Raw genomic sequence first — 60948 nt, 5'->3', positions numbered from 1 at the left:
AATCTCTTCAGAGTAACTACGATGTCAGTTAATTAAGGGACCATGTAAACACGTAAGCTATCAGCTTTATAAATACATACAATAATAATAAACCTGAACTATTGAAGCCTATTTGCGCGAATTGTCCACACACCAAGTCAGTCAACATGTAGATTACAAAATGTAATCACCCTACAGTTGAAATGAAAATAAAAATCGGAAATTTACAGAACTTAGTAGGCTACAACTCAACTGAACCGCTAAATACAGCGTTAGTCACGTGGGAACCGTCCAAAACGCGTATCAGCAAATGCCACAACGAATGTTACAATGTTTTGTCAGTAAAGTTCCGTAAACTGCCCTTCCGCGACATGAAAGTTTAACCACTTTCAGAATTTGCTCTCGGGATGTTTACGTGAAACATGTGCACGGAGAGTGGAAAACCGAAGACCATTGGGAAGCAACGTCTCTCTAGCGGCAGCCAATAAGGGAAGACAACAGTTCCTCTCCAGCCAATCGCAGCGCGACTGGATCAGTCCGTCCAGCGAATCTGCTTGCAGCTTGAAGCGCTGATGCAACTAAGCTGCAACAACAGCCACGTATCTCCTGGGTAGCAGAAAGTGTTCTTCCTCGCTAGAAGAAATCAAGTAGTCCCCGTGAAACAATACATATTTGAACGGCAGTGTATGTTATGCGTGGTATGATATGAATTTTTCATGCATAACCAGATACTGCAACTGTATGATAATCATCCAAACTCCAGTGAACAGCCGCTTTCATCACACATTCTTCTCTCAGAGCTTTAAAACCGTAACGTTAGTGTGTTCAAGTTGAGGACAGGCCAACGGGATTTTGTGTTTTCTCGGAAGTTGTTGAGAAAGTGAGTCCTAGATCTTGTGGGCGTTTTCACCGGCCCGAAGTGTGAAATTTATCTCGACCAATACATCCATAGGGCGGAGGAATCTATAGCACTGGGGGCTGACCGACCGCGTGACGCAGCTGGTTGCTAGGTGTGGGTGACCTGATGCATTGACTCAATTAGCCGATTCTCAGTCATCAACTCCATCACAACAAAGCAAGACCAACAGCACTTCAGTCCTAGACACTCCGGAGGAGACATGGCTTTTTAATTTAGTAGAGTCTTCGATCCTAAAGAAACGCCGTGCTTTGCACTTGCAACGCACCCCAAACCCACAACATTTAAGCAAGAATGGAGTAAGTACAACTTATTACTTTACTGCTTTTTGTCTGACATTTGTTGTTTTGTCTCTTGGCTTGCACTTTTTGGGTGTATTGCTTTTGTTTAACTGTTGTTAAACGTGTTGTCACACTTGTAACAGCGCTTCAGGCGATTGTCTTATTAGAAAAGTTTCAGAAACTCGCTTTAGCTCTTTTAATCGTTGCTACACAGGTTTGCAACTTTAGGAATGATCACACAATAATCATTTTGACCTATTTAATTAGCATGTTCACATGCTGAATTTATTTTGAGACACAATCCATTATTTTATGCACTTTGAAGTGATACTTGTTTGTTGAGCATCTTGTCTGTGGGTTTTATAGAGTGATTATTACTATTACACAGATACATTACCTGATTTCTTAAACAATAGTTCTCAGGGCTACACAGGTTCCCTGTCATTATGTCTTAGCAAAAGTTGTTCTTTTGTCCATTTGCGTCATCCATATCTGCCACATTATTGTATAGTTTCATGTTGCATGCAGCGGATGTTGTTTTGCTTTTCTTAGAAATTGCCTTTGAGAAAAAGCATGAGTCGTTTTCAAAGCTTTCACGAAGATTTGCTGTATTTGGTTTCGCATTACGTCATAGATTGTAACCCACGTGCTGGCCAAGTTCAGACATCCAGTTCAGAGGAGTGTGCATCGTATGCATCTACCATACTGCTAGAAAGAATTAGGTTTTTTAAATACTTGATTGCAAAAGAAAAGGCTTTGTTTTTGCTGTTTGCCGTTGCATTCAGAGTTGTCTCTAATGATTCTGTCAGCATTAAATGTTGTCCTGTGTCTGACCTTAGACTGTAAACAAACTGGACTTCAGTGTAGGTGCAAAGGTTATTGGGGCGTCTGGAGGTACTAGTTGCATCACACAAACAAAAGATAGAAATAAGCACTACACATATATAAATAAAAAAAGATTTATACTTGATATTGTGATTTATTATTGGCATGATCCAAAATATGATCTGAAGAAGTTTTACATTTGTGTGTGTGTTGTATATTTAGGCTGCTAATAAATTTCCCACAAGTAGAGCATTCGCCTGCTTCTCTGGGATCTCAGTAGAGCTCCCCTAAGTGAGCACAAGGGACTTTGATGGATGGAAGAGTGGTAGTTTTCTAAATTGGTCCCTCGCTAATCACCAGTGTGTCTTAGCTGATGCTTTAGGAATATTGGGGGGTTATGGTTGTTTTACTCAGTGTGTACTGTATCTCTCATTGTTATCAACCTAAAAATATGAATGAATTCATGGTCAGTTGGAGATATTTTAAGATATTTTAGAAGAGGCAGGATAAGTTTAGAATGGAAAGTCCCACCAACTAGGACATAATGATTTTTTTTTTCTCCTCCATCCTACTTTAGCAAAGAATCATGTTGGTGTGATAGTGTCTTCTCAATACCAGATAGACCGAAACCTCCATAGACAATGCGTTTTAACACGCTGTCCCTCATCAAATTTTCCCTTTTTTTTAGGTTTCATAATGCTCACCCAGCCCTGTTTTCTGTGGCTCAACTCTCAAACTTCACTATCGTGCACTGTAAGCTCGGACATTTGAATCGTAGGATCAACGGACAGGATGATGACAATGTCAGCACCTATTTGGAAGACTCTACTCGTCTGCCCGGCAGACCCCCTCACTCTCTCTCACCCACAGGCTAACCACAGCCAATCGGAGGGGCGCAGAGGGGAGGGGCCAGAGGAGAAACAGCACTTAATTGGTGAGTTGCAGTGAATACAGTTTTTTATTTTTCCCAGTTTCAGGTGGGCACCGCACTGCAGCACATTTCGTTCTCCTTGAACAGTGAGTAAAACTACCAACGTGGATCTATTTTATATTATTTGTGGATGACGTGCTAGTTTAATGCTGCTTTTCACATTTTGGATTTAGTAAGCGCATTGAGATGTAATTAGATTTTTTTTTTTAACGGGTTGTTAAAATACTACCGGTATAGTTGTTCATTTGGTTTAAATAATTGTGCTACATTGGATCTCTAGGCCAATGATTAACATGTAATACTCTGTTTTCCCCATAGGTGATGGTCTTAGTGACTGGATGACGGAAGAAGTAGATTTCTCCTCTTACCTCCCAACCCCTCACTCCTCTCCCTCCCCCAATGCATCCCTTCCCCCCTCGCCCCTCCAGCATGACATCCAGGTGCCCTCAGATTTGGAGGTCATGACCTCTCTGCTGCAAGAGGAGCTTGCTCAGCTGGAGGATTACTTCCTGTCTGACCCACTCCCAGAAAAAGCCTCCAAACTGGGCAAATGCGACAAGGGTCCAACGGCAGTTGGTCCACCGTCGTATTACCAGTTGCCCTACGCATCATATTCTACTTCCAACCAATCCGAATCCAGCCCTCTACTTGTTACCCTGGCAACTGGGGAACTTGACTTGCTGAGCTTTTGTGGGGGTCCCATTGGCCGTACCAAGATTCCTAGACATGCCCCTTACAGTTGCAGCCGCCCCAACAGCAACGTCTGCAGCCGCAAGAGAGTTCCCGATGGGGTGAGGGTGGGTGACAGTTACGAGAGTAGCATCTGGAGTTCCAAAGGAAATTCCTCAGGTAACTCAGCTGTTGCGCCTGGTGGGAGCTACAGCTGTGCTGAAGATGAACGGGTGGTAGGCAAAGGCTACTGCCTAGGCAGTGCAGTGGAGATCAGGAGGTGCGCCATTTTACCCAAAGAAGAGAAGAACTGCCGCTACACGGAAGAGGCCGGCAGTGCGAGCAAGGCCGCCGGCGGCGGGTACAACTTTAGCGGACCCATTCAAATTCCCCACAAGAAAGACGAAATGATGATGTATGGTGTCAGAGAAGTCAATTTAAGCGGCATAGGAGGAAGCGCAGAAATGGAGATGATGGGCGAAGCGAAGAATGGTGCTAGCGACGAGAAGGCCGACATCCCCTGGAAGTCCGAACCCAATGAAAGCTCTTTCCTCCAAAGTACATCCCAAGAAGAGGCCTACCACAGCTTTCTTGGGGCCATCAATGACCCAGTAAAGGCGGAGAGCGTAGAGATTCACCGGCAACATAACTTCCACTGCAGCTTTCTCGAAGCCCAAGGCCCCGACTGCCTGAGCGGTGACCGCCACGGACCTGAAATGGTGTCCCCGTGTGCCAGAGGAGTCTGTGTGCTGAAAGACGACCCCTGCATTGTGAAACCAGACCTTGAGGAGCCACTAATTGAAGGGAACCACGGTCAACGCAAACAGAAGAAGAGAGACCAGAACAAGACTGCAGCTCACAGGTATAGTATTTTGAGTCGTAATGATGTTTCTACATGAGCGAATATAGAAAAGTTGGTGGCTTTTTGAAGTGACACTTAGTTGTGAAAGTACAAAATCCTTAACAGAGAATTGTATTATGCTTCAGACTACAATGCCTGTGAGCATTACAATGTAGCTGCTTGTGGGATTTAAAAACGTAAGTAAACAGGAAAGGTTTGACAATTTCTGACTTTCCTCTGTATTCATTGTTTTGAACAGGTATCGTCAAAGGAAGCGAGCGGAGTTGGACACGTTGGAGGAACAGCTTCACGGTCTGGAGGGGAGAAACCGTGAGCTACGGGACAAAGCAGAATCGGTGGAACGGGAGATCCAGTACGTGAAAGACCTCCTGATTGAGGTGTACAAGGCCCGCAGCCAACGCCTCAAACAGGAAACCAGCGCCTGACCAAAAGCTCGACCACCTGACGATGGTCCTGCAAGTAGAATTGTAAGCAGTCTGATAGGCAATGGAGATTTGAGTTGGAATGTTTTCTGACTGAATGTTTTTAGGATGTGGTGGAGGTTGTACTATTGCACGTTACTCAATCATTTAATTTTCGTTACAAACTGACAAAGTCCATCAACAGCTGCAGCACAGACATCCACTTTCTCAGAAATAACTCCAAATCAGTTAATATGCACTGTGATTATGTCTTTGACTGTAACGACAGCCGTTTTTTCTTTTCTCTTGCTTTTCTCAAGAGTGGCTAGACGACTCGTCCTCTCGGTTTCATGAATAAGCTTTAACAACAGAGCATTTACGATTGACAGAAATAAACACCGAATAAGGCAAGATAGACTTGAACGCATCTTCATTTATTTAGAAAAGGCTGTAAGGTAATATCACAAGTTCTGCATATGACCTGCATTGATCTTAGTTTTTTTGTTTGATTTTTTTTGTAAAATTTATTTATTAGCAGTTTCAACATTTATGGTACTAATACTAATGATGTAGCCTACAATTAGTACAACATTGGTACTTCCTTTTTTTTTCCTTCCGTATATTAAATAAGGAATAAGCACTGATATTAAAAGCAATCTGTTTCTTATATATTGAGTTTCAGGGGAAGCACTTCTCAAAACGAATTTCCCTCAGGAATAAAGAACCTGAAGATGTGTTTTTGAATTCCCAATTTTAGATTAGTCCTGCAGCTCAGGTATATACGATTTATGTCCAAAGTCATGGAGGTATGTCAGTTTGTAACTGCTGAAGATATGGCACTGCCTAATAATGTTATGTGTGTTGATTTCTTGTATTTCGAATCTTGCATGCAGAAGATTTCATGGCTCTTTACAAAAAATGTTTGTTTTTCTTTCATCTGAATGACATGTTACTGCAAAAGTCTTTCTTGCTTAAGAAGCCCAATTTTATATTCTCTTGGCTAACACATTTCATTAGAGATGAATGAGTTGCATTTGATTCACAAACTACTGTTTGGCCCAGTGTCTCTGCTGTTATTGCGACTACAATCAGGGTTTGTGATTTTATATAGCTTGTTTGCTCTAATGTACAAGTGTGTGTTGGGGGACAGAAAGTACAATCTTTGTAGTGATACAGCTTTTTTTTTTATAATCACTGAAATGATTGTGGTGGCTTTAGAATTGCAGACTTCCCAGCGTCTTAGCAATATTTCATCAACAATGTAAATGACTCAAGTTATGATTTTTTTGCAATTGCGATCATGCACAATCCTTGACAAATGTTATGATTTTCATGTTTACAATTTAGTCAATTTCAGGAGTTTATTCTGGTAAACCTGTCTAGTGACTGATTTTCTACTTGCTCAAATAGGAGACATGCATTTATCACAATTACAACAATAACAAAGAAATCAACTGCAAATCAGGCTTTGATTAGTTACTCTTTATTCTTCCTATTTATTCCTTTGAGGGCATTTTTACCGAAGTGTCGTGTGTGTACCTTAATACTACATAGCAATATTACAAATATCGTTTAATTCCTCTAAATAAGCAACCTAGATACTGAGAGAGCATAGCATATCGAAATATGCTTTCCTTGGCGGTATACAATCATGTTTATGAAATATAGCTAATAATGCGCTGTGTTATACGGTCATTTTGTGAAGTTGAGATTTTTTTTTTACAACCCAAAATTAAGGCACAAGATTTCCAAGAGTTTACACCAGCTATAATACTAAGACTAGTCATTTTGTACCAGGCATTTCGATGTATCGTCTCCGATTAATTCTTTGTGTTTCCTGTTATTCCATTGAATTCAAATAAAGTGATTTATGTCAGCAACTTTGCATGTTGGCGATGATGGCTTCATACGAGATTTCTAGGGCTTAATATGTAGACCTTGCGTTTAACGGATAAACTGAGTTTATCCCTTGTTTGGCCGGAAATTTGTTTACAGCTCTGCAAGCCAAATGGAGCAGAGCTATTCCCATATCCTCACTAATGCACGATGTGGAGGAAAAAGAAACTGAAATGACATAAAAAAAAAAAACCTCAGTGTCAGTTACGTGTGTGTGTGTGTGTGTGTGTGTGTGAGAGAGAGAGAGAGAGAGAGAGAGAGGAAGGATTAAAAAGAATAGCCTAGTACAATTCTAATAGCAACGTAGGATGTCTAAATATATACTTTTTTATTATTAACCACACTGCCTTTTGTATCCCGAAAGTCCTAAACATCCAGTTTTTTTTTCATTTAATAATTATTGTTATAAAACCCCGACAGAACCAAATGTACAAAGAGAAGAAAATAGGGGGAAAATCATATTTTTTCGTCCCGTCAAAAGTCTTATTTCTGTGTAGCGCATTTCATTCATATTTTTGTAGGCTAATATCCGTTTTAACGGTTACGGTTCACAGATAATTTATCGTTTCTGAACACCGATCAGTCTTGTTTATTGTTCAATATTTCTCCAAATAAAATACCGTTGAACCCAACAGTATTTGAATTTAGTTTTCATGTTTGTTGTTTTCACACTGAGGCGGTAACATATCACCATCCGATAGCTATAGCCTACAAAATTAAAGTAGCCTAAACATTAAATATGTGCACGAGTGTTGGAAAAAAATAGTGAGTGTCATTTATTAGAGCATTTAAATAATCACACAATATAAAAAATAGCCTAATTAAATTTATTCACACACTACAATCCCGGTTCCCTTTTTCTTTGAAAATGTAGGCTACTACGCATTGTAACAAGGCTATCTCACGTTTTTTAAGTGTTCTTATATCGTTTTTTAATAATCAAAACAAATCTGCCCGCTATTTATTATTTTACTCTCGTGCTCGTTTAGTCTGTCTCACGCGTCAAACAGCCTGATGTTTCACTGGTAAGTTACTTTTGTATGGTCAGGATACTGGAAATGACTGGAATTCAGATTTTTTTTTTATAATTCAGATAAAATCATTCTTCATAAAAAACAACGTTAATTAAAAGTTTTTTAAGAGTCAAAAGGCTTTTCTTGTGGCAAACACGTACGAAGAGTTTCAAGTCGTCTCAGATAATAAATCTCCGGTAAAATAGCCATCTTAAAAACAAAACAAATTTTGATATGATGAGACGATATAGCCTATCCAGTGAAGACAAACAAACAAAAAACTAGACTAAAAATCACACATAAAACAGACGAGACAGACACAATTTTAAGAAATTCTATCGATTTATTCATTAAGTTGACTAAAAGGATTTCACAGTATTTCCCACGTACAGATTACATTTACATCATAACAATAAATCCTTTTTGGATAGCCTTTCGATAGACCGAAATATATTTCGGATTTTTCGATATACAGACAATTAACTATTTGAGCTGAGGTAAATTTATATAAAACAGTTTGAAATAATAAATACAAGTAAGGCTGGCAAATTAGTTACATCATAAAAATGCAAGAGAAGTTTTGTTACTATAAACAGAAAAAAAGACCAAACACTCATCGCAACCTTTTTAAATATAACGTATGTGAATCAAAAAGACAAACATTTGCTGAATAAAACAACCTTATATTTGAAATACATCTAAATGCACTTTTAAATGTAAGACAACGTTATTTTGAGGGTGTTTCTGAGTCACTGCCATTTTCTCAAAATACATAACAGATTCAAATTCAGTCAAAATCTTTTGATCACAGATCAAATAAATACAGACAAAAAGAAAGCTTTCCCAGTCACAGAACCAGCCAGCAACCCATTTTTAGATAATGTGAGATTACATCCTCTCTCATACACACAAACTATGAGGCTGACATTTATGTTTTTCCTTCAACTGACCCGTCCAACTTGCTGACAAGCCATTGATAATCCCTCTGAAATAAAGAGCTTTGGGATGTGCGACAGAGTTTTCTTCCTGCATCTAGAGACCTCAGAGCCTTGAGGAAGGGAAGGAGAAAATGTGAAAATGACAGTAAGGATTTTTTCCCCCAACCAGCTTTGTCTGTCTTTCAATTTTTTTTTTTTGCACAATTGTCAAAATGATGCAATACAGCACACAAGCAGCTCTATATTAATTTTGCATCAGTGTTTAAAAACAATTCAACAAGAACTGCACTCTTTGTCTGACTATACAGGAGTGCAATGAATCCCATGACTCTCTTAATTATATTGGAGGGTATAGAAAACATCTAAATATGTAAGTGAAAGCTGCTCTTATCACACTGCTCTTACCTGTAGCAATGTGTTTTGTTGGCTAAACACACGCAGAGTGGCCACAGCTGCCCGTCGCACTGCATGATGGGAATCATTACAGGCAGTTTGGAGAATCAAGCCTGGAGCATCTACATTGAGAAGTGCTCCATCCCCTCCGCTGAAAGCAGCCAGGTTACCCAAGGCCCCACAGCAGTGCTGTCGAATGACATTATCAGCATCTGACAGCAGTGACACGAGGGGAGGGGCGGCTCCTATGGCGAGCTCCATCCATACGTCTTCCTCACTATGTCTGACGCCTTCACTTGCTGGTGTCCCCCTCGATTTGTCTTGTGCCGACAAGGCATTTATGTCAGTTGTATTCTTGAAACCTTTACTGGAAATATTTAGATGGGTTCTTCCCGTTACACTTAGCCAGTTTCCCACCGCCTTGCAGGCCGTCCTACGAACGGATGAAGCAGGATCGCACAGGCAACCTAACAGGTCCAGGAACAGGTCAAACTTTGATTCATTGATGACCTGCCGGACAGCTGAGCCCAGGTGGCCCAGCAAGCCACAGCATGCGGCTCGGATTCCATCATCTCGGTGGCGCAATGCAAGCCGCAGTTGGGTGATTTTGACGGGAACAAAGAAGGGAGATTGATGGGTGAGATGAAGTGTTAGCCGGGAGAGAAGGATAAGAAGTTCCACTGCACACCCACAGAGAACTTCGCTTTGTAGCAGCACAGCCAACAGAGAACTTGCTGTTCTGACCTCTTCTGGTGAGGATCGAATTTTAGCCGTGGAGACCTTGGGGTGATCGCCACTTCTCCTTAACTCCTCCAGACTGTCCATAAGCCAGCTGATGCTGCACCCTTGCTGAGCTGAGAGATCTTGGGGACGTCCTGCAGAACTGCCATGGATCTCCAAACTGTCCATGAGCTCCTGTATACAAGCGCTCTGCTGCTCGATTTTCTCTCGTAGATGTTCCATGGTCTTCTGCGGATATATTTTGGTTTTTGGCTGCACCTCCCTGAACTTTTCAGTCTTGCTTTTGGATGGCTGGTGTTGAGCCTTTAGGGAATCATTTTTTTCCTTAGATGCATCTACATAGCCTTTGAGCCGCTGTAACCTCTTCTTCGATTTGATGTCACCTTTGATTTGATCCATCTTGGTTTTCTTTGCAATTCTATTGCTCTTAAATTGCTCCACACCATTCCCGAAGTGGTTAAGTTGATACTGAGTGTGGTCTGCTCCATTGTTTGGGCTTTCTGTGCAGTGAGGGAGGAAAGCGGAGGCCTGGGCTGCAGTGATAAGGCATGGAGCGGTGTGCTGTGGGTCAGATAGCAGTAGACGATTTAGAAGACACAGCGGAAGCTCCACCAGGGCAACGGGAAGAGTTTGAATCATCTGAACAAGACGACAAGTCAGCAGAAAAATAAGAAATACAAAAATTACATTTCCGACATTGAACATACTGAAAATACTGGAGTATTTTTTAAACCATACCTGCACTAGACCGGCCACAATATTTGCGCTTTGATACGATCGGAGAACTGACAGAAATGTTTCTAAGGATAACTCCAAAGAGAAGGGGATGCAGAGAAGATGACAGCTCATCACTGATATGCTGTTTATTTCTGAGTCACCCCAGAATAGACCGTGCTCAAGCAATGCAGCGCTGCTGTGAGGTATAAAATGAGAAATATACTGTAAACTACTGAGAGATTCACTTCAAATGAGCACTAATATTAAAAAAAGAAACTGTTTGACACCATAGTAAGGCTTTAAGGTGATGTTTGATGCTCACCAACTGGTGGTGAGAAGGTGGCTGAGGGCAGAAGAGCAGTTTGTGGAGTTATCTGACAGGAGAGCCACACAGTTGTATGGATTGCTGGAGAAAACCAATAAAGCGAGAGAGAGGAACACATACAGACCTGTGAGAAAAACAGAGGCAAATGTATGTTATTAAATTACTGGTATATCGAAGCTACAATATATAAATAAGTGAATGTTCTCTTGGTGTTCAGTACCATTAGGAGAGAAATGGCATCTCTGGGATGTTGTGTTTTCCAGTGTGGTGTTCACTTTAGCCCACAAACAGGGCCAAAGCTCTGAGTCCTGAAAGTCGAGCAGTGAGCTGCTTTCACACTTTCATCAGTGAAGGAAAAATAAATCATTTTATTTCTTTATCCAGAAAATTCACCTTTTTCACCCTAAAATGTATCTATTTTGTAAATTCATATTATTGATCATGATTCTGAGCATGCGTTCCATTTTTCTTTTTTAATTTCAACCTTGTAACTTTTAATCAAAATCTCATAACTGGATTTTCTGGTGAAGCGACTTCTTTGTGGAAACATATGCCCCTCCGCAATCGACAGTAAACTCGCTTTCATTTTCAAGTACAATGCCCACATCTCAAAATAAACAATCGATGGAAAGAACCAAGTCCCCTCCCTACATTTTTCAGATGCATGTCACAATATGGAAGAAAAAATGTGTCCCTACTTGTATATCATTAAGACATTAACACATATGACCAATGGTAATTTTTTTTAGAGATACAGATGTTTAAGTGTCCCATGAACAATATGCCAAACTGGTTTAATTGTTGATTTATTTCTGGCTTAACTAAATAACTAATAATAATTCAATGATCATTACATTACAACAATAACAAATAGGACAATATGCGATATTAGCTAGTACTTATCAATGGAAATCACATTCCGTTATATTTATGTAATATTATATAATATGTGTATATAAAAAAAGTTAAGTAATCCATTAGCTTCTTTATCTGTAAATACCATTATTGGGTGCTGCTCCTAAGAGACTTCAAATGGTGTTATTAATTGTAGATCCAATATTAAACAATTGAAAACCAATTATTCAGTCAAACCGATTATTGGTCAATCTCTAATTAACACAGCACAGATTTTAGGGGAATTAATGTGAGAGGAATTACCTCGGACAGTCTGTGGAGAATCAGTGACAGAAGGCCGTCACACATGCCCCAACCTGCAGGTAAAGGGTTATGTGCCTATGCGAAAGAAAAAGAGAGAGCAGACAGATGGTGGGAGGGGGAGAGGAAAAGAAAGAGCGAAAGAAAGAGTGGGGAATGACTACACTGGATTTCATCACATCAATGACATTAATTACTCCAAACAGAGTTAACCCTTATTCACAGTTTAAATAATGGAACTATACCTCTGCCGTGTCAGTCAAAATATTCCCTAAAAAGCTTGTAAGCCTTTCTATACCAACATTCACAGCTATACCACGGTGAGTGAACAAGGTTAAGACTGCTGTTGCCAAAAGCTGTAGGAGAGACCACAAAATCACAAGCGTAATGCAAATGAAACCAGACATCCTACGATTTTTGCACTTCGTTTTTTCAGATTAAAATTGCATTTGACACAAACTAGGGAGAAAATCGTTCATATAGAGGCACTTACCGCTGAATGCTTCTGGACACGACAGAGAAATACAGAAATAAATAGCTGACAGAGATCCTCAGCTCTGATGAGAAAAAAAATATTTTTCATAAAATAACACTAAGATTAAAATTTCACTAAAAGCCCAGCAGCAGTAGAGATAACGACAGCCTAACAAAGAGTTCTGCAATTAACACTAAATATTCTTTCATTTTAAAAAAGGAACAATAGATTTACTGAAGTAATGAGAGTAAAAACAATTTCAGTGGAGAAAAAAAAACTGTACTGTAACTGTACATTAAAACCGATTCATAAATCCATACCTCTTGCCCTTTATCTCCCAGCCCGGGCTCTTTTCCAGGTACATTATGAGAACACTCATCAGATCTTCTAATATTATCTCACCCTGGGATTCCTTTAGCAAATAATAATCAGTCAGAAATCAAGTGTGATTAATGAAGAAATCCACATTTTCATTTACAAATTAAAATAAAATCATTTAAAACAACTTATAAAAAATTATTAAAATATATGTTTAAAACAATAATCAGATGAATAGAAGATACATATTCATTTTTGTGTCTGACCTGCATTAGATCTGGAATGTTCAGGATGTCCTCAATCAGGTTGAACAGTAGATGAGGCAGTTCCAACTCCTTGCCCACTGTTTCAGCATCCCCGGACTGACAGCTCTGAACAATGTTCCTGAGGATCTTTAGTGGCTGTAGAATTGAGGAGGCCTCTTCACCTTTCCTGACCAATAGCTAGACAGATCAGTGAGTCTTTAATACACTAAATCACTCACTTACCCATTTCAAATAGCTGCACTTGTGACATTTAACAGAACGTTACCTGTTTTTTGGCGAAGAGCAGCTTGGTTTTTAACCTCGGAAGGATGGAGGTGTTCACAGGGCCCTGATCACTTAATTCAATCAATTGTTGCCACTCAGAATCACTGTCGATATCTTGTTCCTGCAGGACAGATTTAGTGGAAAAACCTTGTGTGACAGATCTGACATCAGTAGTGTGCTCCAACTAAATGCACAATCTAATTTTAAATGATTAAAATAACAACCTCACTGTCCATCCTGACAGAAGCCAGACTGGTCCGCGCATGTCCAAGGCGCTTCATAACTTTCCGGGGTCCCACCTCTACAGAAGGGAACTCCCTCTCATAGTCTCTACTGATCTGGCCTTTATGTGGAGCTGAGCGAACCCTAAAAACAAAAGGGAACATGGGAACAATTTATATTTGAAAAATCTGATTCCTCACCACATCTTTTACCCTTGGTTTAAACGGGTTTTTCGACTATTTCACTTCTCTACATTTGGATTTATAATATATTCATTCCTTCACGCTGGTCAAAAACATCAATTTCACTGTCACAGCATCATTGTTAATCTGCCCTTTTTTTAAGTTGAGGCCCGCAGGTTTTCAAATTCTAGATGGGAATACTACCTGGTAACACTGTTGTCATTTGCTTGATGCTGATTGGTTCCTGGCTGAGATGAATTTTGATACACTGAAAAGGTGCTGCCCAATGAGTGGCCAGTGGTGGGGGCTCCTCCAGCAGAAACTGTCTTACAGCGTGTCTGACTCGCAATCTCCTAGTAAAACAACACCCAACACAATTTTATTATTTCACTTGCACAGAAATGAATACTTTGAAAGCCCTTCTCAGCTGATTCACATTTCCCCCATATTCCATAATAATGTAAATAGTCGAATTTTCACAAATCACACCAACAACAATAGCATTAGTTTAATTTAAATAAAGTTCATCTTACAGCAAAAATAAAATAAACCAGACAGGAAGACATCTAAAAGACAGATTCATAACCTCGTAACGCAGAAAACGAAGAAAGACAAACTTCTTTGTTGCTAGCATGAGTTTACCCGTTTGTTAGTCTTCTCTTTCTCTCGAAGCTCTCTGGCTTTGCGCAGTAGTTTGCCCTCTCCATTGCGTGCTGTTGTCTTCTCTGCAGCCTGCTGGTGTTTCAGGGCCTGTCGGTCTGGGCTGGGTGGGACTGTAAGGGGGTCGCTCGAACCCTCATCTGACACCACTGTTAAAGCAATGAGCAGCACAAGGCACCCTTTTAGTAACAATAACATATTTTCATTATAATACATTATTATTGTAATTAAATATATTTTATTTTGTCAAAAGATATATTTTCAAAAGATTTTTCAAAGAAAATACCATTTCATAGGATGATAAAAATGTAAGTAGTCCTCACTTAAAACTCCATCTGCAACAAAAGGGTGACGAAGCAGGTCAGGCCATGACAGCCTCTTCTCTGGATCTTTCATCAACAACCCCTTCAGAAAACTCTAAATTAAGAGAACCCACAGAAAGAGCAATTGAAAAGAAGGGTTTTAAACTCGGTAGTATTTAATGTTACCACAACCAGTGCATACTGACTTTTTGCACTTTTTGAAAGCAACACTTTTTTTTCGATCTGTGTGTCAAACACTAAATCAAAATCAGACTAATTCGATTTAAAAGTCAGAGTCAGAGGTTTTCATGTGGGAAGTAACTACTCCGTACCAAGCAGTCTTGGCTCATGTTCTCTGGCCATTTGACTGGATCTCTCACTATGAGCTGCACCAGCTGAAAGATGGAGTTGGTGTAGAACGGAGGCGCCCCCGTGTGGAGCTCATAGAGGATGCAGCCCAGAGACCAAAGGTCAGCTGAGTGGTCATAAGGTTTCTCTTCCACTAATTCTGGAGACATGTAGAGAGGCGTCCCCTTAATAGAGGTCAACACCAAGGTGGACACACTCATGGCACGAGCAAATCTGTGAAGAGTCACGAGAATATGACACCATTATGCTATTAAGTCAAGTCAAGTTTATTTATATAGCGCTTTTCACAACACAGGTTGTATCAAAGCAGCTTCACAGTATTAAATTCAAATAATACATCAATGTTTGTTTCTAGTGGAAAACGTCCACGTTTGGTAATGCTGATCAATAGTATTGTTGATTGATTGATTAAATAAAATAAAATATCCCTAAATATCTAATAATATAATATTAGAGATCACATTAAGATGAATATATATATATATATATATATATATATATATATATATATATATATATATATATATATATATATACACCAGATATAATTTTTGATATTTTTTTACTAGTGGGTGCAGGACACTATAGTTCATTTATGTGAGGATAGCAAAATAAAGTAAACTGTGACATTATACCCAGAAATTCTTCATACAGTGGACTACCAGTAAAATTTATAAAGATTTGGGACCAAAAATTATTCAGACACTTTGACCTGACCATGTTTTGCTAAAGTGTTTTTTCTTTAATTGCCAATGCGACCTTTTTATGCCACAGAATGAGCAAAATTAAGCATTGCTTGGTAATTGGTTGACCTAAATTGGTATTATCTAATTGTGTACTTAAATTTAACAGCTGACAACTGACAGCTATTCAACCTAATTCATTTGTGAGACAGTCTGACAGTCTCTCTCTCTCTCTATATATATATATATTTTTTTTTTTACCATTTTCTAAACTATGGCAAATAAACTGTGATAATGTGAGACATGTTGAAGGTGTCTGAATAAATTTTGGTTTGACTGTGTGTGTATATATATATATATATACAGTTTCTAAAGTAGTTTGAACTTTGTGCTTGTACCAATTGGCAACACTGACCCAAAGTCACAGAGCTTTACTACACCTCCTTTTCCCAGCAGGATGTTTTGTGGTTTCATATCACGATGCAAAATACGATGGGAGTGCAGATAATACAGGGCAGAAACAAGCTGGCAGGCTATTTCACACACCTACACAAGTAAGATAACAGGTGAGCAGGTGAGTGTGTCCCAGTTAAGAGGTCTAAGCAATAGAAAATCCAGCATAGCATCAAGTCAAAGAAATAAAAGTGATGAACTATATGATAAACTGTATACATTTTCCAAAAATACATTTACCTTAGGCTACATATAATGTTTATTCTAATTTGTATGACATACTTAAATTTCTTATATGCATTACTGATGATATTATTAGCTTTTAAAGTCTAGAAAGATTTAAATGTCTTAGATAGTTCTAGCTTCATACACCAGTACGATACATTAATTATCTAATACGTTGAGTTGGCGGTTACAATAAAACAGTGTGACCACTGACGTACCTGATTTTCAGGTAAACTGCCATCATCCTCCAGGATCTGAAACAGCTCACCCTCTGCATACTCTGTCACCACCACCACCTGTCAGAGGAATACATGCTCTAATTACTCCTCTGACACAAATTCAGCTCTGTTTTTTTTTTTTTTTTTTTTAACTCTTCTCACTGATACTTTTTTCATTTACACAAGTTATGGGATGATCAAAGTCACAAGTTCACTGCTTTTGTACCCACACCAGTATCTTAACGTTTAATCATTCACTTTGCCAACGAGAACTATTACCTAGAAATTTGAATGTTAAAATTGTGAACCCTGGGAGCAATATTTAATTCAACAAGCCGTTACACTGGAAGCACCAGGTTATACAGGGTGGGCCATTTATATGGATACACCGTAATAACATGGGAATGGTTGGTGATATTAAAGTCCTGTTTGTGGCACATTAGTATATGTCATGGTCACCACCCATCTTGAGGAGTTTGCCCCCTCACATATACTAATGTGCCACAAACAGGACTTTAATATCACCAACCATTCCCATGTTATTACGGTGTATCCATATAAATGGCCCACCCTGTACTGTAGGAACAGTGGAAAACATAGCATGACTTGGGAGTATAGGTCGTGACAGTCATACCTCCCTCTCTGTCTCAAAGCTGTCTAAAAGCAGCACTATGTTGGGATGCTTAAGCCCCCTCATGATGTCAATCTCTCTTTTCAAACTGCGCAGGTCCTTCTCTGAGCGGCCAACTTTGGGAATGAACTTCAGAGCCACGACCTAGGAAAAAAAGTGTTGATGTTACTCAGACAGAGAGGGATTATGTCTTCAATAAAGTCTGTTTATATTCTATTTGTTGTTTTCTTTGTATTTGATGTCTTGGAGGTGAGGGTTTTTGATTGTGTGGCTAATATGACGTTTTATGATAAAAAACAAAACAAAAACAAAAAAACAATTAACCCCGACAATTATTAAAACATTCAGATTATATCACAATTTGCTGTAATGTAGACACAGAACTGAATAATCCAACAAAGTGGCCAGCAAATTATTCACATTTATATCACGAGACTCTAGAATGCTTGATTCTGATTGGCCGACTGACGTTTTAAGGCGCTGAACACTATTCTGTTTTTCTTTCTCTCTCTCTACTGTTCAGACTGAGTTTTAACTTAAATATAGGAAATGCTGTGTTATTATATGGTACGAATATATATATATATATATATATATATATATATATATATATATATATATATATATATGGCCTCGTATAAATATCTCTAAAAATCAATTCCAGGGGGTAACGTTAAAGAAATAGGATTTTCTGACACCGCGGTGCACATGCAGTGCTCACCTGGCCGCTAAACTTCCTGCGGCCTTTGAACACTCGCCCGAATGACCCTTCCCCGATAACCTCCAAAATATGATATTGATCCATCATCAGCGATGAAGCCTTGACCCCGAGGAAGAGTCCGGAGACTTTTCAGGTAACGTTGGGCTAGTAAAAACTCAGTACAACGCACGTGAGCATATCATTTAGGCAGTTTTCTCCTCATGGCTTGTTTTGCAACTGAACAGTATAAGGAAAGCAAGACAGATTTCGGCGAAACGGACAAACTAACGTTAGGCTTAACGTTAGCTAGGGCACGGTTTTTATTAGATGGACTTTATCATTTAATCCTTACGGCAACTGCGAAACAACGCCTGTTATCATACTCCCGTGAATAATGTTGACTTTATAACTAGTACAAGTAATTGTAATCAAAAAATGGTCTCTGAAAAGAAATATGGTTACATAATACATCAAGAATAAACTTCCGAAAGTTTGACGTGCGCTGCTCTCCAGAAGAACAAAAACAAAAAGCGCCTAGCAACGTGGTGGCTCATAAATAGAAGCCCATATAAAAGTTGCTGCAAATTTAAATAACTTATTTTGACTAGTATATTTTTGACTGTACATTCATATTTTGTTTATTAGTTGGATAGTTGTATTGCTTGAAAAATGCATGACTTATAAGAGATAAATTAAACGAAGGGGGAGAAATTTGAACAGGCGATGTGTCCGTGTCCTCATTCACTCCTGTCACTAAGGGGGCCTTAACTTAACAACGCAGTGGCGTCCTAACAACAGTACTCATGTCGAGAGGTAAGTTCCTCAGAACAGCTGTTCTGTTCTATTCTGTAAAGACAACACACCTTCTTTAAGCCAAAACATGTTTATTTTTATATAATGGCATTCCTGACAAAAGTCTAACATCGTTGTCTTTAAGTGGTCATTGGTATTGTGAATTATAAATGTAGGAAAGAGGGAAAAAAGCGAGCATTGCTTCTAATTCATTCTAAAACTCATGGACATGTAAAATGCATAATTGAATCCTGAATTAACTAAACTATCAGCACATGTTTTTGTTGTATCCTTACGCATAATGAACAGTTTAAAAATTGATTCATCATCATTTCTTGAGGAGGTCATCTTTATGATGGATGTATATAATCTCCTTCTGTATAAGAATAGAGAGGCTGTGTTAGTGCAAATGATTTATTAGTCCACAGTTTCTGTATTGTCATTTAAGCCTCTCAAAAAGCCCTCCTAGTCTCATATGACAACCAGGAGCCAGTTCCATCATCTTTAGCCCATGATGTAGTGTCACTGAGAGACGCCACTCCACCACTAGTCTCCTCTGAGGTTACGGCTGTCATCTTCACCACAGCCAGATCTCCAGGTGTCACCATGTACGGTGGGCAGGAGTAGCTGGAGGCAGAGGTGTAGGATGCTGCTGTGTACGGGACATCTTCCAGGGGTTGTAGAGTATAAGGCTGAGAGCTGGATGGGATGGAGCTCCCGCTGCGCCCCGAGGATAGACGGTATGGAGAGGAACCGCCAGAGTCAGGCCCTCCCAGAGATGGTGAGTCTGCCACGGGGACTGGACCCTCAGGACATATGACTTCTGACTGACTGACTGGGTCCTCTGATGGCTGATCCCAAGGGTCTCTCTGCAGCATAGAGAAATAATTATAACAATTCATTTGATTTATAATGCACTTTTCACATTCCCAAAGTGCTACAAAAACAGGAAATGGAGATAAAATAGAGAAATACAGACATGATACAAAACAATAAATACAGTAAAACAAACAAATAATGCAACACCTTATTGAAAAAACAACATTGCTTATTAATCTTTTCATTATTATGGTTAGAATGGGGCAATGATTTGACACTCGTTTTTTTTTTTTTTTTTGTCCTATGTTAATCTTTCATTTTGATATATATATATTTGTGTGTGTATGTCAAAAATGTCAGGGTGATATCATAATGAAGAAGAAAAGCCTAATTAAAAGAATGCTTGAAAAGAAAAACTTAAGTAGTTTGGCATAATCTTTTTTTATTTGTATTTTTTTTACTATTTGATGAACTGTTTGTCCACAAAATCATGTTGGTTGTGCAACCTTTTTTTAATTCGGTCTTTTTATGACAAGGCAATTATTATGTCAGGTTGTACATTACTGTTTAAAAGTTTGAAGTTTGAGTTATTTCAATGTCTTATTCTCACCAAGGCTGCGTTTATTTGATAAAATCTGTAATATTGGGAAATATTATTCCAATTTAAAATATCTTTTCTATTGCAATATATTTTAAAATGCAATTTATTCCTGTAATATCAAAGCTTAATTCTCAGCATCATTACTCCAGTCTTCATTGTCACATGATCCTTCAGAAATCATTCTAATATGATGATTTAGCTGCTTTCCTGTTATTATCAAGGTTGAAAATGGTTGTATTGCTTTGCATTTTTGTGGAAATCCTGATACATTTTATTTCAGAATTATTTGATTAACAGAATGTTCAAAAGAACTGTAGTTATTGGAAATAGAAATCTTTTGTAACATTATAAATGTTTTTGGTCAATTGAATGTCCTTGCTGAATAAAAGTATTATTCTTTTTGAATCTCACTGATCCAAATCTTCACCCAAAATGTATGATATTCATAAATTATATTTACAGATTAATTATTAAATTCATGATATTTAAAAATAAATAAAAAATTCCATGAAAAATATATTTAAAATGTTTTTGCTTTTGATTTGATGGGCGTTTATAGAGTTACTGAATTGAAACTTTTCTTTAAAATGCTATAAACGTTTTTTAAAACCACATGAAACCAACTTGAACACAGAGTAAAATTAGTGTTTTTCTTTATCATGGACACACTTATACAATCAATGACCCAAATTATATCAGCTGTAGGAAGTGTGAATACCAAGAGCAAGTGTGACGAAGACTCTCCAGACAGAGTTGGTAGTAGTGTTGGTAGTGTAGATGGTGGAAACAGTGACCCTCCACTGGTGGTATAAGACGTTGGCCCTCTGTAATCTCCATATGAATCAGGAGTGTAGTAGCTGTCAATGAAGGAAGGGTAAGTGGAGGGGTGGTCGTACGAAAAGGCCTTGCTTCCCAGTGCTGAAGAGTAAGTGTCTGGTGATGAGTACTGCTTCATGGGATGGCAGAGGTCTGAGTCTGGGAGGAAGGATCTTCGCATACTATAGTAACCAGGAAGCACGTGTGACCCTGCAAGAGGAAGCAGGAAATTCAGTTAACTCCATGATTCAAGATGAATTAGCCTCTCACTGTGGACACCTGTTAGATCTGAACATATCTAATTAGATCTAGCTGTGGATTAGCTTTACCAGATGGACTCACCGGGCATTGGCACAAAAGCTGGCTGAGAAGAACTGCTGCTCGTCTGAAAACAAAAATGTTAGAGAGTCATTGTCATTGTCATTGACACTAACACAGTTGTGTCTATGTGTGTGTGTGTTTCTCATAAACTTCACTTAAGAAGACAGCGTGTAATGAAAACACATGAATCCCCCTACAATATAAAGGCAAAGAGAAACGCAGAACCCCCATTGGGCTGCTTTGTATTTTGCCTGACTTGCAGCCAGTGAGAATATGGAGAAAAAGTTTTAGTGCTTGTTCTGTTGAAAGCCAGGCAAATCATGCGGGAGGATATTTGAATATGATTTGCCAGTGTCACAACAGTGCTCCCCCCCCCCCCCCCCCCCCGCGCTCTCCGTGTGTACACTTGCCTCCGGTGTACTCTTCTCATGAGATTTTGCCACGAGGATCTAAAGAAATCATGGGATCATATCCCAGTTGACTCCGCGACGTGCCGCGGAAGTACACAGTGGCATTAAGTTCATTTGTTTAGTAGATATCGTTCTTTGTTAGAGACTTGCTGTCAATACATGCCATACATAGAGGCCCTTTTCAACAATATGCTATAAAGGGAATTCTTATAGTTTATATTCATATATTTTGTGAGTGCTTTTTATTTAACTTGTAGAATGTGTAATGGGTATGTCTTTGCTAGACCATTGTTCAGATATATGTTGAGGCCAACCACCCCATCTGAGGCATTTGCATGAACCGACTGGTCCATTGGTTTCAGTAAAGGACACAAAAGCAGACAACAACTTGCAGCAGGAGTTCACTTGAGCACAAGGACTGTCTGTTCTTTTGTATTTTGTTAGCAAATCCCTCAGTAATGGCCTCGGTTAAGGCTTGGGTTTAACCGTCTACTGTAACAATGCCTGTCTGTCCCCTTTCAGGAAGGTAGATCTGATTTTGGCAGGTGTGCCTGATATTTATCTCTTAAAAGTAACAAGGACATGACTAGCATGGACGCTCTGAATACTGTTGCTGTGTGAGGGATATCTTACACTTCATACTTCTGTTTGTTTGTATATTGTCAATGATTTCTTTGATACCGTATAGAGAAAATACAAAGTAAAACACTTATGGATATGGGATGATCAAGTTAATACTTAAGAACATCAGACAACAAGACAGTGAGAATGATGGCTAACTTACACTGTATCGGGGTGCATTTGTTTGCCGTAATCGCTTCTCTGCAAGAAGATCTTTGACTGTGTGCTTGACTCTGACACCTTGGTATACTCTCTTGGAATACTCTGTGGGGAGAAAGAAATATATTTACAGTGTTTTATGTCTTTTTTTGAATAAATATCTGGCATTAAGAAAAAGAAAATGAAGCATAAAAAAACACTAGCAAAGCAAAAAATTTGAATAAATCCCCTGGGTAATCTGATGTTTCAGGAGTAACCTGTCATGAATTAATCTAAAGGATTTTTTTTTTTTTTTTTTTACTAAATGAACCTTCATAATAGACATGCAAATAAAGTATGTTCCAAAAGCTTTCCACATGGATAGTGACTTTACACTTCAGAGCAGTGACTCAACAAAGCAGTATTAGCCTAACAGTGATCATTTTTTAGAAGAGACTGTAGAAAATAAATCGATATTATCATATGACTGTGAAATGTATTATTGTTCAGCCAGTGAACACTGGGAAATTATACCAAAAATACTGAAAGCAACCTTATTGTGAATGCAGAATTTATTTTTTATTTTATGGTTTATTTTATCAATAGATACAGTGCTTTGTTTTATCATTAAAAATACTTGTTAATGTCCACACTGTTAGGCTGTTGTTGCTTTGTTGTGGAAGTCTTTTTTTCACATGGGCATATATGTATATATATTGATAGAATAAACCATAAAGAGAAATAAAAAAATTAAATACATTCTGCATTCACAATAGGTTGCTTTAAGTATCTTTTGCATAATTTCCCAGTGTTCACAGGCTTTAAAAGTTTCACAGCCATTTGATAATGTAGGTTTTGTTTTTGTTTTTTTGTAGAAAAAAAATCGCTATTTACTTTATACCATTAACAGCCAGTCCTTGTTATTTGAATAGTTGATAAATGATTATTTATATGTTATATCGTTTAAATCATTGATGAATCCTGAATTGTTATACCTGACCATACGCAACCATTCTGTACCTCAGTAACTCTTACTCAAGGACAGCCTGCTACTTGGAACTGCTACATGTCTTCAGTAAGCAAACTTAATGAACTATTTATTCAACACTTTAAGTATTTTTTATTGTTTCTGTACCATTTTTATTTAATTATTATTATTTTTAAAAAATGACCCTGAATTGAACTGTGAATGAATGCTGACGGGTTTTATTGCTGAGCAGCTGTTGAAATAACATATTCATGCAAATAAGATCTATAAAATGTGTTAAATATGAACTTGTTTTAAACAGTATGCATTTCTACTTGTCCCTACTTGTGGTATTTCTAGTTAAGAAATTGATTCATCATGGCCTTATGTTTTCCTATGTTGATGAGAGATGACATGGTTTAGGGGTAGAAACAGAATTGTAAGTCAAATACATTTTATGCACTAATTTTACACAATAATTTAATCAGAATATTAATGTTATGATGGAGTTCATCTCCTGGTGACTGGAAATACAACTCTATTCAAATACTGTCCAGTCGTGGTCTTCAGTTTCAATAGAAAACAACAAAACTAAGCTTTGCAGGAATATTGAGATCTCCAGCTGTCCATCTGTTTAACCTACACTAACTGAGAACCATGTTGCACACCTATGCATGAGGAAAAATAATTGCAAAATGCGTATTGTTAAACAAACATTTTAACATAAAGTAGCCTATTATTATTAGGTATAATTATTAGTCTCTCTCTCTCTCTCTCTCTCTCTCTCTCTCTCTCTCTCTCTCTCTCTCTCTCTCTCTCTCTCTCTGACACACACCTGTCTCATCTGTGGTCTAGGGTGTGCACGCACAGTCATAGCCTGATGTCATAATCCACCCGTTAACAGTCATAATGCGGTAGGCTACTTGACATAGAAAGAGAAAAGAGGGGTCTTAAATATTGTCCTGGTTTTGATAGAAGATACGACTATATTTAGGTATAGGCTATAATTACTATTTTGAGGCATCTGATATAGTCACCTGTGTCTATAACAGACACTTTTAAACTATCGCACAAATTCCTTAATCATTCTTAGTGCTAAAACCCCCGCTGAGGTGCAGACATTAGGCTATTTTGTTCCCATTTCTGTTAGCTTTGTTTTAACAAGCAATGACGTCTAGAGCCCGTATTTCAAAGCACTTCATTTTCACGTTTCAGTTGCAGATTTTGCACACTTATTTTTTACGTTCTAAAACAGGGTCAAGCCAGGTTCTGTTAGCTTTAGGTAGCCTATGTATAGGCCTATATTTAGATTAAAAGAGCGAACACATTTTATGTAGGCTATACAATATAAAATTGTCGACATACATTTGTAACACAACAACGGTGTTTATAACTTACGAATAGTTACGTGAGCACATTTAATATAATTGTAAAGCCCCATCACTGATGCGTTACAAATTATCGAATGAAATAAATAAAAATACTAAAATACTTTTCACACACTCTCACCTGTCTCCATCATAGTTTTAGCCGAGTGCTTCCAGGTTTCTCAGGTCTTCAATTTTGATTCCTATTCCTGCAGAACTCATACCACGTTCATTATATCAAATGAAGAAAGAAGATTTAAAAACCCAAATAGACATAGCACAGTATGAAGCTTATGGTCAAGCTCACGCACATCTATTCATACCCTTCATGGTTTCGCTTGTGAAGCCTTCATCATTTGGTTAAAATGCAAATAACTGGCTTGGAGACGTTTCTTGATAATTTGCATCTACAGTAGATCAGAGTACACTATTAAGGATGCACTGTTGAAAAAAATGGAGAGTGTGACATTAAAAGCTGAATATGACAGCGAGGAAAATGATAAAGAAAAAAGAGAAAAATAAATTTACCTAACAGTAGGTCTACTTAAACACAAAAGATGAGGACAAAGGAAAACATATAAATTAAACGTAGCCTATATAGTAGCTAAAGCTGTTTTTCATTAAGAGGCCCTGCGTCAAAAACTTTATTTTTAAAGAGGAGATTATAGTATGGGGTAACTTGGTGGATAGTAGGCTAAGGACTTTAATTAATGGATAATTAATGGATAGTTAATGTAGTGATCACAGTAAAATGATAATAATAAAATAAAATCAACCCACTAAAATTTATATAAGGTTTTAAAACGAATTGCTGTCTTAAATGTTTTAAGCAAAACCAAAGTGTTACGAGGTCAACTAATTGACAAAACTTTGTGTCAAGGTATTGGATGGAAACAAATATTAGGGCTGATATGTTACGGATAGAAACAAAGATTAAGTGTTTTTTTGTTTGTTTTTTACAGTGCATCAAAGGCAAATGCTGCTGGGACAGTAGGCTACCTGTATAAATACAATTTAGCCTACTTTAGTCTATATGCCTATTTAATATAGAAAGCTGTCATGGGAATGACGACTAAAGGTTTTGGAATCTCGCGATGGTTTTTATTTTGGAAGTAACGAAATCGAAAGTGAAAAGGTAGCCTATCGGGTGCATATAGCCTACGATCTTGGAGAAGGTGAGCCCATTTTCCCCTTTAATGATGATTTCCGTGGATTTTAAACATAAAAAGCTGTTTTAGTGGTTCCAAATACTAATTCAATCTTCGTATTCAATCTTAGAATGGAGAGAGAAGTGTCTTTCAGTGGCTGGAAAGCTGTTAAAGACCGCAGTAAGTCTCTGTCCGAGAACCAGGAACCGAAGTCAGACCGTGTATACACAATGTTTCACGGCGCACATTTGAACCACGCCACGGCTATCATTAATAAAGGATTTATACCATCTAAAGATGGAATGCTGGGCGCCGGGGTTTATGTCAGTCGTAACATTGATAAAGCCAAGTGTTACCCGAAAAAGACTGACGTCAACGACAAAGTCGTTTTCAAACTGCGGGTGCGTGTTGGAAAAGTGAAGAAAATAGACTGTGATAATCATCCTCTCCAGAAATCGTGGCACAGCAACGGGTACGACTGCGCCTGGGTTCCGCCAAACAGCAACATCACAACCATCAAGTCCGGCCGCGAGGAGGACTGCGTGTGGGACCCCAGTCGCATCGAGGTGATTGGCGTGGCGTACTGTGTGGATAACGATAAACGCAAGCAGCTTCGACGGCTGGTTCGCAGTAAACTGAAAAACAAAAGCTCAGACTGCGATCTTTGTCATCGCGACAATTCTGATGAAGACCATGATATTCAGCCGTGCTGGGAGTGCAATAAACTAATCTGCCCTTTTCAGGAAAATCACGTGTGCAAAACCAGAAAGTTCAGAGAAAGAGACTGAATCTGAAATGTCATCAAGTCTGATTTAAGATTACGAATGGGTTCCCACTCACAGACCTCCTTAAGTTTTTTTTAACATCTGTATTTTAGGTTGTATATCCATATGAGTTTGTTATTTTTTTGTTGTCTTTTAACCCTCTGTACCCTAATCATATTTAGGCCTATAAAAATAAAAGTTTCATTTATCATTAAACGTTTCGGCGTTTCGGTTTCGTTATTTTGACGAATTGACCAGTTAAATAATGCAATATGTTAATTAATCCATTCTAAACATTAGCCTATTTATTGTTTATTTATCTAGGCTATTTGTTTAAGATTTTGATTTTATTTAGGCCAATTTTTCTCATAAGTATTTTTAGACTGTAGGCCTTTGTTGCTTTTTGAAAAAACAAACAAACAAAATATCATAGGCCTATAATCCAAAATATATCTTATTTAAATATAAAAATTAGACTATATACTGTAGGCTACGTAATATCACATTTCTTATAAAGGATTTGTAGCCTTCATTTTATACATAGTAGGCCAAAATAGGCCTACTGTTCAATGTAATGGAGATTAGAAAAAAAATGTTAAAATGAAGACAAAGGTTTTTTTTTTTTTTTTTTTTTTTTTTTTACTGTTCATTTGTCAGCTATAGTAGTTTTGTCCTTGGAAAATAATTCCGGTCTGAAAGTATTTTTTGTTGTTGAACTTCACAGCTGCTGCAGTAAGAGGGCGCCGTTCAGTCCGGTTTTAATGACTGAAGTCTAGTCTGAGGTGGACAGTTCGTTAGATGTTAATCCAATTACAGTGAAGTAGATTAACATTAGACAGACTGCAAACGTCGATAGCAACGACATGCAAGGCAAACACCATTTTAATGATAATATTGTTATACTGACCATCTCATAGACAGCTTTTGGGCACATCTACATGACGATAAACAATGTGGTCACGGATATTAGTTTAATGATCAGGAACTGTGACCTGCTCAGTCTGCACACAGCCTCTCTGAAACGGTAAGTTTTCTCCAAGTGTTATTATTAGTTTGGCGAGTTTATCTGCTTTAACCCCTTAAGTGTCGTTAACACATGACGTTAATAGACATGAAAATGCACATTCCGAAATTAAATGGTTTAAATGAAGAAAAAATTAAGTGAAACAGAAAAATATATATATAGAATTTTGAGTTTATGAAAATGTACAATGTAAAAATTTTATTATTTATATTTTATATAAAATATATATATTCAAAACATGTTGGACTCTAAAACTGCAAGAAAATCAAATCCAAAAATCTGTTGTGTTTCAAATTTTTGGTTGATATTCTCCAAAAATGAACTTTCAGTAAGATTGTGTTTGGGAGCAGTACCAAACTTTTTCACTAGGTGACAACCAGACTCCAACCACTCCTCGTGGTTTGAGTGATCTGAACCATATCCAAAATTTTCATATACTTTATGGAGTAGACATCCTATTCAAAAGTAGTATGGTAAGTTTGGCAGATTTAGTTATGAATTCAACCTCTAATAAACACAGACAAAGAACATGTATGTGCATTATAGTTTGCTGCCACATCACAAATGGTGAATCTATTATTTTTTCTTAATACTTACATTTTCAGACCTTTTTTTCTAAAAAATAAATAAATTGAATGGATGTTTGATTTCCTGAGGTTTCTACCATTCTTTTATGATTTTTAATGTTCAGCGCTATTTCAAAGTAAATGTCTGAACATGCCTTAGGATTATGAAAATATTCGGCTCCTCTGTAATTTATTTTGGAAATCACCAAATATGAAAACTAGAGATTGTAAGCTTTCAAGTGATATATAGTTTGTCAAGATTAGTTTAGCTTTAGTATAGGATATTACTGTTTTAACTATGTAATGGTTGTGGGCCCACCGGTGGCCCGGTGACGGGTAATAATGTAGTCAATGGCAAAACAAGGCACTTTTTTTATTTTTTTAATAAGAAAACAGGTCACGTTTATCTGGCCACATAAATGTTTGCCTGAAAAAGAACACTCTTGCCCTTCGTGTTGAGATGTTAAATTTTTTATTTCTATTTTTTTGTATCAGTTATATTTGCTATTTTTAATTTTTATTTAATTATTATTATAATTTATTTATTTGACAGTCTGTCTATCCCTTTCCAATTTAAGAGCTCTGACTTGTGACAAAATGCCTGGTGTTGTCAATCCAAATCAATGGAGTCTCTCTGAGTTACTGGGACAGAGGAGCATTCTTGGAGTTGTAGTTCTGATTACATGGTTAGTTCTGTTCCATCTTCTTGTGAATGTGTGGCTGCTGTGCATCTTCACCAGTCTGTTGGTAGTTCTGGCTGGATGGCTGGGATCTCGTGTCGCTTTGGATGCCAACAGCCTCCTTCATTTGGAGCACTTCCTGCCCCTGGGTGAGTCCCCTCAAGTTCACACTGCCTCAGAGAGTGAACAAAGACTGGACTGGGAGATTCAAAGTGCTGTTGACAAGGCTGTGCGGGACTTTGTGTCATCCTGGTACTGCAATTCTGTATCTAAAGGAGGGGATGAGTTTGAACAGGAGGTGAGGAACACTATGCTGGAGGCAGCCGCTGAACTGAAGAGGAGGGCGAGGCAGGTGGACCGGAGAGCTCTGGCCCAGAGGGTTCTTGAGCTTTGTGGACGCCATCTGCAGAGCTTCAGCCAAGCTAAGGAACTTCAACGAACACTGCAAGAAGAGTCCGACCAATCGCTTTCAAACTCACAAAAACTATGGAGGTTGTACAGTAGATCTGATTTGCCTCACCCTGCCCTGACTGGACCAGCTAACCAGCTCTGCTACTCCAGAGCGCTGGTAGATTTCCTCATGCACGTCCTTATTCCCAAATCTCACTTGGAAACACGAACAGGCTGCTACATGGTGGGAGAGCTCATCACATGCAATGTTCTTTTGCCCCTTGTGGCAAGATTATCCAGTCCAGATTGGTTAAACCAGACCATTGTAGATGTGTTCACTCAGTCCACCGACAAAGAAGAAACAAGTCCACAGCAAACACCTCCAGCAGACCTGGACAATTCCCAAAGAAGCTTCTGGGATTATGACTTCCCGGTTACTTTAGACTGTCCTGAAACCTCCAGCATGCAGACAGCTTGGTCTGTATCCACAGCCCCTCTCTGTGATTCCTCTGAAACAAGTTTCCAGAGTCAGTGGTCCTCTGATGAAAATGTACATAGGAGGAAAAGTTCTGGCATACTTTTTCCAGAAAGAATGGTCCAAAATACAGCTGAACTTCTTAGATCTCCGTACCGCACTAGCCGCCTCTATAGACACACAGACTGTGACCTGGAATCACCCTCTTTGGATGAGAGGAAGATATCTAGTGAGTCTTTGAAACGAACAGACTCTGATGCTGAGGACTTCTGTGACTGCATCTCTCCTTCAGACTTTTGTGGGCTGGTTTGTCTGGAGGAAGACACATTGGGTATTTTGGGGAAGTGTTTCAGGCAAAACATTGTTTCAGAGCCTCCTTCATCACTGGAGAGTATAGTGGAAGATTCTCTGGTCCGGCCAATGACTAACACATCAAACTCCATCCCCAGAAGCCTTGGCCTGGACTCATTAGTTTTTGAAAACTTGGGGAATCTAGAGGGACCGGTATCTATTCAGAACTTGCAAATCGTTGGGACCATCACAGCCAGAGAGCAAAGAAGCAACAGCACTCATCCTTATACTCTTTATACTGTAAAGGTGAGATTCTCATACATGCATGAAACATGTCATGTTAAATACAGACATACTTTTTTTGTTGTTGTTAAATTTGGTTTGGAATCCGTTGGAATAATGGATTTCATGAAAAGCAATGTTTTTAGGCTGCTTTCCCCTTTTTGCTAATTCAGTATTGATTCATTGTGTCTTGTGTTTGTAGTTTGAAACTGCTTCAGATTCAGATAGCTCTGATCAACCTGTCACGTATCATATGGTGAACCGGCGCTACACTGAGTTCCTCAATCTGCAGAGCCGTTTGGAGGAAAGGCCAGATCTCAAGAAAGTGATCAAAAGTAAGACATTCTAAATGTATTCGATTCACATTTTAAAAATGAACATACATACGTAAGACTTTATAGTCCCAGACCTAATTAGTACATATTGTCAGAGTTGCTATACACAATAAATAATATTCTGTTCAAAAGTTTGGGGTCAGTAAGATATAAACAGAAATTAATACTTTTATTTAGCAAGGATGCATTACATTGATCAAAAGTGACAGTGAAGACCTTTACAGTGTTAAAAAAAAATCTATTTCAAATGCTTTAAAACAAAAAAAAAACAAAAAAACAACAACTTTTTAATAATCCTGAAAAAATGTTCCACAAATATTAAGCAGCACAACTGCATGCAACATTGTTGCATTGTTTTTTGAGCAATAAAAAAATCAGCAAAATAGAATTAGATTTCTGAAGGATCATGTGACACTGAAGACTGGAGTAATTGCAGCTGTAAATTCAGCTTTGCTATCACAGGAATAAATTACATTTTAAATATATTCAAATAGAAAAGTTGTTTTAAATTGTGATAATATTTCACAATATTGCAATTTTTACTGTATTTCTGATCACATAAATGCAACCTTGGTAAGCATAAAAGACTTCCTTCAAAAACATAAAATAATCTTACCAATTTCTATACATTGGTAGAAATTGTTGCTAAAGGTACATTTTTTTTTTTACCTTTAGCTTGTCACCGGGGCAGTACCCTGAAGTCTCAAACCTTTTAAACTTATAAATCTTGTTAATGTAAACATTTTAATATCTATATATGCTGTACTAAGATGTAACTATAACTATAAATATTCCTAACTATAGATGTCATGTTGGCAGTTCGGTGCATCATTAAAATATGTGCTCACATTTAAGATGTCAAAGGTCCAAAGAAACTTTTCCCAGACCTTCCCTTCAGCAACCTGGACACAGAAAAAGTGGAAGCCAGGAGAAGCCAACTGGAATCATTCCTCAGGGTAAGAGATTTCCCTTCACTAATAAAATGTTTTGGGCAAATGAAATGTGACTTTTATGCAAAACCCTGGACTTAGTCTCTCACACCTTTTTCCACTCCTGCAGAAACTGTGCGTCGTCCCAGAGGCAGCTAACAGTGAGGAGGTGCGTGAGTTCCTTGCCCTCAACACAGATGCCACAGCAGCTTTCCAGAAGAAGCCGTCGAGTTCACGCATAGACAAGGTCACTCTGTCCTGAAACAAGACAAGACTTTTGATTCCTTTTAAAGTTTAGAAATTACTTCTTTCTTTTTTAACTTTTATTGTGACATTGCTGTTTGATTTTGCCTGTCTGTCTGTATGATATGTTTTCCTTATAAACAGATGGTTGAGAACATAGTGGACACCCTGAAGACGGCGTTTCCACGCCCAGAGCCTCAGAGCCCCACAGAGGAAGGAGACCCACAAAGAAAGTGAGAATATATGACTTAGATAACATATGTCAAGCATGCAAATTAATAATTCTCTTGTTTTTAATTCCACAAACTGTCCTTTCATATTTCAGGCCTCGTCTGAGATTCTCCAGTAAAATAGCTCCTACTCTTAATGTCCCAAGCCTGCAGCCTAAAGTGACATACTCTTTCAGTGAACGCTGCTCAGTGAGTTCTTCATATCATATACAATGCCACATAAAAAGTTATTCATAATCTTTCCATGCATTTTTCACATTTCCTTAAATATGAAATTAATGTTTAATGGCATTCACTTAAAAAGAAATCATGATATTAGTTGTAATTAATTATAACCACCCTTCATTATTTCATAGCAGTATATATATATATATATATATATATATACATACTGTTTTTTCTTTTTTTTTTCATATATATATATAGGTTTAGCAAAGCAAAAGCAAAATCATGAAGTGAAGTACTCCTGAAACCTGATTAGGTACTCCCAATAGTTGGCTCTTATTGGATTTTCTGTGGGTTAGTGGTAATGGCTTTTTTCAGTCAAAGTAGTTTTATTATCATTTCAGCTCAATACAGCCTGTACACAGTGAAATGAAACAGTGTTCCTCCTGGACCATGGTGCTACATAAGACAAAAACCAACAGTATAAATTTTACATGGAACATGGTATAGTTAGTGGGGAGGTTTTTTTGAGCGAGCAAATGCGCAAAGTTTGCGAGTTTATGTTCAGAGATTGATTAAGTAAATGTGGATGGATGTGTGGGAGTGTAGTTGTCAGGCCAGTCACATGGAGTTGAGGAGTCTGATGGCTTGGGGGAAGAAACTGTCATGCAATCTTACCGTGAGGGCCTTAATGCTTCTGTACCTTCTGCCAGAGAGTAGGAGGGCGAAGATTTGGTGTGAGTGGTGTTGGTGCTGTTTGCAATACAGATAGCTTTGCTCATACAGCGTGTGGTGTAAATGTTTGTAACGGAGGGAAGAGGGACCCCGATGATCTTCTCAGCTGTCCTCAATATCTGCTACAGGTTCTTGCGATCTGAGATGGTCAGATCCCTCTGTAAAATGTAGTGAGGATGGGGGGTAGGAGATGGGCTTTCTTCAGCCTTTGTAGAAAGTAGAGAGGCTGCTAGGCTTTCTTCGCTTTGGAACTGGTGTTGAGAGACCAGGTGAGGTTCTCCACCTCTTGACGATCTCCACGGAGGAGCTGTCGATGCAGAGAGTGGTTGTTACGTGCTTCATCCCTTTCTGTAGGTTTTTCGAGGTTTCTCGCTGTCAGATCTGGAGGGGTTTGTGGAGGAACAGGAAAAGCTGGTGGATGGTGGTGTCAGGAGTCATTTTGCAGGAGGAAGACCCATGAGAGAGCAGAGACCTGTAGAAAAGAGAGGAAGAGGAGCAGGTAAATCAACTTCAAAAGCAGAGCTTGAAAACTTTTTTCTATTTTATTCTCATGCACATTAGAATTGTGTAGGATAAGGAGAAAATGAACTTTAATTTAACTTTCATTTAAAAGATAACCATGAGGAATGTTGTACACACTATCAAACAGGAGATGGCAGTATATTGTTGATGATAAGAACTGATTGAGAGCGAGTTGTAGCTTTAATTATTTTATGTAAGATCAAAACATTTATCTGATACAATCTAAAATATAACCCTACCTTTACACTGACAAATGTTGATGTTTGTGATGACGCAGACACTGCCCTGGCAGATATTGCTCTGAATATCTTGTGTTTGCTGATGAAGGACCAGTGGAGCTGGCTGTGTACAGAAAACATCCAGAAAACCATTAGACTGCTCTTTGGCACTTTTATTGAAAGGTGAGTACAGGTTTGACAACTCTGAATTTGAAATATGTCGAATATTTTTCGGCTTCCCACCTGGACATCGGCGCAGACAGTTCAGAATTTTAATACTCATTTTCGTGATGTATCTTTTATAATCTACCCTGTATGTATGTAAACACAATGAACAAACCACTAATTATCCAGTAATCACTTTGCTGGCCATGATGTTCATTGTTACCCTTGAGTAATATGTGCATTTGTTCATTAAAGCACATTAGAGTTTGTTATTGACCCAAAGCAAAATCATTAGTTATGAACCTGAGATTATTGTAGTATTCCATCATGCTGGCTTTGGAGACAAGTCCATTTAAAGCAACAATGTGGTCACTTGGTATGATATTCTATATAATCCCTTTTCTAGCTGATTTTTTTTTCACAAGACCCTGACTTAACTGATCTATGAGAACAAAAAACACAGAAGAACAGCCGGGTCATGTTCAAAGTAGGTTTGAAATCACGCAAAGCATTTAATAATTTTTATTTTGGGCAGGGCTGATCATTAATGATTGTCCATTCATTCCTCTGCGTAAGTCCTTATCAGACTTTTAGTGCGAAAAAAATTCTTAGAAGCATGGAAAGCAGAGCTTCTCGTGCATGTGCTCCACCCAATTAGAAGTAATAGAGGGGCGAAGCGCAGGAAGGTGATTGGACGCAGCAGGGCTGGCTGATGACTGGCCAGCGAGCTATTCAACAGGATTGCATCTGGTTCAAGAGCCTTGCGTCATTTGTGTGGGCCAGACATATGTAAGCTGTCATAAGCAGTTAAAGAAGTGATGTCAAAAAAAACCCAGCACATTGTGAAAAGACCACACAGGCCACTGTGTCTGGTTTGCCGTATGGTCCCAAGATTAATGAGTCCTTTAGTTTAATGATCGTTATTTATTGTAGATAAGGCAACAATCTCAGCAGGGTAACAGATTATTATCTGGTCTACACATGCTTAACAAAGTACACAAATTGTTCTACGATATGTTTGATAAATGGGAGGTGACTTTAAAACCTTTTGCACTCAATGGCCCAGCGAGAATAGATGAGTAAATCGCCTGGGACTAACTGCCAGCTGGGAATCTGCATCATATGATCACCTGTTGAACTTGATAGCCTTTCTAACTCCAAAAGGAAGAATCATAACAATGCATGTGTGTGTGTGTTCACACTTCCTGTGAGCTTATGTCTTCCTCGCGAGGATTACAGCATTTTTACAGAATGTGCTGTCACTCACTTCCCCAGAGTACATGACTCCTCATGCCAGCACTAATATTTGTTGCACGCACAGTGAAATATTCTCCATCAGTGCTTTCTGAACTTTAGCTACATTGGATCAAAATGTTTTGTTTGTTTCTCTCCGAGTAGCCAGAGAAAGGATGTTTATTGGATTAACAAGTATAAAAGCATAATAAAGGTGTTATTGCTGAATATTTTTTATCTTGTGTGTAAAAATATATTGTAAAATCTTTTTTTTCTGTTTAATGATACTATGACTGCCTACACTTTAGATTCAGTTAGTACATTTACAACAAAACGTTGATGATAACTATCAAAAATGAGTAAATTATCAAAATCTGACAATTGCTGAAACCCACATTAAAATTAGATTGTGAAATTGTTAGGTGGGTGTGCTGGTCTGAAAGCGAGGTGTTTTCAGGCGCATTGTTGGTGCGTTGCTATTTTGAGGCAACTGAAATAGTCTGCTCCTTTGACCAACTGAAACCTGGTATAAAGTTAATGGCGCAATATTTTTTTGTTATTTAAAGAGCGCGTTAATAGTAGGCGCCTATAGGCGGGTCCACAACGCGCGTACACTTTGTCCTGTAGATGGTCTGCTCGCGCGCTTTAACCTTGCACCCCGACCATTTTTCCCAATGTAAAGTAGCAAAAATGGATTCAGAGACGCCCTAAGAACGCTTACGCCATGCGCTTTAGACCATGCACTTGGATCGTTGAAATAGGGCCCACTCTGTTACTTTGTCATATATTTATGAGTAAATACTATAGCCAGAAGCAAACATTATTCCTGTTTTGTTGAAACTTGCCCACTGACATGCATAACATGTACTAGATGGATGTCTTTGACCATTGCTTTGCATTTACTTTTCAGCGACTTGCGTTTGAGTGTGGACCTTTCAAAAATGACGTGTCAAGCAGTTCAACTGTTAAAGATGCATCTCGGGACCTTGTTTTTCCATTCCATTGCACTGCGCCTTGCATTTTCAAAAGCAAAAAATCATTCTGTGTAAATGGCCTCTTTGTTCATTCAGCTCACTGCAGTTCGCTAAATGCTAAATGCTGCTTTTCATAATAGGGAGACATACTAGTACAGGGCTGGGCAAATCTGGCCCTCAAGAACCACTTTTGCTTCAAAGTTTTAGCTCTAACCCTGATCAAGCTCCTTACCCTAACCTTTTTTAGGGTTGGCAGTTTGTCACTCTGCAGCAAAGTGGATCTTGGGGGCCAGAGTTGCCCACCCCTGGACTAGTAGACTGACTGCATCGTTCAATAAGAGACTGTCACGAAACGTTATTACATTCTCTTTGAATTTCAGAAAGGACAAACATGGCAAGGGAAAAGTTTGTATATCAAAAAGAAATAATTTTTGATATACATGATTACTGATGATGATTTAGAAATGATGCTACAGAATTCATACTGAAATGCCGGTTGATGTCAGGGAAACAGACAGAGAAAACAATAAGAACATTAATTTTAGATGCAGATTAGCTATCCATTTCTTGGTTTACATTTGTAAACGATATATGCTCAGATTTCAGTGCTTCATTAAAAAAGTAGGCCATGTGTCTGCAATTCTCCTTCATAACGCAGAAGGCCTTGTCTGGTCACTTTGAGCATGTGTTTCTCGCATTGCCGTATTTAGGTTTGGGATAAAGTTAGGATTTTGGCCTCGCCCTCACTAAAAGCGATACACGCAAGCCAAACTTGTTTTTCTGGAAGGTTATATTAGGATGGGCCTTATGTCTGTTAAATGATGTGACAGTTAATGCTGCCCTTGTTTGTGTGACATCACCAGAACAGGACAGGTGTTAATTAGTGTGGCTAAAATCAGCACCTTATGTCAGCTGAATCTAAAGCTATTTTCTACGCATGACATCGTCTTCACTATTCCATGTGCAATTACTCTGGCATGTTTTTTCCAACCAAGTTGGGGAGTTTATGTGGTTTGGGGTCAGCACAATAATTGATGCTAAGTATAATGAGGATTACTGCAGTTTTAAAGGAATATTTCCTGTAAAAGAGGTGCACAGAATGTTCTGATGCTGGATTTGGGGAGAGGGGTAGTTTAGATGCTGGATTTTAGATGTATAAAGTGTTGATGCGGAGTTAAGGTTATTTGCTCAGATTGATTGACTGGTTATTGTGTACTTCAGTATTTTGAGGTCATTGTTCAATCAAGATCTCCTGGTTTATTTAGGACTATGATGCAACCTGTGCATTTTCAAACTGTGCTTCATTACATGCACACATTAATGTAGGATTTGACAGGATTTGATTATAAATGTATGCAGTGTCCTGACTTCCGTTTTTGTGTGTGTATATATACATTTCGATATGGACATCACATCATGATCACTTGCACTTATGTGTCAGATGCTGATTCAGTAACAGCTCTGTTCGATTCAGTTAAGTGAAGGATTAATCAGACTCAAACCGGTAGCTCGTCTTTTTGAACTGTTTATGAAAAAAGAACTGACTCAAATAATTTATTTCAGGACTGTTGCATTTGTTGCCGAATGAGCACAATTCCTCAGTACAGAGGCCCTAAAGGGACATGCTGGTGGAAAAAATATGTGATGGGAAGAAAAATAATAATTCAATGCTTTCTGCAATTTGTGTTCTCTCGCAAATGTTTTGCGTTCCCCAGAGAAACTTTGCGTTTGCTCGCAAAACCTTTGCGTTCCCTCGAGAAACTTTGCGTTCACTCGCAAATGTTTTTAGTCCCACGAAAAACTTTGTGTTGGCTCGCAAAACCTTTGCTTTCCCCCGTGAAACTTTGAATTGGCTCGCAAAACCTTTGCTTTCCCCCGTGAAACTTTGAATTGGCTCGCAAAACCTTTGCTTTCCCCCGTGAAACTTTGCGTTCGCTCGCAAAACCTTTGCATTCCCCCGAAAAACTTTGAATTGGCTCGCAAAACCTTTGCTTTCCCCCGTGAAACTTTGTGTTCACTCACCTTTGGGTTCCCCCGAGTAACTTTGCGTTCGCACGCAAAACGGTTTCTCCTTTTGAGCTCTTTGTGAGCGAACGCAAAGTGTAAAGCATTGATATATAATATTTCCTCAATCTCATATTTCTTTTTTTTCTTCGCCATGTCCCTTTTTGGGCTCTGTACACAGAGCTACAAAGTACACTTTCAGTTTTAGCCCCCATATAAAATTGTCAATAAGCGGCATTCATTTGAATTTATATTAATTCTTTCCATAAAATATAAAATGTCTAAATGTATTAGTTATAAAATGTACTTGGTGTCCTATCTTAAGAGTTTTGCTACAGGACATGTGAGGCCATCATGTCTTCAATCACTCCTGACTCCATCTGGTAAACATTTGACTGTCAAGTACAAGCTTCAGCACAGCATGTCGTTGGGACCTGGAGTTCCGGAAATTTCTAATAATATGGAAACAGGCAACACATATTCAAGCCTCACTGACCTTGTCTCTCCATCCTGTCTCCTTAAAAGCCAAGACAGGGTTGGCCAGACATATGGTAAGGCTTGTCCTTTTATCTTACAGTCATTTTAGGAGCTTTACCATGAGGGATTAGATAAGGGGTAGAAACTAAGTGAGAGAGGTCCTCATTGGTTGGGTCTTTATGTTAGCATCTTGGCCTTGTAAAATAGCCACAACTTTTTTATATATCCACTCTTCAGGCCAGCTCACTGGCGCTTTAGGGCAGTCTGTTTATCTTCACATATATCAGGTGAGAAGACCAGTTTGACCATTTGCCAGTAATGTGTTTGTTTAGTTTGGCCAATCGTTTTCAAACTGTTAGCAAGGGTGTCTTATCTGTCTGGTTTCACACTAAATCACTGGTCCCTAAACAGCTATTTGTTCAAGTGGATAAACTTGCCGCAGGATAATCATGAAAGCTTTCTGTTAGCTGTTCCAGAGTTTGGGAGTTTCTGTGGTGCTTAGATGGAGAGGAGTCTGGAAACTTATGGCTCTCTGTGGTTCAAAGCATGTATTGGCATGACTGGGGATGGAACATCTACAAACAGGGTTATTATGTAATGGTCTTGGTCCATTTGCTTCCTTCTCTGTGTACTCAATGTGTGTGGTGTGCACACACTCTTTGAAAATTTATTGTAGAAGAGCAGTTATACACAAAAAAGCCACTGATCATTGTCTCCACTTGCCTCTACAGTGACTTACAGGGTGAAACTTCTCTCTGGTGATGTATGTAATTTAAATTCCGCCCCTTTCTTACAGTCAATCTCACATGTAGCCGATCTGCCATGTCCCCGTTCTACATTTTGTTTTTCAGTAGCCTGTTTCACTCAGATGTATGTCACAATGCAGGAGAAAAGCTGCTACTTCTGACTTTAAGGGCCCAATGGTGATGGCTAAAGCTGATAAACTTATGGTGAGTCTCTATGGAAGATTGTTTATGTCTCAGAAACCAGAATAAATCAAATAAAGGTAATTGTAATTTTCTTTTTTTTAAATATCTATGAGATTTTATATCTCAAAAGCAAACTTTTCATCTTATTTAAAACTTTTTCACAAATAACTGTTTCTGTTTTTTTACTCGGAAGTGGAAAATGAGCTTCCATACGAAGCGGCAACCTTCTGATTGCCAGCCTTGAGGTTTTAGCCTGTGCACCACCCCAAAGTGATAAGACTGATACTTTCAGCTGAAATTCAACATGTTTTGGAGAACACAATGTGCAGTTTACCAGCCTGCAAACAAATGCCCACACAGGCCATACTTTTGCACTTACAAACATAAATACCAGTATGTAATGCACACCAGAAAACAAAATGCTCGTCTTTTGTCAGCAGGGTGCTGCTGTCCGAGAATAAAATGTCCCACTGGAAATGCAAACCAAACGTGGGCCGGGAATGTTGTTGCTGTCTACACTGACATTACTATGAAGTCACTGGGTTAGGATGCATTGGGTTTTTTGATTTCAGTCCTGACTAGATCCTGTTTCGTCCAGTTGCTGGATTTGGAGATGCCTATTAAATGTGGTGGCATAAACACCACAGTGGGTTGTATATTTCTGCATCAGACCTCATGTCACCACAAGAGCATCTTGGCTGGATACATCTGTGTTCTTATGGTCTGTGTGTGTGGAAATCATCTGTTCTGGTTTTCTGTTTTCATGTTGCATCATGCCGATTAATTAAACATAATTTTGAGAACTACATTGTGTACATGTCCAGTAGTATAAGTCGTTGATATAATTGTCTAACTCTATTTGGTGGTTCAAGAGAGCTTGTGTGAAACTGGAATTGAGGCCACTCTAAACAATTCATTTAAAAAACATCTTGTTCTTCGTTATGGCAGGATTTCTTCACTTAATAGTATTAGACCACTGTTGGCTGACCTTTCTAAGGAGACACTTTCCAGATTTGCTGGAAATAATATTGAACAGATGTAGATGACTTACTGCATGTACTCACTTACACAGTAACTGTAAAATCCCAGGTCAAATTAGCAGCTCCCAGTAGATCCACAGATACTCTAGTAAATGAAGATCATCATGTGGTGTGATGCTAATCATTCTGCAAATAGTATAAATACATGAAACTCAAAACCTACTCTAAAAAACTAGATGCTCCTTAGCCTTATAGTTGTGCATGTTGTTCTATTTTTCTTAGACAGTGTCAGGAGACATGTTTCAAAATGGCAGAAACAAGGACTTTCATAATGACGCTCACCATCAGCACATTTCTCCAGGTTTTTTTTTTTTTTTTACCACAAGGGGGCAGCACACACCATTAAGGTCTGTGTCTTCACACAAGTGGTTATGTAATTGATGTCCTAGGTATGACTTCTAAAGTCAGAGTACCTAGACTATTATTTCCTTTTTTCCTAAAATAAGTAATTTACTTAGCTTATAGTTTGGCATTTCAGACTGTTTTTTCAGACTGTAAAAAGTATTTTTTCATTTTTTTTTCATTGGACATCTGACATTTTGTTAGGTGATCTGAAAAATTGTCTGATTCAGTCTGACACATAACCAAATGTAATTAGATCAGTGGCTCTGTCAGCTGTTGTTACTGTTCAGTCAATGGAAAAGTCAAAGGACAGCACAGGCTATAAAACAGCAGACATTGGAACTGTGTCTTTTCTCTCTTTGTCTGAATTGTGTGATGAGTGTGCAGCATTCACCATCATTCTGACTCATTTACATATTTGCCCTGTGCACAAGTGTGTGGTCTGGTATAGTTTATGTTAAGCAATTATTGACTGCTGTTAGTGTAGTTTCATCATGAGATGTCTAGGTGGGTGAACAATATGTGGTATATACAGTATGAGTAACAAACAAAACCTGTGTAATACACGTTGAAGTGTGTGCAATAGTTTTGAAGCAATTGGTTGGGACAGAGCTTCTCTTATGAACCTGTATGTTCTCTCCTTGTCCATTTCTTATATGCTCACACACATACACATGCACACAGAGATTGTTAGATTAAAACCTGTCTGTCAAGGGGGTCAGATGTGAGTATTTTTCTATTCATACTTGTACTAGAACATATTGTTGTATAACCCAACACTTTGATGGTTTTTGTGTTATCTGAACTAGTATCTCGCCATATTTTCTTTTATGTCTTGGCAGAAGACTGTTTCAGAAGATTCAAAATCAATAAAGCATTTCTTTTTGAGCAAGAGGAGGTTTGGATAAAGAACGCATGTGGGAATGAGAGAAAGTAATGCAGAATGTCATTGTGAGGAGGTACATGTGTGAAGGTACAGTACTTTTTCATTGTGAAATAATTCTTGGACGATCATCATTTGGAGCTGTTGTCTGATGTCTCACAGAGGTTATGTCACGTCTCAAAATTTATTAGGAGAAATTCTGTACATCCACAAACACAAAAGTTCATACAACCTTTAAACTGCTTTCTGTAATAGTCTCATAGTTCATGAATCAAATTTGCATTCAGGATAAAAAAATCTTCCTGTATATTTAGTTCTCGGCATCTCCCAACCTAGTAACAAATCCTTCTCTCGCGGGTCAAAATGACCCGAAGCCTTAAAATTTTACTAGTTAATTGTTTTTGTCCAGGAAGCAATTTTGATTATATTTAAATTTTTTAATGCAATTTTTGGGAGATGTTTTGTTATTTATAATTTTATTTATCTCTAAATTACTAGATGTTTACCAATAATTGTTATATATAGGCACATTCTTCACACTCTTTACTTATAATAAAACATGGTATTTCATGACTATTATCACAAGATGGTCTTATAGCTCTATATGGAGCAAATGAACTGTACCATTGGGAAGTAAAGTCCCATTTGAAGTTAGTTTGTGTCTTTATGCATTCAGGTACATATTCAGACATTACAATATATATTCTTTAGCATTTGTAGTGTTTATTTTGAGCATTTTTTAGTTTTGTATTTATGATGAAGTGTCATATTTTGCACTAATTCAAGTTAGTAAAGAGGACAGCAGGAAAAATATTAGTAAAACCTTGAAGCATATTTATTTGAATATGCTGATTTTTAGTCAGAAAAAAAAATGCTGTTCTAATTTCACCATTAATTTAGCATTTTTGTGGGTATGGGGGAGGGGGTTGTTCTGCATTCTTAATGTATTCAAATCTAACCTCTTCATATCTGTGTTCGGTCTGCATTTTTTCTGATTTATTTTTATTTGAAACAGTCTAGAAAATCTCCAGTCCACAGAGTCAAACTATCTACTGTATCAACATATAACTCACATATAACTCATAGATAAAGCAATATATATATATATATATGTATAACAACAAAAAAAGTATTTTCTCTTTATCTGTATACTTCACAGTAGTGTCTTGTTCATGGTTATCCTCATTTTTATAGCTTACCATAAGCCTTATGGTAACGGAATGAGACTCAGAAGTAGGAAATGGGCTTCCATACGAGCCATTGTTTCCTCATATTTAACTCAAAGGTTTTTGAAGGTCTTGACATTGGTTAAATCCTATCTCCACTGTGCAGCATGCGTGTTTGTGTCTATGCATGCACAAGTGTGTGTTTGTTTGAGGCATTGAGGACATGTTTGTATGGTAGTCTCCACAAAAAAAGTCTTTCAAGGAATGTGTATCAATCAAATTCACTTCAAAATTGCAATTTGTGTGTGTACGTCTGTCTCAGTGTGTAGTCTACTAGAGTTAACACACATCATGCTGGCTGCTGTTTCTAGAGAGGAGGCATGCGACCCTGTTGACTGGTTTAGCTCCCCATTGTCAACCACACAGGTGACATGCGAAGACCTCAGAGAACATGTGCACCGCATGCCAGAGAAATGGAAAAATAAACAGATATGTTCAGCCAGCTGTTGGCAGAACACTGGCCCCTCCTGACCCACCACATTTGAGCTCCTCTCATGCACTTGTGAAGTTTTATTGTGTTTCCTTTGCCAGATCGTAGAGTGTGCAGAACTTTTTTTTAGTACGGCTTGGTGTGCATAATAGTAGCCATGAGATTTCAAAGAAAGTAACAATGAGATAAAGATAGAGGTGATGACAGGGCCCAGCCCGAGTGACAATGAATAGTTCCAGTGCAGTTGACATTCAAGACACATTTATCACATTTTCACACAGGAGTGAAGGTGCTGAAGTCTTTGTGAAGACTTTAACTTGAACATCATATGTCATTACATAACTGAGATTTTTAAATCATTTTAACAAGTCATGGCCACACTAGGACTGGGTATTGATAAAGATTTCCTGGTTAGAATGTGATTCACAAGCTCTCGATTTGGTTCAATTCCCATACATGTTAATGTATTTCAGCTATATTGTCAATTTTGCTGACATATGAATGAATTTTCAATTAATTACACAGAACAGTATTCCAGATTGATTCAAACCAATAACTCCTCTTTTTGAACTATTCATTAAAAGAACCAGCTTATAAGAGTCGTTGGTTTTGGGCTACACTGGTCTTGCTGTATGTTTTTGATCCACTAAAAAGAACCTGTTCATAAGTGTCATTTTTGGTTGGACCATAATGTAAATATTATGGTTAAATATGGTGTTACATTAATTAAAATAAATCTGAAATATAGAATTTGAAATGTTGCCTTGTCAACTAACTGAAATAAAATCTTTTTTTGAAGTACTTATATGACTAAAAGTGAAATAAAAATAAAGCTAAATAGAAATATATAAAAGTCAAATCGCATAACACAATTGCTAAAACTTAAACTAAAGTAAAAACTGAAAATACAATAATAAATATAATTCAAAATATATATAAAAAAAATACTCTAATTGTATATAAACCATAATGATAGAATGCTGGAAACACCTTAGAAAGCTAAGGCCCATTCTCAATTTCATTGGGTGCTTCTCAATATCCCTTCTTGTCTCCTTGCTCCTCCATCCTATGACCCGGAAACCGATCGAGCTCAGCCGTCTTGAAGGCCATCTCAATTCTCTAATTGCACCGCGAGAAGTCGAGGATCGAGGAGTGAGGAGGCTTCCAGAGGAGAGTCATGAGCAAAAATACACAGGTGTATCCTATGCGGAAGAGTTTTATCAACTAAAACATGACGCACGTATAAATTCTCCTCCCCCTTCACATCGGTCACAATAATTTTAATTTGTACTTTACCTTTGCAGTTTATATAAACCACACATCTCATATTTCAACAGGGTATCTTGCTTTATTATTCTTTATTATGAATTTCTTAAATAAACAAACTTCAACAACATAAGGGCAGATCCTTTGAGAGCTGCTGATGACGCGGTGAAGTGACGCTCAAAAGATTAAGTATTCCAATGTATTCCAAGTATTCCCTTCCCTCGCATCCTACAGGGGGTGGAGCTGAGACACGAGGAAAGGAAACGAGGAAAGGAAACGAAGATGCACAAATAAGAAGCACCCATTGTCTTTCTGTCTTACCCAGGTGGCTAGATGTAGGCATAGCCCACCTGAGCAGCGCCCCATGCTGGGTGATCTACCTGCGGGTTCTCCAGGATGCAGTGTGGCCCGGGGGTGAGCTGCCTGCGGTGCCACGGCCTGAGAGAAGCCCAGAGCAGAGAGAGAAGACCAGACTCCAGTGCCTGCACTGCCTTATGCAGCTGTTCCCAGGTCAGTTCATACCACAACATTAGAGCAGCTTCAGAATTAATGAGCTGGATCGTGTTCATTCCAACTGTATCTACTTCATTGTAACTCATCTAAAACGTTTGAAGTTCATATGGCGTGTGTTTTCATAATAATGTGGAACTCAAATTGGAGAACACATTTTCATTGCAAGCAGTACATGCTGACATACAAAATTGTTTTTTGTGTGAATTGTAGAGTTAATTACAGACATGCTTGGCTCAGGGAAATTCAGGCTAGTGTGGGAGCATGTGCTGGAATCTCTACAGGACCCCAGTATCAACAGGTATGATAATCAAAAATTTACAATATCAGAGTCCTAACAACAACAGATAATCCCCAATAACCTTCCTTTTTAAGAATCTTTTGCGTATATGAACTATAACCTAAATAGACTGGAAGTAAATGCCTATTAACAATTAAAACTTGTGTTTCTATATGGGGTATGTGCAGGCACTTGGTTTACTGTATTTTTGACCTGCTGCTGGAGTTCCTTGTTCCAGAATTTTCCGAGGAGACGTTCCAGAGGTCTTTACTTCAGAGTCTCCCTGGGGATGTAGAGAGAACGCCTTCATCCTCATAAGGACACTATGTTTCTTTTCTTCCATCTTTCTGAATGCTGATGACATTTGGATGTGTTTTTATCAGTCTGGCTTTATCAGTCTGGCAGGTTTTGTAGACAGCTGCTTTTGTCTCACAATGTTCATCTGACTCACTAACTCACAGTACATTTCAAATGGGTTTGGCATAGTAGCTCAAAATAATATGAATTTAAGATGTTTGCCCCATTTTGAACCTAAACCTACTCATGTTGCTGTGGCGCTTGAATATCACGTGTAATTGTAATTTGTTTATTCAAACTAAATTTAAAGCCACCTTCATTTCACATCATAGTCCTGGCAGGCCACTCAATGAATGTAATTGAAATGTAACCTTTTATATATTTATACAGTATGTAAATACAGAAAGGACACATACATACATACACATGTGTATATATATATATATATATATATATATATATATATATATACACATATACATATACATATATATATATATATATATATATATATATATATACATATACATATACATATATATATATACATATATACACTGTATATATACATACATACATACATACATATGAAGAGTTCAGATGCAAAATATAGCAAAATCAAGCTTGTATATTTAAAGGGGTCATATAATGGTACATGCGCTTTTACAAGTTGATTGTACTGAAATGTGTGTTGGCAGTGCCTGTACACAACCATCATAAAATGATAAAAATCCATCCAGTGTTTTTTTTTTAAATCTCTTTATATGTTTTCCCCTCTCTCAAATCAAGCCGTTCGACCGTGTGACGTCACACGGTTGGACGCCCCTCCCACGATTGTTGATTGACAGCAGCGTTTCAACACAGACCCGCCCTCGCTCGTGAGCGAGTTGTCAATCATTCTCCGCATGGACCGGCACGGTCATTGTTGATATGCTGGACTGGAGCACTGTCTATGAGCAGAATGGCGTCTAAGCGATTGTGGTGTTCTGTTCTTGGGTGTAATAAGGAACACAGCAGTCATTTTGATGTTTCTAAATCCGAACAGCTGAAGACGCAGTGGCTGAGTTCGAAGGGAATATTCCCCACGATCAACGTCAATGCTATCATTTTTTTCACACACCAGACTGCTTTACAAACGAGGGTCAGTATAAAGCTGGTTTTGCTAAGAAGCTGCTCCTGAAAAAAGGATCGGAACCAACTATTCGTGTTCCTGCTGCAGAAGAACTGAAGTGAGTGTAACGTTTTATTAACCTTTTTATTAATATTTATTAGCCTGGCTAATGTCAGACCTCTTCTCATTGAGACGTGGTCTGGGAACCACATGTTCATTTTCTCGTATTTGAGGTGTGGTTTACGAATGCCCAGAGCCGTATTGGGCGCTACGAATGTCTATCAAATGCGCCTGTACGTAGCTCATAGCCAATCGTTTCAATTATACCAGATGGCGTATGTAGAGCGACAGAAATTCGACGAGGAAGACGACGAAATAAACTTGCGTTCTAAAATACTTAGAACACTATCTAAGGCTGCATCGAAAGGTAACTTCGCGTCTGATGCCATGTTGGATCCATAGATATAAACAAACTGCTTCGGTGTGTCGCATAGACGTCGTCATCATCTTGCTGCTCCCTCCCCGTTCTGTGATTGGTTCCCTTTTTGAGGGGAAAATCTGGTCCATGGTGTTCAGGCTGCCTAGCAGTGTGAATAAAATCGTTCTGCGCGCAAGGCAGCATGGGGAAACCCAGGCTAAATATTTATATTAATCTTTGCAAATCACTTGCACGCTTCACGATGAATGCGGCTGTTTACACTCGGCACATTACGGCATGTTTTCTATGTACGACGTTCTCAATATAATTCATAATCCCACGTTTATAATGAACAACGCGTTATGGTTATTGTGTTATGGTTATAACAAACGGTGTACGCACAGAACAGAGGGGCGGGGTGAGCAAAGCTCATTATCATTTAAAGACACATGCACTTAAACGGCGTGCTGAAAACAGAGCTGTTTTTGACCAGGTAAAATGAGTGTTTTCTTATAATACTAATGAGAATTTTTAATTAAAGTATATTACAAACTTTAAATTTAGACCCTAAATAATCATATTAGCTTGTACAAAAATGGCATTATATAACCCCTTTAAGTTCAGTAATTTCACTTAAAAGCTAATGAAAATTACCTATTAATTGTCATTTAAGTGAAATTACTGAACTTAAATATACGAGCTTGATAAAAATTATCATTCTAGAAGAAAATTTCAGATGGCACTTAGAGGCTTTTGCATCTGATATATATATATATATATATATATATATATATATATATATATATTTTTTTTTTTTTTTTTTTTTTTTTTCAAGGTTTGTTTGACTTTCAAGGACTTTAAGCGCTACTTTTTTGGTTTTCAAGGACTACAATCAGAGATGGCACTTATCAAACAATATCTTTTTTTTTTTTTTTCTCAAATTTTTACTCCTGGATCACAAAACCTGTCACATGTCGCACGGGTATATTTGTGGCAATAGTCAACAATACATTGTACGGGTCAAAATTGCCAAAAATCATTAGGATATTAAGTAAAGATCATGTTTCATGAAGATATTTTGTAAATTTCCTACCGTAAATATATAAAACATTTATTTTTGTGAGTGAATGCAGCAGAATCGCGGAAATAAATGGACAACTTTAAAGGCAATTTTCTCAATGTTTTGATTTTTTCGATATTCCAGATTCCAGACTCCAGATTTTCAAATAGTTGTATCTCGGCCAAATATTGTCCTTATCCTAACAAACCATACATCAATGGAAAGCTTATTCTTTCATTGCTGTATGCACTATTTATAGTAATTACCATAGAAACTACATGTAACGTGTAACAAGGACACAGCAAGGATGAAATGACATAGACATTTACAATGTTACAAAAGATTTCTATTTCAAATAAATGCTGTTATTGTCATATTACTAAAAAACAATATTTCAATAAATAGTGAATAAAATATTGAACAGCATAACCATTTTTACCATTGATAATAATAAGAAATGTTTCTTGAGCACCAAATCAGCTTATTTGAATGATTCCTGAAGGATCATGTGACAATTCAGCTTTGCCGTGATTGTAATAAATTACATAAAATAGAAAACGGTTATTTTTAAATTGTAATATTTCACAGTTTGACTCTTTTTCACTGTTTTTTATCAAACACATTCAGCCTTGTTGAGCATAAGAGGCCGCTTTCAAAAACATAAAAAAAAATTACTGAGCCCAAACTGCTGAACGGTATAGTGTATATGTTTTTAGTTTTGTTTATTGTTCCATTAAAAGTAACAAAGATTATTTACAATATCTATATTGATCTTAGTCAGGTAATGTATTTATCACTCTGGTAGTCTTTGTAAACGGTGTTGATTCTGCTGAAATATCTTTAATCTACTGTAATCTGAAAGTGAACAGAGCCCAGCAAGATCAATTGAGGACCACAAGTGAGTCCAGGGTTAGACTTAGTCTGGCTGCTGTAAGAGGGAGCTTGATTCCTAAAATTGCAAGACTGCTATTTCCACGTCACCTGGCCTTGCAAATCTGAATCCAGAGTTGGACCTCGTTTTAAACATCTGTAACCAAGGCCAAGCTTATTAAGGAAGCAAAATTAGATTACATTTTTAGTTATTTTCATTATTGCATGCATAGCCATCAGATGTCTGGGGCTATAATAAAGTCCATGTGTTATAATTTGGTGGTTTGCTAAGCACACATTCTAGAAGCACTTTGTGTACTTGTCTCAGACGCTGGTTTAGGATTTGCGTGCTAGATTTACGAGTGATGACTGCATGCTAGCAACAGGTGTACAGAGACTACAAATTCAAACACCAGATGTATAATGCTTTCAACACTCTTTTAAAACAAATAGACAGAACTAAACAGTGGACAACACAAGAATTCAAACAATTGTCTGAAGATAAACTGTTATTTGTATGTATTTCTTGTATTTGCTCACTTGTACTTGCTAACTACAAGTCAACTTATTCTACTAACCCGAACACCTAACCATAACCTACAGTACCAGTCTACTGACAGTCTACTTATACTCTAATGAGAGTTAGTTGACATGTAGTTGAATGTCTTGTTGATTACACTTTATTTTGATAATCCACATTAGACATTCTACTAAGTACAAGTAACTTTGCAACTACATGTCAACTAACTCTCAGAATGGTTATGAGGTGTTAGGGCTCGAGTTAGTAGAATAAGTTCACATATACTTGCAAAGTTACTTGTAGTCAGTAGAACGTCTGTTGGGTGAGCATCAAAATAAAGTGTTAGCAGATATTAAGCAGACAGTCTACATAATGCTCTAATGTTTGGTAGTTGACATGTAGTTGCAAAGTTACTTATTTAGTAAAATGTCAGTGACTTCAGCTGCTCACTTATGGGCAGTAATAATAACGTGAAGGTTTCACTGTTTTTATGGCAGATTTAGCAGAAAGCATGATGAATTTAGCATGAGAACATGCAAAAGCTCAAGGAAAGATGAGAGCAGGATATGCCATGAAGGTTTGAGAGGTGCGTGCAGAAAGATTCATGAAAAGGTGTAAATCAATAATATATGTGCCCTGTTGGAAGTGGGGAGCTCCAAAGTCCATGTTAAAGAAGATAAATGAGTCCTTATCTTTTTCTATCCTGGCTTCAGTTTCTCTCTCGTAACACTGACATGTTTGCTTTCTCAATGCTCATCTGTTTGTGAAATAGACTTAATTTGCATGTGTTGTACTTTTATTGCCTTGCATTGTGTTGTCTGTTACTATGAGAAAACATTTTGGCTCTTAAAACCTGAACATGGTTTTGACTTTGAACCTTTGACCAGGAAAAGCCAATTACATTCTGAACAGCTGAAATCTTTAACAGATACTTTACGTGCAATAACACAAGTGATTTTGTTCGTGAGACAGGAATGTGACAGTGTACTAATAACGTTTCCAACATCAATATGGTTACTTATCCCAAAAGCCCAGCACATTTGTGATAATCAAGATCAGATCAGAACAAATATACAACCCTTAATCTAACTAAATGACAGAGCACTGTGGGGTTTAAAAGGTGATGGCTGTCAATAACAAAGAACTACGTGCTGGTTCGAACGAGGTGAAAATTCAGTGTTCAATTACCCATTGTCGTCATGATTCGAGAGAGGCGGTATGGAGGATTATGTAAAACGCAGGTGGTAGCAGCTGCTTGAGTGTTGTCGGGGCCTTACGTAAGTGTACGGTATGTTTTTAATCGCTGTCAGATGAGAGGAGAATCGGAGGTATTTCACTCACGTGCAAGCTTTATACATACAGGCAAAAAGCACTTCAACTGTGTTTGATGTCATCTACTAGTGAACAAATAGAAAATTATTACAAAATCAGAATCATAAATTTAGTATCAGCAACCATACATTAAAATAATTTCTTTTTTTTCCCCAGTAAAATAAAAGTAGCCCAATTTATAATATACAAAGCAAGCAAGCAAATAAAAAAATAAATACATTGTCTTGATTTCCTGTAATAATGTTTAAAAATCCTTAAAGCAAGATAAATTTACTCAAGTAGGCTAAATTTAAGCGATCATATTTTTTTTAGCCAGTCAAAGGCTTTTGGGGTGCATTCTGCCTGTCATTTTGTGCATTCAGGCAGTATCATATATATATATATATATATATATATATATATATATATAATTTGTATAAATATTTTATATATAAATAACACATTTTTCTTTAATATATACATGCATGTGTGTGTATTTATATATACAAAATAATTATGCACAGTAAACATACATATATTATGTGAACACAAACTTTTATTTTGGATGCGATTAATCGCTTCACAGCCACTTTAGCATAGCGATCACTTGAATATACAGCTACAAGTTATCGCGCTAAAAACCTGTCACTCATGAATAATCCTGTCTGCCTGCTGATCGCTGATTGGCTAAAAGTGTGTGCTCATTGGCGCATTAACACCAACGCCAGCTGACTGGGCCTGTGTGTTTAGTAATGTCATGATGACTGATTTTATGCAGTCTAGGCACACTTGGTGTTTTTAGCCCCCAATGGCGCAGGTAGCGAGGGGATGGGTAGTTGGGAGGTTTAAGGTTGAGGTTAGGGTTAGCTACCTGGAAGAAGCCAATGGGGGCTAAAAACACCATCGAGCCAACTGTTTTGTTTATTAACCAATATTAGACTATAAAATGTAGATGTTTGAAACTGACCCCAAACCAGCCCAAATTTTGTCCACCCAGCCAAACGATTTTTTGCTCACACTGTCAAATTCAAAACCGCTCCCAATCGGGCAATACTGCACACCTACTAATACTATCAACGTCAAAATTAATTCGCAGATCAGGTGGTACAGCTGTCATGTGGTACATGTAATAGCTAACAGCAAATTCCATGTAATTACGAGTTATATGAGGAGGTGAACACTTTTTACAAGTCAGAATCTTGTAATTATGGTAATTTCGACCTGATGCGAAAGCACCTAATATATAGGCTATATACCACGGTTATGCCAAAGTGTCAGGTTGTTGAAAGAGGGGGCATGTCTAATTAAATTCTAAAATGCCCAATGTCACTTTATTGCACCTTTTCTATTTCTTTAGTATCAATCAATAATACAATTTGTATCCATTTATAAAACAGCAGAATAAACAGTGACACTGATATGTCATGTCTGTTTTGACCATTTCCTTCAGTGAACTGCTGTAACCTATACTTGAAGCTCTGTGTGTACCAACAAGAACCTTTATGATTATTTAAAAAAACACAAACATTTACAGCATATCTATCAAAGTATAAAGGTATTGAAGCAGTCAAGTCTACTACTTAAAGCAGCTGAGGGATGCTGGACGGTGCGTAATGGACGCGCACACCTGGTTTATTATTAACTGAAATGTCCACACACAAGTTTGTATGCTCACAGTTGTAGATTTATTTTGCCATGACTGGTCTTCATTTCAAGTAAGCAAGAATCCAAACAAACAGTCAATAAATCCACAGTTTCAGTCCTTCACCAATATTTCCTACTTGCATAGCGTGGCATAGCATAACCTACCGTAGCAGTCAGATAATAAATGGCTCAAAATGACTCATACATACTGGCTCGAATTGGATAAATTAAACATACCAATTCCCAACACATAACAAAGAGCCATAAATAAATACAAATGCTGAGCACAACAGACACACATGATGCTTGTAACAAATCCCCTTAGCCCATAAACTCAAAAAAACAAAGCCGTAGTTTATAAACGCACAGAGTGCACCAACCCTTTTTTATCAGGGAATGTTTCCAAAACTCTTCCGAGTGAGCCTCGAGGCGTCGTTGGATCCATAATGATCACAATGTCTTGAGGCTTGAGGTTATTCTTAGTTTTATTCCATTTCTCCCTCTCCTGCAGCAAAGTTAGGTATTCTATCACCCATCTCTTCCAAAAGAGATCTGAAATGTATTGAACCTGTTTCCACCTTCTTTTTATGTACAAATCATGCACATCAAACAATCCAGGCGATAAGGAAGGTTTTCCTTTAAGTAATAGGATATGATTGGGTGTGAGAGCTTCAAGATCCATTATATCGTCAGACAATTTGGTGATTGGTCGATCGTTCAAGATGGCCTCAGCTTAACATAATACTGCATGGATACCATCGTCATCAAGTGTCTGCTGTTGGAGAACTGCGGTTAGAAAAAAAAAAATTCTCAACATGCAGATGACCAGCTCCCAAACACCACCATAATGGGATCCAGCTGGACTCCACTTAATGCCCTTCTGTCATAAAACTCCTTGAATCTTACCCTGATACAATGATGAAAGTGCATCCCTAAGTTCTCTCTCTGCCCCAATGAAATTTGTGCCATTATCTGATTGAAGATGCTTGACTTGACCTCTTCTACTGATAAATCTACGCAGAGCATTAATACAGGCATCTGTGTCAAGGGAATTGGCCAGTTCAAGGGGAACTGCTCTGCTGGCCAAGAAGGTGAAGAAGACACCCTAACACTTCACTGTGCCTCTTCTCTTCTTCACCTCTATTGGTCCAAAATAGTCAACTCCTGTGTTGGTAAATGGCAGAATCCCATTATCCAACCATGGGTCCAGCTTATAAGTAGCAATCTGTTTGCTCATTATATCCTTTCCAGAAGACAAAGCAGCAATCTCCTCAGGGAATCTTTGCTGTCGGCATAAGATACTCAGCCAACAAGGCTTGCCCTCCTGTTGTACCTTTAGCTATCCGATTTCCTTGCTGTCTTTCAGTCCAAGGCAATCTGCTTGTTGGCATCAGCAGTATCTGACTCCCTCCTCTTGTGAGTCCTTCTCAACAATATCCTTTTCAACTTTAGCAACCAGTCAACTGCTACTCGAAGTCTCCTCCAATCTGAAAAGTAAGCCATCAGCCGATTTGTACCTTCAGTACAAATCACCTTCAGTGAGCCTTGAGTATTTACCACATTTACAACAGCTTCTTTCTTGACCTCAAGGTCATCAACCCCTACTGCAGTGTGCACAATATTTTCAGGCCAATCCTCTTCTGGTTTGCACAGAAACTTGGGGCCTTCTATCCATCTGTTTGTCTTAATAAAATGATGAAGTTTAGCATACGTGTAGGACCCACATCTCATGGGCTTAATCTCATCTTTTAAATTTGAATTCAGAGAGTGCATTTAGCTTCTTCAACCACCTCGTCCAGCCATGCAGCATCCTGTGGGGCACAGTCTCATCCCATCTGAAGTTCCTCCAGCATTGCTCCTGTAGCATGATCTTAGCAGGTAGCACTACTGGTGCCAAAAACCCAATTGGATCGTATACTGAACTAGACATCGACAACATCCCACGTCTTGTGCAGGACTTCTCCTAGACCTCCATTTTGAACTTAAATGAGTCAATTTCCGCACACCACAGCAAACCAAGAGCACTCTCAATAGGCAGGCTGTCCCTTTCCAGATCTAGCTCCTTCCACTCTTTGGCACAGCACTCCTCGGAAATGGTTTGCAGGACAGTGCGCTTGTAGCCAATCCATTTTGTCAGAGTGAAACCTCCTCATTGACAGAGAATGGAAAGGTATTTAACTAAACTACACGTTTTTATAATTTCAATATACTGTATGTCCTCCTACCAGTGCTCTCTCTGTCTGGATGCACTTAAATTCAAAGTAAGGACGCTATCCTGTCATATAGCCTACCACATATGCGCACTTCAATAAGCCCAAATAATGCGGGTTAATGTGTTTTACATGCCGGGAAAAATCAGGGTAAGGAAAAAAAAATCTAGCTTAGTCGATCGGCTTAAATTTACGACTTGATTCCGATAAAGGAAAACGGGTTAATGCATTTACAAGACCAAATGCATTGTCAGTTTATTCAGTATAATCGGGTTAAGAACATGCATGTTAGCGCGCGCACTTATTCCCTGAAGTTAAATTGAAAGCAGAAACGGACTGAGCTTTCGGCATCTGTCGCTGCATTCATGGGGCATTCTCTCAGAGATGATGGATATAACGGTTACGGTATAGCAACTATCTTAATTTACTGGCTTAATAATTCTCTTGTGGACCTACATTAATTAGAGTGAAAAAATATTTCTTGTTAAAGATTAGATAGTATTTATTTCATTGTGGAAAGAAGATGGTGCCGGTTTGTGTGACTTGCCGTCTACCCTCTATGCTACCGACGATGTTTTATTGACTCTATAATCATCTGTGATCACTTTGTAGAGCTTTCGACTTCCCACAGGATCCACCGCAGCTTAGGACGGTGCTTGCCAACGTTCGATCCTTCCAAAATAAAATCTTCATCTGTAATGACTTCATGTCTTCTAACAATTTGGATTATTTCTTCGTAACTGAATCATGGATAAAAACAGGTGATCTCAGTCCTTTTTCTGAATTGGTTCCCCCGGAGAATGATTTCTTTAACACTCCCCGGTTAACCGGCAGGGGAGGCAGACTCGTGACTATTTTTAAAAACAGAGTACAGTGTCACCTACTGTCAACTGCCACTTTCACTAGTTTTGAACTCCAGGAAATTCATCTAAACTCTTCCTATCCATTTTTACTTTTACTAATCTACCATCCACCTTCATCCAGTAACTTCATAAATGAATTTGCAGATCTCTTGGGGGTTGTCTTGACTAGATATGACCATATTTTCATAGTGATTTTAACATTCATGTTTGCTGTGCTGCTAATGCTTTAGCCAAGGACTTTTTAAACTTATTATCTTCTTTAAATATTGTTCAGTGGGTGAATGGTCACTAGCATCATTGTCATGGTCATACATTAGATTTAATACTGTCATATGGTCTGTCTGTGGCTGATATTGAAATTAGTGATAATCCACTCTCTGACCAAAAACCATTACACTTTTCAACATTCCTTCCAGCTCCACCCACAACTGTACCACTCAACGCACGTTGGTCATACTCCTTAACCTCGTATTCTCATGATGTGTTTTCTGAAATGTACCTGGAGGCCAATAATTCTCTCATCTCTGACTCCTTTACTTCTTATCTTGATGTCGATGAGCAGATACAAGCTTTTAATAACAAATGCCCCACCATCTTAGACTCCATTACACCTCGAAAGCTTATCTATCCACAAAACAAGCCCCAGCCATGGATAAATAGCAATATTCGCCTATTACGTGAACAATGTCCACGGCATGAACGAAAATGGAAGAAAGACAGGCTCCAAATTTCCTTCTTGATGGTGAATTCACTAAATAATTTCCAAAAGACAGCCAGGGCAGCTAAGAATAAATTCTTATCCGACATCATTGTAAAAAATGTGCACTGTTCTAGAACGCTTTTTTCAACCCCTCTGTTTAGTCCTTTTCTATAATCTCTTGCATTCAGACATGCAAGTCACTTTAAAACTAAAATCCACCTTTTCTCCTCACAATATTCTTCCTTCTCACTTTATAAAACAGGTATTTGACACTGATGGTTTGGATATTTTGCGTATCATTTATAACTGTCTCTTGACTGGGGCTGTACCATCTTGTTTTAGACTTGCCACTGTGACTCCCATCCTCAAGAAACCGTCACTCGACTCTGCTGTATATGCGAACTACAGACCTATTTCCAACCTGCCATTTCTATCTAAAATTCTCGAAAAAAAAAACGATACAGCTTTATACAGCTGCAGACCTACCTGCACACTCATTCTATTTCTGATATTTTTCAGTCTGGCTTCAAACCCCTTCACAGCACTGAGTCTGCTCTTTTAAAAGTTCTTAATGAAATTTTAATAACAACAGATGCTGGTGACACTATGGCTTTAGAGCTATTAGACTTGAGCTTAGCTTTTGACTTGGTAGATCATAAGATTCTTCTATCTCAGCTGGAACGTTCGATTGGTATCTCAGGTACGGTACTCAAATGGTTTCAGTCTTTCTTATCTAACAGAAGTTTTTCTGTTAGGTTAGGTACTCATTAATCCTCTGCAACTCACCTCAATTGTGGGGTACCCCAGAGATTGATTCTGGCACCCCTTATATTCTTATTGTACATGCTACCCCTAGGATCAATTATGAGTAGATTTGGTGCCAGTTGTACCACTGTTATGCGGATGACACCCAACTCTACATACCTATAAAACATAACTCTACATACATGTAGAAGCAGAACCGACTGGCTTAACCGACTGTCTGCTAGCGGCCTCGCGTCACCAAGGTCAGATAAATCCCATCACATAGAGCCTCTCTCACCTAGCTATCATCATATAGAGACTGTGTCTGTTCCCCGAATTTGGAAATCCAAAAAACGTTTAAACCCAACTAAGGTTAAAAATTTAATTGATGTTCAACAAATAAAAAACAGCTATAATACAGATGAGCAAATGCTAAAGCTTGGGTTGCTGAATATTCGATCGCTTACTTCAAAAGCACTCGTTGTTAACGATATGATTTCAGATAATAACCTAGATGTGCTGTGTTTGACAGAAACCTGGCTAAAACCAAACGATTACATTACTTTAAATGAATCAACCCCACAAGATTACTGTTATAAACATGAGCCTCGTCTGAAACGCAAAGGGGGTGGTGTTGCTGTAATTTATAGTAATAGTTTCAAAACCACTAAGAAATCAAGTTTTAAATATAATTCTTTTGAAGCATTGGTGCTTAATGTAAAAATATATAGTGTAAACGATAAATCACGTTTGAGATTTGTGCTGGCTACTGTATACAGGCCACCAGGGCACCATACAGACTTTATCAAAGAATTTGCGGACTTTCTATCAGAATTAATATTGACTGCAGATAAAGTACTAATTGCTGGTGATTTTAATATACACATCGATAATGAAAAAGATGCATTGGGATTGGCATTTAAAGACATTGTAAATTCAATTGGAGTTAGACAACACGTGTCAGGACCTACTCATCGTCGTAATCATACTCTAGATTTAATATTATCACACGGAATAGATGTGGATGCCGTTGAAATTCTGCAGCAGAGCGATGACATCTCAGATCATTATCTAGTCTCGTGTAATTTGCATTTAGCCAAGGCTGCAAAGCCGACTCTGTGTTTCAAATATGTGAGACCTATCACTTCTGCTACTAAAGATTGCTTTATTAATAATCTTCCTAATCAGTTTCATCATCTCAGCATCTCAGATAGCTTAGAAGAACTAGATATTACAACAGAAACGTTTAACTCTCTCTTTTCCAGCACTTTAGACACAGTTGCTCCGTTGCGCTTAAAGAAGATTAAAGAAAATAGTCCAACGCCGTGGTACAACGAGCACACTCGGGCCCTTAAGAGAGCAGCCAGAAAAATGGAGCGCAACTGGAAGAAAACAAAACTAGAGGTATTTCGCATTTCATGGAAGGAGAGCTCAATTACTTACAGAGAGGCTTTAAAAGCTGCTAGATCTGCTTATTTTTCAACCCTATTAGAAGAAAATAAACATAATCCTAGGTATTTATTTGAAACGGTGGCTAAACTAACGAAAAATAAAGCTTCAAGCACCGAAGTTTCCAAGCAACACAGCAGTAATGACTTTATGAACTTCTTCACTTATAAGATTGATAATATCAGGGACAAAATTATAACTATGCAACCGTCTACTACAGTATCACATCAGGCAGTGCATTGTAGTCTCCCTGAGGAAAAATTTGATTCATTCGTTGCTATAGGAGAGGAAGAATTTACTAAACTCATTAAATCATCTAAATCTACAACATGTATGTTAGACCCTATACCGACTAAGCTACTGAAAGAAATACTTCCAGAGGTCATAGATCCTCTTCTTAATATCATTAATTCATCTTTGTCTCTAGGATACGTACCAAAAAACTTTAAGCTGGCTTTGATTAAACCGCTTGTTAAAAAAACGCAACTTGATCCTTCAGAATTAGTCAATTACAGGCCGATCTCGAATCTACCTTTTCTGTCAAAGATATTAGAAAAGGCAGTATCCTCGCAACTGTGTTCCTTTCTTGAAAGAAATGATATCTGCGAGGATTTCCAGTCCGGATTTAGACCGTACCATAGTACCGAAACAGCTCTCGTTAGAGTCACAAATGATTTGCTCTTATCATCCGATCGTGGTTGTATCTCTCTATTAGTGTTACTCGATCTTAGCGCTGCATTTGACACCATCGACCACAACGTTCTTTTAAATAGATTAGAACATTATGTTGGCATTACGGGAAATGCACTAGCATGGTTTAAATCATACTTATCTGACTGTTATCAGTTTGTAGCAGTAAATGATGAGATGTCTCATCGATCACAAGTTCAGTATGGCGTACCACAAGGCTCAGTACTAGGACCGCTGCTGTTCACTCTGTACATGCTACCCTTAGGAGATATCATTAGGAAACATGGCATTAGCTTTCACTGTTATGCCGATGATACTCAGCTCTATATTTCTTCAAAACCTAACGAAACTTATCAATTCACAAAATTAACGGAATGCATAGCGGATATAAAAAATTGGATGACTTGTAATTTCCTACTTCTAAATTCTGAAAAAACAGAGTTTCTAATTATTGGACAAAAAACTTCCTCACGTAATAACCTAGAATACTGTCTAACACTTGATGGTTGCTCTGTTAAGTCTTCGTCGTCGGTTAGGAACCTGGGTGTGCTCTTTGATACCAATCTTTCATTTGAAAGTCACGTGTCTAGTATCTGTAAAACTGCATTTTTCCATCTTAAAAATATATCTAAATTACGTCATATGCTCTCATTGACAAATGCGGAACAATTAGTTCATGCGTTCATGACCTCAAGGCTAGATTATTGTAATGCTCTACTAGGTGGTTGCCCTGCACGCTTAATAAACAAACTACAGCTGGTTCAAAACGCAGCAGCTCGAGTTCTTACCAGAACCAGGAAGTATGACCATATTAGCCCGGTTCTGTCAAAACTGCATTGGCTCCCTATTAAACATCGCATAAATTTTAAAATATTGCTGATTACTTACAAAGCACTGAATGGTTTAGCTCCGCAGTACTTGAGCGAGCTCTTAACACATTATAGTCCGTCACGTCTATTGCGATCTCAAAATTCCGGCCAGTTGATTATACCTAGAATATCAAAATCCACTGCTGGCGGTAGATCCTTTTCCTATTTAGCACCAAAACTCTGGAACAGTCTTCCTACCATTGTCCGGGAAGCAGACACACTCTGTCAGTTCAAAGCCAGATTAAAGACACATCTCTTTGACCTAGCTTTCACATAATACATTATAGACTTCTATAATTTAATGTTATGCTGCATAGATTAGGTCAGCCGGAACCGGGAACACTTCCCAAAAATCCTGATGTACTCGTTACATCATGAGAAGAATGGCATCTACGCTAATTTTAGTGTCTGTGTTTATCCCAAGGTTTTTCCTGCAGCCTGCCGGATCCAGGCCGTATCCAGGTCTGACGAAGGACCTTCACCTGGACCGATGACAACGCAGTGCTGAAGTGCCAACTAGTCTCTCCCTATGGAGGATCCCACTACCACTCTACAGATAAGGCGTTGTCGGGAA

The 60948-nt window shown here is 38.1% G+C and overlaps 5 protein-coding genes across 5 annotated transcripts; 3 read left to right on the top strand and 2 right to left on the bottom strand.

Annotated features, from left to right (window-relative positions):
- The first annotated feature begins 1023 nt into the window (after window positions 1-1023).
- On the top strand, window positions 1024-17524 carry atf5a (activating transcription factor 5a). Its single transcript, XM_081367010.1, has 5 exons — window positions 1024-1194; window positions 2690-2935; window positions 3251-4463; window positions 4702-4930; window positions 17407-17524. The coding sequence occupies exons 2-4, from the start codon at window positions 2794-2796 to the stop codon at window positions 4886-4888; spliced, it is 1542 nt and encodes a 513-aa protein (XP_081223136.1). The 5' UTR covers window positions 1024-1194; window positions 2690-2793; the 3' UTR covers window positions 4889-4930; window positions 17407-17524.
- Window positions 8101-18542, bottom strand: stk36 (serine/threonine kinase 36 (fused homolog, Drosophila)). The gene is made up of 20 exons (XM_081367009.1): window positions 18032-18542; window positions 17314-17454; window positions 16680-16757; window positions 16199-16329; window positions 15064-15313; window positions 14753-14846; window positions 14412-14578; window positions 13974-14122; window positions 13590-13731; window positions 13367-13486; window positions 13102-13278; window positions 12838-12929; window positions 12536-12599; window positions 12288-12398; window positions 12046-12120; window positions 11108-11225; window positions 10885-11011; window positions 10584-10758; window positions 9117-10484; window positions 8101-8821 (listed from the first exon to the last, which is right to left on the bottom strand). The coding sequence occupies exons 1-20, from the start codon at window positions 18116-18118 to the stop codon at window positions 8702-8704; spliced, it is 3786 nt and encodes a 1261-aa protein (XP_081223135.1). The 5' UTR covers window positions 18119-18542; the 3' UTR covers window positions 8101-8701.
- Window positions 18543-19254: 712 nt separating this feature from the next.
- On the bottom strand, window positions 19255-25014 carry LOC308690343 (POU class 2 homeobox associating-factor 2; the record flags this gene model as incomplete). The annotated part of the gene is made up of 5 exons (XM_081364747.1): window positions 19255-19671; window positions 20941-21248; window positions 21381-21423; window positions 22554-22654; window positions 25005-25014. 5 exons carry the CDS (start codon window positions 25012-25014, stop codon window positions 19255-19257), a joined length of 879 nt encoding a protein of 292 aa, XP_081220873.1.
- A 956-nt stretch (window positions 25015-25970) lies between these two features.
- gig2o (grass carp reovirus (GCRV)-induced gene 2o) lies at window positions 25971-27359 on the top strand. The gene is made up of 2 exons (XM_081365434.1): window positions 25971-26037; window positions 26141-27359. Exon 2 carries the CDS (start codon window positions 26142-26144, stop codon window positions 26796-26798), a length of 657 nt encoding a protein of 218 aa, XP_081221560.1. The 5' UTR covers window positions 25971-26037; window position 26141; the 3' UTR covers window positions 26799-27359.
- A 1602-nt stretch (window positions 27360-28961) lies between these two features.
- Window positions 28962-45936, top strand: snx19a (sorting nexin 19a; the record flags this gene model as incomplete). Its single annotated transcript, XM_081364746.1, has 11 exons — window positions 28962-30506; window positions 30685-30817; window positions 31673-31773; window positions 31877-31993; window positions 32134-32222; window positions 32315-32408; window positions 33474-33618; window positions 33919-34042; window positions 45154-45338; window positions 45552-45639; window positions 45807-45936. 11 exons carry the CDS (start codon window positions 28962-28964, stop codon window positions 45934-45936), a joined length of 2751 nt encoding a protein of 916 aa, XP_081220872.1.
- Between the last annotated feature and the right edge of the window lie 15012 nt (window positions 45937-60948).

This window comes from Scardinius erythrophthalmus (genome assembly GCF_964197995.2).
Source record: "Scardinius erythrophthalmus genome assembly, chromosome: 5".
In the NCBI taxonomy this organism is placed as follows: domain Eukaryota; kingdom Metazoa; phylum Chordata; class Actinopteri; order Cypriniformes; family Leuciscidae; genus Scardinius; species Scardinius erythrophthalmus.
This window is presented reverse-complemented; position numbering and strand designations above follow the sequence as displayed.

Bases quoted from the DNA above. Each gene is read 5' to 3' on its own strand.
- gig2o (XM_081365434.1), top strand. From the start codon at position 26,142: ATGGAGAGAGAAGTGTCTTTCAGTGGCTGGAAAGCTGTTAAAGACCGC.
- stk36 (XM_081367009.1), bottom strand. From the start codon at position 18,118: ATGATGGATCAATATCATATTTTGGAGGTTATCGGGGAAGGGTCATTC. The intron at 13,732-13,973 runs GTAGTATTCCCA...TTTTGTTTTTAG, and splicing joins AATGACAACAGTGTTACCAG to GGTTCGCTCAGCTCCACATA. The intron at 10,485-10,583 runs GTATGGTTTAAA...CGTCTTGTTCAG, and splicing joins TTGTGGCCGGTCTAGTGCAG to ATGATTCAAACTCTTCCCGT.
- atf5a (XM_081367010.1), top strand. From the start codon at position 2,794: ATGATGACAATGTCAGCACCTATTTGGAAGACTCTACTCGTCTGCCCG. The intron at 2,936-3,250 runs GTGAGTTGCAGT...TTTTCCCCATAG, and splicing joins GGAGAAACAGCACTTAATTG to GTGATGGTCTTAGTGACTGG. The intron at 4,464-4,701 runs GTATAGTATTTT...TGTTTTGAACAG, and splicing joins AACAAGACTGCAGCTCACAG to GTATCGTCAAAGGAAGCGAG.